General features: G+C 36.6%; 3 protein-coding genes across 3 annotated transcripts; 2 read left to right on the top strand and 1 right to left on the bottom strand.

Annotated features, from left to right (window-relative positions):
- The first annotated feature begins 20124 nt into the window (after positions 1-20124).
- Positions 20125-23430, top strand: nkx1.2lb (NK1 transcription factor related 2-like,b). Its single transcript, XM_073819943.1, has 2 exons — positions 20125-20533; positions 22715-23430. The coding sequence occupies exons 1-2, from the start codon at positions 20125-20127 to the stop codon at positions 23428-23430; spliced, it is 1125 nt and encodes a 374-aa protein (XP_073676044.1).
- A 2432-nt stretch (positions 23431-25862) lies between these two features.
- uvssa (UV-stimulated scaffold protein A) lies at positions 25863-53530 on the bottom strand. The gene is made up of 14 exons (XM_073820638.1): positions 53203-53530; positions 52875-52996; positions 51930-52260; positions 51327-51447; positions 46500-46826; positions 46267-46376; positions 45868-45996; positions 35131-35236; positions 30842-31043; positions 30453-30605; positions 29832-30015; positions 29561-29672; positions 26402-26591; positions 25863-26217 (listed from the first exon to the last, which is right to left on the bottom strand). The coding sequence occupies exons 2-14, from the start codon at positions 52982-52984 to the stop codon at positions 26124-26126; spliced, it is 2169 nt and encodes a 722-aa protein (XP_073676739.1). The 5' UTR covers positions 52985-52996; positions 53203-53530; the 3' UTR covers positions 25863-26123.
- A 494-nt stretch (positions 53531-54024) lies between these two features.
- Positions 54025-54869, top strand: LOC141288933 (trypsin inhibitor ClTI-1-like). Its single transcript, XM_073821138.1, has 4 exons — positions 54025-54164; positions 54338-54378; positions 54463-54572; positions 54662-54869. Exons 1-4 carry the CDS (start codon positions 54128-54130, stop codon positions 54705-54707), a joined length of 234 nt encoding a protein of 77 aa, XP_073677239.1. The 5' UTR covers positions 54025-54127; the 3' UTR covers positions 54708-54869.
- The last annotated feature ends 17220 nt before the right edge of the window (positions 54870-72089 follow it).

Raw genomic sequence — 72089 nt, 5'->3', positions numbered from 1 at the left:
CCTCCAATAAACAAGCAATTACTGACCCAAACAACTGTCAGGGACTATGATCAAATAATTTAGCCAGAGTGAGAGGACCTTAATACAGGTCAATTTCACTCTGTTAGGCATGGTGGCTGAGGAAAACCGAGGGACAGCGTTTCCAGCCTGTCAGGGGAATGCTATTGCCACTGCTAAATTTAAAGGTTACGATCTGTGGTCCTGAAATATTCTATTCCACTCTAGAGCCTGATTTTTCATCAGAACCAAAAGCCACTGCACCAGACCTTCATTACGTGGTGTTGTATATATATATATATATATATATGAACACAAGTAAATGAAGTTCATTATTACAGTTATTGTTCAAATATTTAAATTATATTTCATTGGGAAAACTTGTTTTAGTATGTACCGTTTACGAGCAGGGTCCAAAAGTCTTAGATCACTAAAAAAGTAACATTTTACATTTGTTCAAAACCTTAAATCATTGCTTATTTTTCAGATTTTGAAAAAAAAAAAAAAAAAAAAAACATAATTTCAAAATTGTCTCATACATTTGGACATTGAAACGCTGTCTTTATTTTCACTCTCTTAATAAGACTGCCACACCGTTTATGATGCCCCATCAGATTTCTCTCAGTTTCTGCAGGTGTTGCGATTGAGGAGGACAAACATTAGCTTTGTCCAGATTCAACTAATCTTGCTCAGCCTTCTCCAAAGTACAATCTCAGCTGCCATCTAACCTTGGTCCAGACTATTATCAGATCTGGATCTAATTGAACCTTCATGGAATAAACCTTGTCCAGTCACAGGGCACAGAAATCTTGATATACTCCACAAGAGTCGACCATGACATGGGGTCTCCAGCTGCTAACTTTATATCTTTACAGTTTACCACTTTCTCTGTGGTCTACACCAGCGTTTGTGTGCACAATACCAAACACTGTAAAATGTTGTTGTGTGGTAAAAAGTAGCAAACCAAATTTATAGGCTTTAAAAAAAAGAATAAATAAACATTTTCTTTAATAAACAGTTTTGTAAGTGCTTGTTGATGGCTTTATCCTCCTCTTCCTCCTAGTGATTTCTCTTTAAATAGAAAAGACAAGGCCTGGAGCCTTTCGCAAGCTTATTATGGTAATAATTAGGAGACTGATTTTATCTCAGCCTGTACAATCACAGTGAGAGGCAATGGCTAAATAAACAGCCAAAGTCCTTGTGTCCCCAAGGGCTGTTCAGTGTAATTAAAATCAATAGGTTTTTCCTCCCAGGGCCTCTTTAACCCAGCCAGCTAAGCCAAGGTTCTTTTATTGTTAAGCAGTTCTCATTCAGTTCTTCCACCATGACACAGAGCTTCCATTACGTTAAATTGATGTATTAAGACTTAAAAATGAGAATGTTGTTGCGGATCCATGGTAGGCAACCATGGGATAAGTGAGATGGCTTTATCAACCATCAGTGTCCAGCTACCTTGGTAAGGATGAACAAGGTTAGGTGACCTTGACTGGGAATCACCACTCATTCAAGGATTTGCTGTAGCTTACTATTTAACCCAAGTTTGTGACTCCAGCTACATTGCTCCAGTTTCCAGCTGAAATGAACACTAGTGGCAGTAAACCAACATCTATAGTTTCTTTTCTTTCCAGTATTACGTATCCCGATCAGTATCCATACCGTGAAGGAGGAGAACTGGTTCCCTGACTAAGCCTGGTTTCTCCTAAGTTTTTTTCCCTCCATTTCTGTCACCTGATGTAGTATGAGTTTTTTTTGCCACAGTCACCTTTGCCTTGCTTAGTTGGGGTTTAAAAGACATTTAATATTCAGTATAATCATCAATTTGATGACACTGACCATTTTGGATGAGACAAAACTTGTACTGAATTGAGCTGAATAAACACTATGAAACTATAAAAATTACACTATAACCCTATAAAAAATGATGTTAACTAATTATGACTACAGGGACAGATTATCAATTAATAAAGACCAATTTTTTCATGCAGTTACTTGCACAATGCAATGTTATCATCTTTATTTTGATTTGCTAACTAATATTTTCGACATTTGCATCATATTATAAATTCCATAGTGCCACATTCGCATTTAAAGGTGCCATAGAATGGAAACTGTGTTTACCTTGGCATAGTTGAATAATAACAGTTCAGTACATGGACATGACACCATGAGTCTCAAACATCACCATTTCCTCCTTCTTATATAATTCTGGTGTTTGCAAAAGACCACCGAAAAATATATCAATTCCAACATAACACTGACTATTATGCAATAGTCCCGATCGTTAATAGTTACGCCCCCAACATTTGCATCGCCCAATCATCAGTTACGTCAGTACATCAGTAAAATAAGGTGAGCTACTGAAGGGACATGGTTAGCTTAATGCTAGCAGTAGTCTGTACATAAGATTTCACTTACCACATGAACGGAGAGATGACTGCACTGATGATGGCCAATGATTTACAGATCCTGAGCATCACTAAAGCATCAAAACTTGTGTGGTAAGTCCTTCTTATGTTATACTACTTCGCTGCAGTATAACTTTACACAGAGCACATGTGATCACAATAGAGAGAGTAAAATGTCACGATTCAAAATGACAGATTCAACAAACCGCATAGAGTTAAATAAATAAAGCGGCCGTAATTAAATAAATATTTCCTCCATGTGTTTCCTTACAGCTGTGTGAGAGCGAGTTGCTCTGTGAGACAGCCAATCAGAGCAGAGCTCCTAATTAATATCCAGGAACCTTCCAAATAAGGCAATAACAGACCATTTTGTTCTAGGGGCAAATCCTAGGGTTGTAAATGGACCTGTAAAACCATTTCTGGAGATTTTTGCCCTTTCCTAAGCCATATACCTTCTATGTAGATATCAGAGAACAATTTAAAATATTGTTTAAATGCATTCTATGGCACCTTTAACTGTTTCATAAAAAATGCTTTTTAGCGCCACTCACTGGCGTGAAATGTGCTACAAGCAATGTGGTATTGTTTTACAGAATACATAATTATTTTTTTTTTTTTTTTGAGACACTGACTGCTTAATAAACACTTAGAACAGCTTAGCAACCATTTAGAAATATATTCACAACTAACAAGAAAATTTAAATCTTTCAGATGTCTTTAAACATTTTTTTTTTTTTTTTTTTTGTCATGGCAAAAAAAAAAATATATATTTTTTTTTTAATTCCTGTATGTGATGATAGTCATTTCACATTAGCTACTGTAAAACCGAGTCTCCTAAATGATGGCCCTTCTCCAAAAAATAGCTTTCACTGTTTTTAGCCGTACACATCGGTTACATGGGTTTTGTGAGCAGCACATTTAATCAAATGTCTTTAGACAATCATTTGCCATCGGTTAGCAGAAACGCTAGCGAGCGATTTTGGTGAAACGATTTCCTGCTTGACAAATGAGACATCATCGGTTGTATGAAGCTCAACGCGAGCCGTCCTTCCTGTTCCTGCTATGCACATCAGTCTGCTGATGCAGTTGTTGCACAGATGACAACATGGCACCCGAGCAGTGCCAGATCCTCTAATAGCCCTCTGCCTGACAGAGTCTGTCGTGATGAATCGCACAGCTCTTCCCTGGCTTTTCAGACTTAATTTTCTGAAGATTGCTTGCCCATTCAAGAGGAGAGGGACCTGATTCGCACTCCTGTCCAGGAGCCTGGGGCCCTGATGAGATGTCACTATTGTTCAGCAGAGCCTTTGGCATGGAGGCTTAACTACAAGTGGCTGCTTTTAAGACATTGGCCCGAATTACTTGACTGGTAAAGCTAAATAGCAATTAGACAGTTCGCCCACCAAACGGAAATTAGAAATTTGCCAGTGGTCTTAGGATGGGACTGAGTTTTGCTGCCTGCACAAACACTTTCAGACCACCTACAGTACAGGAGCAACTATTGCCACCAAATGGCTCCATAGCTCTTTGTAACATGCCATCCAAATAGTATTTCTTTCTACCAAATCTACTCCGGAGCAGCTGAAATTTCTCTTTTAAATTCTCCCGTGGAGCAAGTTTGCTGCCTATATTGGATCGTACTGAAACATTTCCATCAACTTGCCGGTGCACTAGGTTGTGTGTCACAGCGCATGTCATAGACTGTCAATCAAACGTTAGGTTATGATAGTCTCGCATCTAGTTTGCACCTCCCTTATTACAACATTCATGATTCTTTGAACACATGAGATTCTCATTTGAGGCTGAGGTAATGTTTGATAAACAGACGCAATAGGGGAAGAGCAGTTTAGTAAGCTCAGTGGATCAGAAACAGAGCATCCTGTTACCCACAATAAATGAGATGAGATGCAGAGATGAGACCCAACAATACACTGCAAAAAAAGCTTTTCTGACTTAGATTTTTTTTGTCTTGTTTCCAGCCAAAATATCTAAAAATCCTTAAATCAAGAAGAATTTTCTAGACAAGTAAAAAGTATTTTCTTATTTCAAATAGAAAACAAAACTGAGTTTGAGTTGAGTTTTTGCTTAGAACAAGCAAAATAATCTGCCAATGGTTTAAGCAAAAAAATCTTATTTCAAACAGAAATATTATTTTTCTTACCCCATTGGCAATAAAACTTATTTTCTTGTTTCCAGAAAAAAAAAGTCAAAATTAAGTGCTTTTGCTTAGAACAAGCAAAATAATCTGCCAATGGGTTAAGCAAAAAAAAAAATATCTTATTTCAAATAGAAAACAAAATGAGTGAGTTTTTGCTTAGAACAAGCAAAATAATCTACCAATGGTTTAAGCAAAAAAATATTTTTTCAAACAGAAAACAAGATTATTTTTCTTACCCCATTGGCAGATTATTTAGCTTGTTTCAAGCAAAAACGCACTTAATTTTGACTTGTGTTTTTCTAAAAAACGAGACAATAATTTTTACTCGTCTACAAAAAATCCTTCTAGATTTAAGAATTTTTAGGTATTTTGGCTGGATATTTCGCTGGATCCATTTTGATCCATTTGCATGAACATTATTTTGTCCAAATTTGATGCTTAACTTTTTATACAAATTGTTGGTTCAATATTTTTCATCCAGATTAGGTTAAAATATATGAATGTGGAAAGGAAATTATATATCTTTGTCTTTTTTTTAAATATACCAGAAATAATTGACAACGGATGTTTGAATTTTTGAAAATTAATAATGATAATAATGTGGCCACAAGCCATCACATCTGTGTCTTTGTCAGTTATTCCTGCAGTGTCTGTACCGTACATATACTTCAAGTCATAAAACATAAAATGTTGGATGAGACTAGGTTCTATGTATCATTTGTTGATTGGATCTTGAGATGTGAGTGTGGCACTCATAGGTTGAGGCAAACAAAACAAAAAAAAAATCATTGGAGAAGTCCTGAATGCGTCACTAGAAAAAAGTGTGATGTTTTTAACTGGAAGATGAAATTATGATATTTTGAACAAAAATTAAAAAAAGGAAAAGAAACCTTTACAGATTAATAATAAGATTTATAACTTGCATTTAGAAAATAGACAACTTTTAGGAAAAGCTATGACTTGGACTTTGTTTAAAAAAAATGGATGACTTGTTTACACAAGTTCACTGCTGTAGCATGAATGGCTATCAGACTCTCACTTTCTCTTTTCGTAGAACGAAATGCAGTTGAAGAATGAATCAGATGGACAGAATGAAATCCTGCTCTGAAAGACTAACAGATCTGTTCCTGAGAGCTCTAATCCACTTGTACTCACTTATCTTGTGTGACAATGAGGCTTCCTCTCAGACTACAGAACTTTCCCGTTGTACTTTGTCTTCCTAAAGCAAATTTGTCTTGTCTAAGTGTCTTATACCTCCAAGACAAACAGTTTACCTCTGGCAGATACAGATTTTGTCAATGCTTGAAAGTTGACTGTCAGCTAATCTCCTCTTGCTGTTAAAAGAGAACAGACTTCCCCCAACAGATTTCTGCATGTCTGTCCTCAAACGCCAGAGACTCCATAAGTGATGACTGCAACAGATAACATAAAAATCATTTGCCCTCAAGCATCAAATGACATTTCTGCACTATAAAATGTGGTAACCTGCATTTGTGACCTTAAAGAGCTATTTGTATATGATTTAACCAATAAAAATATTTGTTAGTATAAATTAATGTGCTTAGGTTTATTCAGCAAGATTAAATAATATTTTGGTTGATTAAAATGCATTAATTTATATGTTTTTATTATTAGGTTACCATTTTTTCATTGGCTGTGTTAACAAAGGTTGAAGCTGAAGAGTATAAAGAACAGGGGGGTGGGGGTGATAGAATAACAACCTTTTTGCTTCTTTGATCATATGCATTTTTTGGGGGGGGGGGGGGGGGGGGTTCACACAATGATAATATTTGAATAATCTTCAGAGAGAAAATGGCATCTCTTTATAAAATTACAATTCAATACTTTTCTTAAACTTTTATTTATTTATTTATTTTACATTTGTTTATTTTATTCTTTTTTGGCACGGATGATCACTATGAGCTGTTATTACATAGAAAAGAGCATTGTCGAAAATCCATCAGTCTTTTTTGTGTCCCATAGTAGAAAGTCATACAGGTTCGGAACAGAGTGAGTAAATGACTACATAACCTGTGATTTTACGGCAGTAGTTCTATGATCAGGGGGGTTTGAATGCTATGATCATGGTACTTTTAACAATTTATGGTGTAAGGCAAAAAGGATTTTTCACTTTCTGTAAGTTAAATGCCAGTGCTGGGCATCTTAAAATAAAGCGTCCTGGTTAGAAAGTGACAGGGAGAACACATCCATGGCAGTCACTTGCTTGCTTTGACAAAGTACAGCCATTATGTAAACGTGACAGTATTTCTCCAAGGGCAATTTCTAAAAATTATTTCAACAATGTAACGAGTGAAATGTCACCACTTGCTAATTATGTTTATGCTAATTGTTAATTAGGCTCTCAATGAGCATTGTCTTAATTAACAATGGCTGTGAAAATATGTGCAGGGCAGTAGAACCATAAATTAGTCCAGTAATTGCCAGCCTCTGGTGATTAACACAGATATATTGTGATTTTACTGCTTCTGTTACAATTAAATTTTATTTTCATTTTTGGTAATAATTTGCCTGTCTGTTTAATAGCTAGGGCTAGTAGAACAGAAGTTTTTAGCAAGCATTTTTGATTGCAAACTAAATGCAATCAACTTGATTCAAAGCATTTAAAAAAACATTACCCCACTGAGTCCTTTTTTAAGTCAATGCTATTTTATTCTGTATGTAAGTGTCTATAAACAGTTTTGGCACCCAGTAGAAGCCAATGAATTCATGCTTTAATGCATTATAATGATGCAGATTCTAACTTTACACAATACTTTACAGCTCTATTTTGGTTAATTGAGCTAGTGAACAACGGTTTAGTTCAGTATCTTTAACAGCATATTTATATTCTGGAGATCATTTTAACATGCAGATCAAGTTTAACATATGCTGGATGATAATGCATGTAATAATAACTGTCTGTAAATGATTTATTTGCTAAACCTATGCAATTGTCTTTATATCTGTGCCAGTTATGGATGGATTTGGATGAGCAGATCGACAACAGCTTTAATGCCTATGCTCAACTACTTATATATCATGCAAGAAAATCTTTCGACAAATTGCTCACCGAAGCAATGAAATGTTCCAAAAGTAAAAAAAAAAAAAACACATTGTATTTTATGCACAACTAATGCATCTTTGCAAAAACCAAAACTTCAGCCATTGCTCATCAGTCCTACAGATTTTACAATCACCAATGTCATCATTTTGCATTTTTTGCTATTACTATTGACTTGACTAAGAGCCCATGTACAAGTTCATAGTATTATACAATTGCTCCAGAGTAGAACATCTTGTCTTAATTATCTGTACTGAGGCCATGGATAGAGCTATTCAGAGGCTTGATTGAATTTGACGTGAACAGGAAGAGCATTTGTGAATGATTACAATAGTGCAATACTAATGACTATTCAAAAATATTAATTTCCATACTCTGGTTTTAACAGCCCATCCTCTGTATGTGTTGTACAGCATCAAGGAATCCATTGTTTAGTTCTGTATTCTTGTACACACATTTTATTTACTAGTCTCTCCTTACACCATAAGTTATACATCTCTTTCGCTAGTTTTAAAGTAGAGCACACTCTGCACTCCAAATGTCATTTTGCTGACAACAGTAAATCTGTGCTTTACAGGTTGTAACACTGTAGCCAAATAAAAGCGGATTAATGGTAGTTGCGGCTGGCAGGGACAATAAAAGAGGAAGCCAATTATTTGAAACCAGCAAAGCTGTGAAGACAACTTATTTTTGTTGGCTGTTTTCGTTTGCCATAGTCCAGATTTTATCTATTGAACATTTTGGCTCTATCTTTCTCTCTTTGATGACTTTTAGATATCTCTAGAATTAGAGATAATGATAGTCTGTCTCTTTAAAAAAACATTTTTTAAATCTTTCACCTCTTCACACATGGCCTGGATATTATCTGCCACAGTTTAACTACTGTTATGTCAAGTTTAATTTATTAATGTGTCTTGTTTGTAAAAGCAGCCATAGAAAGTAAAGAAAAATCACAAGTAATATCTAATAATTGTTTCTCTAATTAAATTAAATGGAAATCACTTATTTAATTCTTATTTAATTAATTACTTATTTAATACTTATTTAACTAAATAAGAATTACTTATTTAATTCTCCAGCTTGTCCCATTTTCTTAATGAGAAAAAGTAATCTCATGTGTCTCCTCTGAAATTTCAGATGAAATCTCAGTTTGCCCAAATTAAGGTTATTATCATTAACTAAAACAAAAACACAAAAATTCATTACTTAAAAATAAATAAATTAAAGAAGCCTAAATAAAATATTTTTATTTCTCATTTCCATTTAGTTCAAGTTGAACTGAAGCAATCACTACAATTAAATCAACTAAAACTAATTAGTAAACCTTAGTTTTAAAAACTACGTAGGTATATTTAAAACGAAAACTAATGATAAAACACAAAACATTACTAAAATGTTAACTTAAGTTAAAATAAAAACAAAATATATATATATAATATATATATAAGCAATATCCCACGAGTAGACGTGAGATATGGCTCTATATCGGCACTGCTGAGATTTGGCTGTAGGCATGTGGCTGCAGGTAATCACAGTTTGCCGATATCTCACGTCTACTCGTTTGATGGCACAAGTGTGTAAATGCATAAACAAATTAACAACTGAGTGTCTTTAAAAGCCTTCTTTTGTGCAGAACTACTTCCTTCCGCCACAAATTCAAATCTAAAGTTGACAGTTTACCAGCTGTGCCAAAGCACCTATTTCTAATTCCAAAACGTCACTTTAGAACTGGAAATGAAGGAACGTTAAAGCCTATTAGTCAGCTGCAAATATGGTTTGACCCCAAAAAAATTCTAACAAAAGGTTCCTCAGTGGTTTACAGTAGTATCAGATGTACTTAAAAACATACTAAAAGTTTACCAAAGTTTTACTCCAAGAAAGGCCCCATTTTCAAAACGGCGGCCGTCAGGTCCTTAAAATGACCATTACTCCTGTGTACTCCTCCTAGACCAGGAATACTGGTGCCTGATACATGTTTTGGCCATGTAATATTTTAATTAGCATATTTGCATGATAGATACAGGTAAGTTATACAATTAAAACATAAATATCTAAATTAAAATGTCGTGGAAAAGTTAATTTATTTCAGTAATTCAACTCAAATTGTGAAGCTTGTGTATTAAAGGGGTCATTGGATGCCCATTTTCCACAAGTTCATATGATTCTTTAGGGTCTTAATGAAAAGTCTGTAATATACTTTGGTTAAAAATTCTCAATAGTAGTGTAAAAAAACACCCTTTTACCTTGTCAAAATCAGCTCTGCAAAATATCAGCTCATTTTATCGCATGGGCCCTTTAAATGCAAATGAGCTCTGCTCGCCCCGCCCCTCTCTGCTGAGGGATTAGGATCTGTAATGTTTAGTTTAGCCACGTTTAGCTGCATTTAGCCGTGTTTATCGGCGAAACTTGCCAACGAGCACATTATTAAGATTCACACGAACAGAGACGCATATGTAGATCGGGATCGTCGCTTTCCTTTTAAAAACGAAAGTAACGTTGTCCTCTACCTCTTAAGCAGCTCAGATGTTGGGAGCAAATGACTACTGCTATGTTCATTATTACATCCAACAACAGAACACCTCAATCACTCAATTAGAGTCTTCCTCTGCACCTGAGTCACACAATGGCGATCGGAGTCAGACTGTTTCAGCTCGGTGAGGGCGGATCTAAGGTAAGACGCTCATGTCAATCTACTATCGTGGGAGTGGCCTCTGTTGGTGTTCCGTCACAACGACAAGAAGCTGAGAATGACCCAATTTTAAAAAGGGGATATTACTTTTAAAGATTAAAAAAAATACCACTGGGTGGATTTTTATCATTGTAGGGTGGTTGTGTACACAAACTGCCAACACACATTAATGTTCAAACAACATGTAAAAGTTAGTTTTGCGTCCGATGACCCCTTTAAATAAATTCATTGCACACAGACTGAAGTAGTTTAAGTCTTTGTTTCTTTTAATCGTTATGATTTGGCTCACATTTAACAAAAACCCACCAATTCACTATCTCAACAAATTAGAATATGCTGACTTGCAAATCAGCTAATCAACTCAAAACACCTGCAAAGGTTTTCTGAGTCTTCAAAATGGTCTCTTAGTTTGGTTCACTAAGCTACACAATCATGGGGAAGACTGTTGATCTGACAGTTGTCCAGAAGACAATCACTGACACCCTTCACAAGGAGGGTAAGCCACAAACATTCATTGCCAAAGAAGCTGGCTGTTCACAGAGTGCTGTATCCAAGCATGTTAACAGAAAGTTAAGTGGAAGGAAAAAGTGTGGAAGAAAAAGATGCACAACCAACCGAGAGAACCGCAGCCTTGAGAGGCTTGTGAAGCGAAATCGATTCAAGAATTTGGGTGAATTTCACAAGGAATAGACTGGACTTGCGTCAAGGCATCAAGAGCAACCATGCACAGACATGTCAGGAATTTGGCTACAGTTGACATATTCCTCTTGTTAAGAAACCTGAACCACAGACAACGTCAGAGTCGTCTTACCTGGGCCAAGGAGAAGAAGAAATGAACTGTTGCCCAGTGGTCCAAAGTCCTCTTTTCGGATGAGAGCAAGGTCCTGGAGTCCGGAGGAAGGGTGGAGAAGCTCATAGCCCAAGTTGCTTGAAGTCCAGTGTTAAGTTTCCACAGTCTGTGATGATTTGGGGTGCAATGTCATCTGCTGGTGTTGGTCCACTGTGTTTTTTTGAAAACCAAGTTACTGCACCAGTTTACCAAGAAATTTTAGAGCACTTCATGCTTTCTTCTGCTGACCAGCTTTTTAAAGATGCTGATTTCATTTTCCAACAGGATTTGGCACCTGCCCACACTGTCAAAAGCACCAAAAGTTGCTTAAATGACCATGGTGTTGGTGTGCTTGACTGGCCAGCAAACTCACCAGACCTGAACCTCATAGAGAATCTATGGGGTATTGTCAAGAGGAAAACGAGAAACAAGAGACCAAAAAATGCAGATGAGCTGAAGGCCACTGTCAAAGAAACCTTGGCTTCCATACCACCTCAGCAGTAGGGTTGGGTACCGAAACCCGGTGCCAATACGGCACCGGTACCCATATAACCGGTATGTACCGGACCGAAACACAACGCAAATTTCGGTGCCTCATTTCGGTGCCACTTAAGTGTCTGAACTGTCTTTTGAAATATTTGTCTTCTGGTGCTATGACACGGATGTAAGAAGCTTTGATTTGTCAACATGCATGATCGCTAGTTAAATTTAAATACTGCATTCATGGGGTGTCAGAATGATCGGAAAAATTATTTCCTGAATGAGAAAACTCACGTGAACGTCGGAAAGCTTTGATGATACAAATCCAAGACATCTGGCCATTTTCACATTTCAAATTAAAAGCACAAATCGTCGGGAAATGAAACCATCCAAGAAGCATGTGAATTCAGAACCTATCGTTACTCTTGCTCTGACTACAGCAGGTGGTCTGTCGTTAGCTAACGTTACATTAAACACGCTTAACTTAAAATGCCAAAAACTAAATGTTCTAAAGTGTGGCTATATTTCACAAAAAATGATTCAGACAACGCGACATGCAACACATGTTTTACAACAGTTGTGTGTAAAGGGGGAAACACGTCAAACTTAATGAAACATTTGAGGGCACATGGAATAAACTTGAAAGCATAGGGATGTACCGTGTTTGACAGTTTGCGGACATCAGCTGGCACTATCAGCAGGGCGCGATTTGCTCTAGTCTATGCATCCCTGCCTCTGCTGAATTATTTGAATTCCCGTTGGGATAAAATATCCCGTGAAGCTCTCCTACGTCCTGATGTAAATCGTCTAAATGAATCAAATGATTCGCGATACACGCATTGAAGTTCTGTTCTCAATAAAATGATTCGCGATCCGATTGGAGCGATTCGAAAGAGTGAATCACTGTGCGTTACTTAATAACCACACGAAGCCAGTCACCATTAACAAAGGGGTTATTATTAAAAGGAAGAAGCAACAAAAAAACGTTTAGGAGGATGATTCCTCCCGCATATACATTTGAGTGCAGTGCAAGGGAAATACCCCGAAACCCGAGCCTTAAAGGGACAGACACCCAGACCGTTACAAGTGGTTTACTAATTCGTAAATAGTTTCAAATAGTTTCAAAAAGCTCTGTTTATACTTTGCTCACTTTCTCTATATAATTTATTTACACTATTGATTGATTACACTAACAATGACAATGATTACAGTAACAATGTGTAACAATGATTACACTAACAATTTGGTCACCCTTCCACCTATAGGAAGAGAAAAAAGATTTAGACTAGAATGGAGACAGATCTGAACACTGGGCATGCGCACATCAATCTAACGTTATTTTTATCACACTGTACAACAATAATACTGTTTTATGTATAATAGTAAGGGCTAAGTGTAGACATAAAAAAAACACAATCTTTTAGGTAGAACAATTAATTTAATTATTTCATTGTTAGTTTCAGGTCAGAGCTGTACCCCTTCTAGCCACAACCCTGCCCCCTGCCCTAGTCTTACCAGGACATGCAATAAGTCATGAGAGGTGTTCTATTTTGCCAGAGAAGGCAAATATGGTAATATTTCTGCAAAAGAATTGCTGAAATTTGAAGCTGTTAAATTATTGTAGTTGGGTTAGGTGGCTTAGATTTTATTGTTGTGTTTTGTATTTACTTATATATTAATGTATACTTTAAACTTTTAATACATTTTTAATTTTAAAGAATCTTTTTTGTCCAATAAAAAGATATTCTTGTGTCATCCACCATTTTGTGGCTTTTTTTAAAAGTATCGGTTCAGGCACCGTTTTGGCACCGGTACCGTTTTAAAAGTATCGATTTGGCACCGGTATCGAATAAACCCCAAACGATACCCAACCCTACTCAGCAGTGCCACAGACTGATCACCTCCATGCCACGCTGAATTGAGGCAGTAATTAAAGCAAAAGAAGTATTGAGTAAATATACAGTAAATGGGCATACTTTCCAGAAGGCCAACAATTCACTAAAAAGTTTTTTTTTTTTTTATTGGTCTTATGAAGTATTCTGATTTGTTGAGATAGTGAATTGGTGGGTTTTTGTTAAATGTGAGGCAAATCATCACAATTAAAAGAACCAAAGACTTAAAGGAACACTCCACTTTTTTTGGAAATAGGCTCATTCTCCAACTCCCCCCGAGTTAATAAGTTGATTTTTACCGTTTTGAAATCCATTCAGCCGTTCTCCTGTTCTGGCGATATCACTTTTAGCATAGCTTAGCATAGATCATTGAATCCTATTAGACCAGTAGCACTGCGTTCAAAAATGACCAACAAGTTTCCTTATTTGTTGTATTTAAAACTTGACTCTTCTGTAGTTATATCGTGTACTAAGACCAGTGGAAATGCAAAGCTGCGAGTTTCTAGGCTGATAAGATTAGGAACTACACTCCCATTCCGGCATAATAGTCAAGGAAGTTTGCTGCCGTAATATGGCCGAAGCAGGCGGAGTATTATCAGAAATGAGTTCCCAGCTAGTTTAGCATTTGCACATGTGCTGCGTGGTATTACTGCTCCTGCTTCAGCCTTATTACGGCAGCAAACTTCATTGACTTCATTCAGTCTGTGTGCAGTGAATTTATTTAATACACAAGTTTCACAATTTAAGTTGAATTACTGAAATGAATGAACTTTTCCACAACATTCTAATTTACTGACATGCACCTGAAAGTGATTACAAGTACAATTATATATTAAAGCAACTTGAAATAAGTGACCATTTAGAGGGTTCACACACAGGCCTCTGTTCGGGCTAAAGTTTTTTTTATGATCAAAGTTATACAGCTCCAATTTAAGGAACTTTTGGGTGCAGTAACTTTTACTTTGAATGTCAAGTCTGTGTTTTAGAAGAAAAAAAAAGCTGTATGTGTCCAAAAACATGTACTGAGTAGGAGTTACATGACATAGGCTAAATCATTTAAAACTCTGGTTCACCCCAAACAAAGATAAAACCTTACAGTAATCTCACAACATCATGTATTCCATAAGTATGTAATCATGTCTGTGCAATTTAGACGAGTCCAATGGACTCATAGACCCAGAAAACATTGGGTTAGACACCAAGATTACTTGGCTAGGTCAAATAATGAAGGAGTTAGGATATTTTAAGGGTTTTCTGCCCATCTTGGACGCCATCTTGAAAATGACACCTTTCTAGTGGTCAAACTTTGGTAAACTTTTAGTATGTTATTAAGGACACCTAATACTACAAAAAACAGCTGAGAAACCTTTTGTTAGAATTTTTTTGGGGTTAGGTGTTTTTTTTTTTCATATATGCAGCCGCCTATATTGGATTTCTGTATTAAAAGCTCACTGTATTATGAGATAGAGATAGACTGGGCTAGTGTGATTACTTGCATCTGATCCAGAATTCATCCTTCAGATTGGTCTCATATTCAAAATAAACATTAGTTTCAATATCTGCCAAAAAAAATCGCTATCTTTGTCGTAACGTAAATATCGTTTAATCTGTTAAGGGTGATTTGCTGCTCAGTGCATTTGTCATACAAAAACCAAGAATCAGTGTATGAATCTCAACAATGGTCACATACTTCATGCCGCGGTGTATTCTGGGTGCATCATACAAAACTCATCCAGGGCTCCCAGAATGCATTGCAGCATGAAGCATGTCACCATTGTTGAGATTCATACACTGATTCTTGATGTGTGTCTAAGCATTCTGTAGTTTCATGTGATTTGTGAGCAATGTGTTTAAAAAAATCAAGAAAAAAAATTACAGCTCAGCTTAAAACACCACTAGATTTTATGCTGATGCATTGTATTATTACAAATATGAAATGATGCGCTATTACTTTTAAATAGACATTAACATCTAAACATCTGTTACTGTAATTTCAATAAAAACTTGTGAATGTATGATAGAAATAAAGTCAGTCTGGTTTATAATAGGTGAAGCTGGTAATGTAGTTTTTGGATACATTTGGTGCTGTAGTTTGACATCAAACAAAGCTAGGTTTTCACTTTCAACAAAAATTTCAACCAAAAGTCCATATCTAGTGTGATGGGAAGCTTTATTAGAATGTTAGAGGATAATGTTCTAACAATGTTATCAATAAACATTTTTAGAATGTTTTCAAGAGAATGTTATCCTACCTTTTAGCAGAACATTCTGGGAACTAAAATAAAACTTGCCGCTGAAAACATTCCCCAAACATTAAACATTGCTAGCTGGGTTTTTTGCCCAGAACAAAACCGTACCACCAATCCAAACTGTATGCTAAGTGTCAATCATCTTTGACGACAGTGGTCCTGACAGAAATATAGTTTATAGCTTGTCTATGTTCACTATAAGAGCAGTTTTATTTACATTGTGTAAAACAGTGGTTGCTTCTCTCTGAAATGGTGATCAAATGAATATTGTCTGATTGACCAAGTGATCAAGTAAAGTCCCAGAATGCTGCTCTCTCACCTCTCTTTGGTGTATGTATGTTGGATTTACAGCCAGCATTCTGTGTGTTAATTTAGCTTATAGGACTCCTAGTTTCAATGCATTTAAACAGCTCCTGTCTGTTGTGATGCACAATTTAGAGCTCCATCTGCAAGTGCAGCAGGAGATACCAGACCACCCTTGCATAAATCCCCCCAAACAGTCTCTCACCGTGTAGAGAAATAAGAGGCCTGCAAAGGTAAGAAAAATTCAGATGGCCATCAATATGTCCCCTTGCCTCACTCGCCAGGGAATGTTTATCAGTAAGTCAAACGGCTGTATTGCTTATTGACTGAGGCACTATAACCTCAACGTGACACAATAGCAGAGGCCTCTAACCTGAAACGATTGCCCCTAGTGTACGTTTTTCTCATGTCTTCAAAGTGTTCTTTATTTATAGGTCCTCAGTTTTTTTGCTAGTTGTGTCCCTTTTTTGCCTCACAGGAGATATCATTGAATGCATCTATTGGTCAAAAAAGACTTCAAAATATATTAAAAATACTTATTTTTTATATTCAAAATACTTCATAATATATTATTGTCTAATGAAAATGAAGCATATTTTAGAAACATTGCAACCTTTTTGCATTGTGACATTATTTTTATTAAATATTCCCCAAATTTCCATTACCATAAATGCAATTTTTTTCCTTTTTTTTTTGTAATTCTAATTAATTTCAGTGATGATTCTTATAACTTTTAAAAGAATATGAATTTTTATTTTTTATTTTATTTTTTTTTTAAGTGTGCTTTATGGTAATGAGAATTTTGGGGGGAATTTTGAATAATTGTCAGAATTTTCCGTTGACCATGACATATTAATGGCCATTAAATTGGTCAAAACTGACTGTAAAGACTTGTATTGTATAACAAAAAAAATGTTAAGAAACCTGAAAATTCTGCTTTGCCATCGCAGGAATAAATTGCATTTTAAAATATATTTAAATAGAAAACAGTTTTTTTTTTTTTTTTTTAAATCATCTTATTTTGGTCTGCCATAATACATAATAAATTTGTCTGATCAATTCGTTCCTTCAAATACAGATAACCATTTTTTTTTTATATTGTTACAGGTAAAATATAATTTCAGCAATTTTCAGTTTTCCTTTCACATTTACAGATTTGTTTGGTTTATACTGCTAATACTAACTCCAGAAGTATATTTAGTTGTGATTCATGTGGAGCGTCCCAGATTCTCTTCTGTGCATTCTGATTATGATTTGTGAGATTGAAGGGAAACGCGCCCCCCTCTGGTCAGTTTTAACATATTGCATAGCAGCAGCTACTTGGTACTTGCAATGTCTCCATGTCTCCTATGTTAGTTATCATTTTAGAAGAAGAAGTGTAGAAATCATAACCGCCCACCAAAGCAGTTTTTTATCACTAATATGGGTATTCACAATAAGAGCTAATACAGTACATCATGAGATAATGGGAAATGTGCTTATAAAATGAGATTATGCACTCATGAACAAGACCCCATCTGTAATGTCATTTATTTTATTTTTTTTATGGGTCCAAAAAATTTCCTTTTTCTGAAACATGAATGCACCATAATTCATAAAAGAAGGTATTAAACCTTAGTTGTTATTTTTTTCATTCTCTTCCCATTTCTCCTCTTGTCTCTCCTCTCTCTTTCCCTCTGCTGTGTTTGAAACAGCCGGGTGTATATTTGTCCGTTCACAAGCCCTCGGCGCTAAGATTGGAATTCTCCTTTCTCATTACCAGTCTTAATAGACCCCCTCGACCTCATCCCAGACCGAGATATTATCTGATCCGTAGAATTAATTAATTATAGCCCAAATATTATAGATTATTAAAAATAGCATAAGTAATAGTGTAATATCTCAAGCTGTCGAGTTTAATAGTCAACATTGTCTTGGCACCTCTTATCAGTGGGAGACACCCGGTCAGAATATTGATTTCTAGTCGTTTTAACCATCATCTGCTGTTGTGATGGAGAATTGTCAGGCTTTTACTACTCTGTGCTCATTTAAAATCATTAGATTGCTTCTGACGCTTTGACTAAAGCTGTCTTTATTCCTAGAGCACTAGAACGGCACAATATTTTATATTGTGTAAGCCGACTTGCAGTTGTGCTGTCCCAGCAGAAAAAAAAATATTTATTATTATTATAATTATTATAATTTATTTATTTCAAGATACCTGCTATTTAAAGCTAAAAAAAAAAGACACCCACATAATTGTGTGCCCTAAAAATCTCTGATCTAACCCAGCTTTCCTCACACTGCTACAATATTACAGCATTCATATTTGCATTAAATTATCTGTTTCTAAATATTATACATATTTTAGCTTTTGATGTTTCTTCATGCATTTAAAACAATACAGACCTGTGAAGTTTTAATTATTATCTGGTCAAATGATCTGGAATATGTAACTGATTTGTGCTAACATGACAGAAATGCTCAATGCACAGTGGTTTGGGACGCTGTCGTAAGGGTGTCTTGGTTATTAAATTGTCAATAATGAATATGTTATTGTTAATGATTTTCTCACATGATCTAGGCTGAAATAATAAGGAAGTCGGTTCGATCTGTTTCATGTGTGCAGACTTGGGGGGTCTGTGAATAGGACAATTAACATGCAAATTATTGTGCATAATTTGATTAAATTGACAAAATCATTCAGTGGGCTACTGGGAAAATTTCTAATTACAGCAATTCCCCAATCAGCTAGCAAAACAGCCTGGCTGACTCAACAGCCAATTATGTATATAGACAAATTGTGCTTTCATGGAGAAACATATCTAAAGTCTACTTAGAGCATAATCAAGGTGAAGATGCAGGGTTTTGTGCTGTAAAATGTACATTAGGATCATAGGATTTCAAATTCAAGATAGAAAATTGAGAAACACTCAAGGGAAAGTCTATTACAAAGGCTATTATTTGGGCCCTCAATAGATCAGATTAAAAGTTGAATGTCATGGCCCGTGATGCTGCAGCCTCTTTGCAGGGGCCTATATTGTTACTCCCATGGGTCCGGTCTTGATGGGATAATCATGTTCATCCTTTCAGCTGATTGTTTTACCCATTTTTGTGCAACTTTTAATTTCTTGCTTATAAAGGATCATTGCCTTCAGTAATTGCAAAGAACTGACCTTGTTCATGTTGCCCATCTGAACCAAACAAAAGAAAATTCAATTTTGTCACACTTCTGTGGCCCTTTCTCATGTGAACTACACCATTAGGATTTTGCTCCCATGGCTGTTATAAGTTCAAAAACTTGCTTTTATGTAATAACACAAGTTTAATTTTTCATTTCAGTTTCATTTTCATGAGGGCGATACTTCCAGACTGTTATTTATATAACTTATATAAAACAATTAAAAATCGTTTCTGTTTTGTAGTTGAATGAAAAAGACTCACTGCTGACCACTCCAAGATATCACTGCTTTCAAGTGGCCCATTTTCTGATTAATTTTCCTGGAAACAATGATTATTGTAACCTTAACTCAGTGCGTTAGATGGGAGGGAGAAAGTAAGGAAAAATAAGCCTATTTAGTGTGTTTCCACTCCAGTGCTCTCACACTGGGTGTGAGTTGACAGCTGTGTATATCAGAGGCCACATCATCGCTCACTCTCCTCTGGTGCTCCTCATACTCGCAGACGGAGATAATAGGCTATTAGAGGCATGGGATTAATTTGTAGCCAATTACCACTCACAGTGGAATATGAATGCATAAATAAGCCACGGCTTGTGTCTAAATTTTGGCGATGATCAGAGCGGTGTAAAGGGGAGGGTAGCCAGCTGGGCGCGCGCGCGCGTGTGTGTGTGTGACATAAACGACGGGGTGTCCTGAGGGGACGGTTTAAACTCAAAAAGAACCTGAGCAGGGGGACATCAGCATCACCATCCAGAGACCGGCTGGATCAACTCCTGACCAACATCAACTTAACTAATAGACCGCACATATTTGATGCCTTTTCACCAGTATGTGTCCTGTTGAATAAAGAACGGCGAAAGAAAACAAAAGTCAGACAGCTGTGCTGCCCTCTGGAGAGCTATGAACCGGGATAAAGTGCAGGTTGGTGACTCCATCGTACCTGCTGCTGCCGGCGTAATCGTGGTCGCTCCGCAGGACGGCATGGACGAAAAGCGCCTCGCTGCCGGAGAATTGCCAGTGTTTAACTGCGCCGGAGGGAGAGACGCTTTACCGGCTGAGAGCCGAGAAACCTCACCGCGACACGAGCCTGCACCCGCGGGCGCGCCTCCTACCGTCCACCGGACAACCTCGTTCTCGGTTTTGGACATTTTGGACCCCAATAAATTTACAAGTAAGAAGCAAACACTTAACAGGACAGGTTGTGATTTCACGTTTGGTGCGGAAAACAGAAGCGATGACTCAAATCACACGATCGAGCACAAGTCTTATCAAGAGGACTACGACTGTAAAAAAACATCAGGGATTTTAAGTAAGTCACTATCGTTTTCCCCTTATCGTTGTGTATATGTTCAACATTATGTTTAACATGACAGCGTGAAAGTACGTCTACAGATAACATGGATATGCTTTTTTTTTTCAATATCAACACTGTAGTCTAAGTTAAAGTTATATAATGGAAATGTCGGCACATATATTTTTCAGTTAAAAATCTTAATGTAAATATACTTGGATGTATATGGGAGTAAATAGGACGTGTTTTAGGTGCTTTGATTGGTTACCATTTTAAAAAAAAGTTTTTTCACGATTAATATTCACTCGATCACCTTTCGCTTAAAACGATTCTGTTGTGTGTGAAAAGAATTAATACGAGTTCGAATATTCCTTACACTCTTAAAAATAAAGGATCCAAAAGGGTGTTTTTTTTTGTTGCAGTGATGCCATAGAAGAACCATTTTTGGTTCCCTAAAGAACCTTTCAGTGAACAGCTCCTAAAAGAACCATTTTGAAGAACATTTTAAAAATCTAAAGAACGTTTTTCGACTATAAAGAAACTTTTCTGCATTTGAAAGATTCCATGGAAGATCAAGGTTCTTCATAGAACAACTGATGTCAATAAATAAGAGTGTATTCTCATAATTATTTAGGTAATCAAAAATATTATTAATAAATAACATGCTGTTCTTAAATATAGTAGCCTATAACATATAGTATAAATAGAGTATAACAGGTCATTGCAGGACACTGCTTGAAATGCTCATTTTCAGACCTGTTTTGTTACTTAGGGTGTTTATTATACGAAAACACAAGTTTTATAACGAAATAAATTCTTTATTGTTAACAAATGCAACTAGAGCTTAAACCTGTAAGAGCCATACATATGGACTTAAACTAAAGTTTATTGACAAGGAATTGTGTACGTTTTTTTTTTTTTTTTTTAAATCATTAAAATCCTTGTAAATGGACATTTTAAGTCATTTTAGATTGATTGGTTGTAAAGTGAAATGAGTGATTATTAGAAATGCTAATTGATATTACTTTTGCAGTTGAAACTGGTAGAAACTTATTTTAAAATGTATGGCATTTTTAATTGTGTGTGTGTCACGTAAATATATTAAAGCAAATATTCAGATAAGTCTTGTATAAGAATTGTTAGTGGGTTTTTTTTTTTTTTTTTTGACCCATGATCGATATCTCCTTTAATAAGTATAATAGGTTTTAATCTTGTAATTATCCGAATTTTGGTCCTATAATTTAAATGTTAAGAAAGAGTTTACAAGCTGCCTGAAAGAGATATACTCATTTCTGTAATAGGATATCGACCAGTCTGGAGCAGATCCTCTTCATTATCAGCGTCTTTACGCAGCAAGTTGCGTTAAATTAAGCGCAATCGAATGGATTTAATTGTTTTTTTTCTTTAGATATTTTAGTGCTTTGTCTCGAGTCTACATGGTGAAAACAGAAAGCGCGGTGTTCACGCGGATCATCTTATCTTCTGTGCCTGCATTTGCAAGGACAAATATGTGTCAGCCTCTATGATTGATTGGAGGCAGCGCGCGAAAGCAATTTTCAATAAACAGTAATTGTAGGCTGCAATAATTTGATAAGGTTTGTGCTGTTTTTAACAGCCGCTTTAAATGGATGAGTAAATTGAGAGTTATCGATTAGACGACCGGGCTGTGATTTAAGATGTCAAGACGAATTGACATGCCAAAAGAAGTGTCATTTACTCTGTCCCCACTTTATATAAAGAGGGAAAAGAAAGACTAGAACAGAAATATTTAAAAATAGTCATTCTATTGTTGTTGTTTTTTTGTTTTGTTTTTTCAAACTTTAAACTAGTAAACAAAATGCTATAACATCTGTGGCATCTGTGCTATTTATTTCAGACAATTAAAGTAGAAAATACTTTCTACGTTACCCAATCGAAATCACATTGTATAAAAATATAGTTACATATATAAATGAGAAAATTAAGGATTTTATTTTAGAAAAAAACCCGGCGAGAAATAGATGAGAAAATTATAGGAAACATAGAGCAAGAAACAACTGCATTTATACTTTTACTAAAATGCTTTTCTTTCCACTGTTGGTGCTACCAAACTCATATAAGCGTGTGTTAAACTGTGGAAATTCACCTGTGCATCTAGGTAATTTGTAGACAGAGGTGTAAAGCTGACTTTTTTGACGACAGTGTTTTGTGTTTCTACAGAAGACGGATTTGTGTTCCGATCAGATGAATGTGAGGCTGATTTTACCCGAGGGAATCAGTCGGACAGCGACTTGCAGGAGGATCTGTGCAGTGAGGAGAGCAGCGCCCTGATTGGAAACAACGACACCGAGTTTGGGCAGCATGAGGACGACGACTCACTCAATAAAAGTCCAGATGGACAGCAGACTCAACAGTCCTCATCAAACGGACAGAATCACTCGGTGAAACCCAAACGTAAGCGCTCCGGTTCGGACTCAAAGTCCGGCAAACCCAGAAGGGCCCGGACTGCTTTCACTTACGAGCAGCTGGTGGCTCTGGAGAACAAATTCAAGTCGACGCGATACCTCTCCGTGTGCGAACGCCTCAACCTGGCGCTGTCTTTGAGCTTGACAGAGACTCAGGTAAAAATATGGTTTCAGAACCGCCGGACCAAGTGGAAGAAACAGAACCCGGGCGCGGACACGAGCGCGCCGACGAGCGGGAGCGGAGGAGGACCGAACGGACCGAGCAATGGACTGGGCGGCCTGAGTCCTCTGAGCCCGTCTCCTCCTATGAGCGGTCATCTGTCCATGCACACCAGCTATCCGGGTCACACGCCAGGAGGACTCGTCTGCACCACTCAATTACCCTTTCTGCCGGGTCACGCGGTACTGTCACCCTTCATGCTCGGGTCTCAGACTTACGGAGGTCCTACATTTTACGCGCCGCACTTATAAGAAGAGATCTTTAGGAGATGTTGTCCTGTATCGGAAGAAACAGAGTGTCCGGTCAAATCCGGCACAGGAACATTTTTAACTTGAAGCACTATGCTGTCACACACTTGCAAAGACATTTGATAGGTTTTTTTATTAAAAACCGAGATGTAGCAACCATTCTGCACTGTGGCAAACCCAGAATTAAGTTTAGGAATCATTTTCCTCATGTCTGGCAATACATTCTAATACTTAGATTTCATTTCAATTTGCTTCATTTTGATAAAATGTGAATATTTCTCAAGGTCAAACTGTAAATATTCAGTTATTATGAAAGGTGTTTAGACATTAACTTTGAATGCAAATGTAGTAGGGAATTAAACGATATGTATTGAAACAAATAATGAGATTGGACTAAAATCGTGTAAACAAGCCTAATGAAAAGTTTTTTATTTTTATTTTTACTGTGGGCCATATTATTTCATTCTGACGTTTCATAGACTATGCTATTATTTAATTGTTTGTCTTACAATTAAATGGTTGAAATAAAATGACAGATAACAAAGATCAGTTGTCTAACATTTCGCTGGCTTTATGAACTTACTTAAAACCCAAGTTTTACAGATCTTGCACTATATACCTAGTTTTATATATATGCCTAGTTAACGTTGAATTTTATAAACTAAGAAACTGTTTTCTCTTTGACGAAAAGCTGGAAATCATTGCGGTCAATTTCGTTAAATGGAGCGCGAACAGGTGTTTACTTTACATTTCACGTCATTTTTATGATTGTAAGAAGGTTCTCCCCTTTGAAAGACTGAAATAGATTATTGTTGCTTTAATTTACTAGAACATTACCTGTTTACCTATATACGAATATATCATGTAGAAAATGCTATCATTTTGCATTTTTTAAATATTTAAAATAAGAATAATTTACCTTTTAAATCGACGTATTGATTTGATAGTTGCTTAAATATAAATAACGTCAGCTGAGGACCACGGATAAGTAAGCTATTAAAATATTTCGATTGCAATTTACAGTTTTGTTCGTTAAAAATATTTTGGCTATTAGCCTACTGGTTATATTTCCGTTTGTTAGTGAAAGTAGCCTAAAGACTTTGATGTTTAACACGGGAATTTGTTTCTGATATTTGCGTACTTTAAGTATTATTCATATTAAGTAATATTAAGGGGTCAAACACCTTAAGCCGAATGAGTATAATACTGCTAAAATTCGCATGATTTTCAGCCTTGCTGGAGCGATTGTTTTGATGCATGCTTTGTAGCTATTCTGCTTAAACTTTGAATGGCATAAATTAAACATGTAATACGAGCAAACTTTTCTTTTACTCGATATTCAACGGGAAAATAATGCTCGCGGTTGTTTATAAAAATGGGTTTTGAGTTAGATATTTAAAAACAATTGCAAAATTCGTTTCCTGCATGCTAACGTATGACATTGCTTCGTGGCCACATACAAAATTAGGTAAATGGGTGCAAAAGCTTTACGTTTACAGCATATATTAACTACTATTATTATTTTACAATTAGAATGTATTTCAAATACGTACAATATTCTTTTAATCACAATGTTTTTTTTTTTCCAACTTTTGCAAGGGAATAAAATATTTTCGCATGGGGGAAATTATATTCGTTATATTGCGCATAAAAGACGAACCATGATGATATTTTAAATACATGATTATTTTGGTCCGATGAACACATTCTTCGCAGTCCGCCTGGAAATCGTCATCTTTATTTAGGAAAGTAGATTTCTTAAGGAGTTTTAAAGTTTGGTTTCCAAGGCAGACAAGTGTAAGGAATCCATATACGTTACGATGGGGTGCATGGATTTAAAAATAAGATAATAAAATAATAAAAAAGGAGTATTTTTTTGAGGAACACCAATGAGTTACACCAATGTCAATTCACAATGGTAGTGTAACAGCAAAATCACTCTCCTAATTAACAAAACTTTCCGCTGGCTCAAAAGCACTGTTTCCTTGTATTATTAGCAATGCTATATCGTTCTGCAATATAGAGTATCATGTTCATTTTGCCTCATTTCAAATTGTAAGCCATTCTTTGTTGTAATGGAATGCTGTTTCTATTATAATTGCTACACAAATTATATTAATAAAAAATTGTGTACTTACTGTTTAGCAGGCCTATAATCGATTAAGGTAAACTGTAAGCCTATAGTGACATTACTGTGTTACTTGAAGAACATGCAAACATTAATACATCAAATTTTATGTAGTCTTAAAATGTAAAAAAAAAAAAAATCCGACCTTGCCTTTTGCCTCCAAATGTTACTGTGGTCCAGTGTTCTTAATCTTCACAGCAAAGAAAATCAATCAATTAAGACAAAGTCGTGTCTTGCTCATAAAATCAGTAGAAATTTACTCTATAATCAATATTCAAATAAGACAGACTTACAATGAAAACACATAAAAAAAAAACATATTTATTATTACTGTCACATATAGATCACACAAATACTACAATAGCAAATACAAAAGTTGGAAAAATAAGGTAAATATAAGATTTAAAATCACTTTTTAAAATGAGTTGATAAATAAAATAAAATAAATGACAACCCAATAATGACAATACAAAGTTTATACTTCATTTGAGGCAGTTTTGTATGATGATGCACTTTATTGTCTGCTTAAAAATCCAAACAACTGGCGTGTGGCGGCATGGCTGTATTTTTAATTCAGTGCATAGTTAAACTGATTTGAAAATTTCTCATGTTTCCTCTTGTCCATTTTGTTCATGTCCTCCGTAACCCGTCTCATGGAGCTCCTACGAGGAAACAATGTGGTTGAGATTTAAATTCTTTTTTTTTTACTCATCACTTGTGAAATAGATTGTTTACCAATATTCAATCCAGACGTACTTGACTTTAGTTATCTTCAAATATAACCAAAACTGTCAGGCCAATTTAGTGATTTTCTATTTTGAATCTTGAACATCTACTAATACTTACTTGTTGAAGACTTTCTTCTCTAGTCTTGAACGAGAGGTACTGGCATTTTTCTTTAAATCTGTAAGGTTTGGGTACTTTTTCTTTGACTTTCCTTTGCTGCTTTTCTTTCCCTTCCCGTACGTCTTCGAAGAGCCCAGATCTTCTCCAGTTGCGGCCTCGATCTCCCTCATGAGCTCTGGGTCTCGCCAATCTGAACCAATGGAAGAAAGGTTGGGTGACATCTCACTTTATGCCAGAATAGACAACAATGCACCACACATTTCTGCCATTTCTTTAAATATCTGACCTCTTGAAAATCTTGAAAAAAGAAAATATTTCAAATTCAAAGTATGTGTTTTCCAAGTTAAAACATTTATGCTATATTATATATTTATATAAAGATCTGATCATATCCTCAACCTTTGATTTTGGTATAATGAGAGAACATCTGTGATGGTAAGGACATTTTTTACTTAGTAGTGAAGTGGAAATAATTCTAATATGCTGATTTGGTGCTCAAGAAACATTTCTTATTATCAATGTTAAAAACAGAAAATGTGTTTGTGGAAACCATTTTTTAGGATTCTTAAACGAATAGAAAGATCAAAAGAACAGCATTTATTTGATAGGATTTTTTGTATCATTGGTAAAGTCTTTACGGTCACTTCTGATCTACTAATTTCTTTTTAAAAATTTACTGATCATAAACTTTGCATCATAGTACAGACAGATCAATAGATAGATAGAAAAGATTTTCACAACTTTTCCACATTTTTAAAAAATTTATCACATTGCGTCCCTCTCTTTAAAATGCTTATTTTTCAGAGAACCAATGCTTCGTATATCTTTCTTGTGCAAGCTCAGGACTCAAAACCATCAACTTTTCATTAAGCATGTCCCTTACTGTTGATACATGCATATCTTGCAATGATAAAATGGTAGCTGTTAAATTATTTACAATCTCCAAAGTGTTTAATTGCACAGAGTACTGCGCTTCATCAGTCTGCAGTGAAATGCATGCATGCAACAAACAGCTTTTTCAAATGCCTTTTAAATGAATATGGAGGAGTTGGTCGTCCCTATAAGGATTTATGGAGGTGAAAGGCCCCCGTTACATGAGTGCTACAATCCGTCCTCGCTTAAGTCAAGCCTTTAGGGGCTTCATTCTCACTGTGAGGATGATGGGGGGCCCTGCGTTTAACTTAAGCTGTGCAGCAGGGCTGACTACTCTGTCAACAGTTCGCATCTGCATAAGTCAAGCACACATGAGCATCACAGGCAACAGCTGCAGTCAGCCTATTCGATTATCTATAGAAAACACACTTCAACATAAAAATGATATGATAGGATGGTAAGATTAAAAGGCAAAACTGACCATAGAGGTAGCGTATTTTTTTGTGCATGGCTCCACATTGATGACAATGCATACATATTTTGGTAAAAAAAAAAAATCCAATAAAATATGAAAGCATCAAAGTGACCTACTTAAATGTCCTGTTGCTAAATAATGGAAAAAACATTTTGTCTTTATTGAAAGATTTCAGGGCAGTCATTGCATATTAGCACTTCGAAAAAGGAAATGTTTCACAGTTTTAATAAATATAACAAAGCATCCCCTTCTCTTATAGCATAGGATTCATAAAGGACTCATATTAGTACCTCTAATATTATTAGCTAAATGGTCCACATTATACCCACCCTGTCCTAGTGACATTTTTTTTTTTTTTTTTTTTTTGACAGTGTATGATATTCTGGTCTCTAGCTACAGATTGGCCCTTCCTCAATGTAAATCAGCGGGAATTTTTACGCTTGCATGATCAAATTACAAGTTTGAGCGCTTAGAAAGGCAACAGCGCAGGTGTTAGATTTGAGGTCACACTTACTGTAGATTAGGGGTTTGTTAAAACTCAAGTATGAGCAACATCAAGCACCACTAATGAGACAAAGGAGAAATTACAAATAGCAAATACATTGTTCAGAATCACATGCAACTGAAATATTTTGGGAAGACTGAAGCCTGAAGCAGAAATCAATGGCGCAGCAGGGGAGCAAGTATTCAGTCAGTGAACTGATGGACATCACGAGCACACCGGCAGCGCAGGAGAACGGGTGGGGTGTCCTGCGGTTACCCTGACAACCGGCATGTCGACGGGGAGAGGGCGTGATGGAGTCGCGGGGATCGATAGCTTACTTAGTTACAAAAGATGCTATTTCACAAGCCAGTGGTCAGCAGGCCCCCGAAGTCAGTTGCCTCAGATAACTGTTTGTTAACAAGTAAACTGTGGCCAAAGAAAGCACATCCGACGCTCCAGTGACAGCATGGAGACGCTACTTAATTGGCTTTTAGCACCCGACTCCACAAGAAAAGAAAGCAGAACGAGAAGGAGAAAAGTGAAAAGCTGAGAGGCAGAGTGAGATGCAGCCTGTCCTATTATCTGAGTATTGACGATGACTTGGATGGGATTCCATCAGTTCATCTCTTCCTGGAGTCTCACAGCCACCTGATTGGACTGTTGACCACTGAGCGTGTTATAAGGAAGCAACTGTGGGTAATGGAGGTCTAGGATTTCGCCTAGACACTGGCTACTAAAGTGAAAAAGATCTTGGGGTCTTCAGCACTGGGCTGACAAAACATGAAAAAAGATTATCAAGCTTTCAGGTTTGGTGTGCAATATTAATTTGGCAAGAGTGCATGATCCTAAAAAGTTTTGCAAAGATTTTAAGTAGTAGCTCAGCACATTTTGTCAGAATTTACTCGTGTAAGACCACGGACCCAAAATTAGACATTTTGAAGAATTCTCATGCTGCTCTTTTCCATACAGTGAATATGGATAGATAGATAGATTAGATAGATAGATAGATTAGATAGATAGATAGATAGATAGATAGATAGATAGATAGATAGATAGATAGATAGATAGATAGATAGATAGATAGATAGATAGATAGATAGATAGATAGATAGATAGATAGATAGATAGATGCTTTTTTTTTCCAAGAACCAATGCTTCGTAAATTTGTCTTGCTTCGTAAAGTGTCCAAATATATATGGACCTGACTGTATATATACATATATATATATATGTATGTATATATATATATATATCCAAGGTACCTAGTAAATGATGATTACTGTCATGACTGTTGAGTTGAATATTGTAAATGCATGAATGGTCTAACCTGGCTGTTCCTCCTCACGCTTCCTTTTTTCCTTCTCCAATCGCAGTGCATCTTCTGGGTTAATAGGCCTGCCCAGCTCATCCCGAGGGATAATGAGTCCATGGAACGGGCACTGAAATTACATCTCCTTTAATTCAGCAGATTATTCAATCACTATCCTGCTTATATCTATCTATTTACACCATGAAAATAAGAATCTGTTTCTACCAAAATGTTAACTATTACATTTCTTTAAAAAAATTAAGTTTCTTTTTATTGTTCCTTTTCTGACCTTTACTCTATCCTGACGTTCACACAAAGATCCATTTGGCATTGGTGCTTTGCACTTGTGCTCCACAGGTTCAAATTTCCCAGCAAAGGTGATATATCTCGACTTCATCTCTGCAGACAATTCCTCGTTTTCAACTTCCTCCTCCACCTCACGAGGCACCCAGAACTGGTGCTGTGATGTGTTCCTAAAAACCAGTGAGGACAGGGTCTTACTAAAAGAACTGCACAAACTCAATGTGTGATGTTTGCAAAATCATCATCAAGAAATTGCCTTTATGAACAGCAGTTACATTTTTTTGTATTTTTAGTATAGAAATGCTTATGAATTTCATAGGATTTTTATATTTCCATGACTTTACCAGCCCTTAAAATGACAATTTCCATTATTGTAGGAAAACTCAATATGTTTTGTACAAGTATCCTGTATCAGCATGGAGGCAAACCACCAGATCAATGTTTTCATCACCTAATTTTGAGGAACAGGAGTTCTGATCTGATGTCAATGAGCATACAATGGTGCTCTCTAGTGGCTACATCACACATAACACAATCCATTCATACTTCAAAAAGAGACATGCTTTATGGAAAACATTCTCAATGTTTCTTATGAATGAGACTGTACTTGATGATTTTGCCAGCGGTGGGCTGCTCCTCTCCCCAGTAGTAAAGATCCACACCAAACGGAACAACAGGTGCCTTAACAGAGGCTTTATTTATGTTTATGCACCCCTGCTCACTGCTGCTCCCCGCAACCTCAGTAGAGCCCCCAGACATACTGAAACAACCAAAACATCAATTAAAAAATAAATAAATATGAAATATATTTTTTTATTTTTTTTATGCAATTTTATATTTATATTTAAAATAGCTGAAATTACTTTACTTTCTCAGATTTCACTATATTTAAAATATTTGAAAACATTTTGTTCTTTTAATCATTTTGAGAATTTGATCATTTCCAAATGTTTTAGTTTTTCACTGCTAGCAATAGGGCATGTAAGTACAGACCACCTTGTGGAAGGAGTGGAATGAAGCCTCTGTTTGAGCACAAGCAGCGTTGCAGCAGCACAGGTGGGGTCCTGCTCTTCATCATGCATCTTCCTCTTGAGTCGAGAGAGACTGGAGGACACAAGAGGAACAGGATGTTTTACCACAGGTTTTAATGGCTTTGCCTTGGTCCCAGAGGTTGACGTTGATGGAGTTTCATCAAGTCCTATAAGAGACAAAAAGAACAACAAAAAAACAAAACAATCAAATGACACCACAATCAAACTTTATTACTATCTCACAATATCCACTTTTAATCTAATGGACTGAGGAAGTTCTAGCAGGAGTGTGCAGGGGCTTAAGGTGGTCTTAGGGGTGACGCAAAGATTTAAGACTCACTCTTAAGCTTTCTAACTTCCAAAGCGAGATGAAATGAAAACTTTAAAAGTACTGATTAAGAGACACCTGACCACTATACAAAGACAAATGGCCATGTGGGTGTATGAGGACCCTGGTCTGCTCTTATTTCTGATCAATAAATATGTTTTTTTAATGTACAAAATCTACATGATAAGCAGTATTTTCAGATACATTTATCTGAAATGCGTATTTCAAATACAAAATATTGCTTTGTATTATTAATCAAAATAAAATTTGTACATTAAACATATTTAGGTTGGTATTTGTATATTTTCAAAAAACATAAAATACATTGTGCCACACAAAAATGCCTTTTTAATGTTTATTATATTTAAAAGATATATATGATGTTATGTATGAAGTATTGCAATCTGATTTTGTTATTGTGACGGGTTTTCTGTACAATTAAATGAGTATTTTACATTTTGTCTATTGCATGTGTGTAGGTTGAACATTTAAACTCGAGGTTAAGATTATATTTAAATTTTCTTGCTCAAAATGACATTCTTTATCTGATTGAAGTTAGTTATTGCTTAATTTTTATATTTGAAACTAGTGATTCAATTAAAATTCGATAGCAAAAGATAGCATCAACTATACTAATTTTATTCCACAATTTTCAAAAGCTTCACAAATTTCAACAAGTCTTCAGAGATGGTTTAGGTCCCTCCTTCAGTTCAAAATCCTATTAAATTTTATTTATTTATTTGCCTATTTTATTGTCCTCTGGCAAATTCAAGTTTGATCACTTATCATGTACAAGGCCGGACACTGCAAAAAATGCTTTTCTTACTTAGGTTTTTTGTCTTGTTTCCAGCCAAAAAAAAAAAAAAAAATCTTAAATCAAGGAGGATTTTCTAAGTAAAAAATATTTTTTGTTTTCAGAAAAAACAAGTCTTAGAACAAGCAAAACAATCTGCCAATGGGGTAAGCAAAATATTTCAAACAAGATTATTTGTCTTACCTCATTTCAAGCAACAATGCACTTAATTTTGATTTGTTTTTTCTGAAAACAAGACAATAATTTTTACTCATCTACAAAATCTTGATTTAAGAATTTGTAGATATTTTGGGTGGAAACAAGACAAAAAATCTAAGTAAGAAAAGCATTTTTTGCAGTGGACGAGTATGTGCTGATTACTTTAACAAATCACTAAGCCTAAATATAAGCAAAAGCAACAGTGATGCCTTGGAAATACCAGCAGTTCAGTTCAACAGATGTAGTGGGTTACAAAAGAAAATAAATGATGGTCTCAGGACAGGATGGGAAACGTATGGCCGGATTCTTACAATCCTGATTGTAATCATCTGGTGTATACAGTTAGTCCAGATTCACTCCCTTTCAATGACTTACTGCATCATAGCGGCACTCAGGTGTGCGAAATCATGAAATACGACCAAAAGCTTTCTTTTTCTGTTCAAATTGACCAAAATGGTAGCTATTTGTCTGAAGCAATAAAGTTGCAGGTGCTAAAGAGATAAATCAATAAGAGGAAATAGAGAGGCCCAGCAGTAGACATAGAGTTGAGCTGCCAATGGTGCCGTTATTGATTTTCCTGAGTTCAACAGGCCTTGTAATTAAAATGTAAATTTTGAGAGAGATAACGTCCTGACAGGAACGCTGGGATAAAGGGACAGATAAAAGCTCTGCTGTGAAAGGAACGGCGAGAGAGAAAGGAGGAGAGGAACAGACAAAATGCTTTTCAAATTAAAGTGTTTCTCTCCGGATGAGAGAACCGATGTGATTTTGAAAAAAGAAAGGGAAGGATTAGCCAGAGATGAGCTTGAATCCTGTGACAGGTTGATGTAATATTAAATGAAACTGCTGATGCTAACTTGCACTGATTGATAAATTTGAAATGATGGAGTTAACTTGGCAGTAAATCAGAATTTTTTTTTCCTGCGTCCCGTTTTAGGAGCATTTAAATTATACTGTGAACGGTTGCGCAATTTCCATTTTCAATCTATATTTCTCCACGTGTAGAGTACACCCCCCAAAAAACCTTCATGCATCTTTTCACATCTATTTTAATAGAAAAGAAATGACATGCATGTCTCAAATCAGCCTTAAATCTGATTTACTGTGGTACAAGATTACTAGTTTAAGGTTAGCATCAATATTACTATTGGTCATATTTGGGGGAGCAAACATAAGTGTTAAACTTCAGCACATCCCACATTCGTTGTGCTACAGATATGAAGGATATTTTCAAAGCGTGCACTGCTAAAGAGACTTATTAATTTTCCAAGTAATCAAAAAAGACTTGGGCAACCACATAGTAATGCTGTAACAAAGTAAAACAAAATGTTAAACATCTAGTTTGTATTAGTGTTTATGATTAAATTAAGATCAGCATTAATCCGGTCTCAGGCGAGTACAAGGTTTTGTAGGTGAACAGTTTAGCACACAGACGCCTGTGAGGTAAGCATTGTAAATTACCACTCTAAGCTAATGGGTGCTCATTAACACCATTGCATTGTTAATTTGGTATGGCCAGTGCACTGATCATTACATACTTTACTGCAGAAAGCAGCTTGCCTCTTTGAAGCTGTAGAAATTATATCCTAATGACTCTTTAGTTAGTGCCTGTAACTGAAATGAAATGGATGAAGAAAGAGAACAGGAGAGGCTGGTGAAATCATATCGTATCTCATAATTAGCGTGGAGCTCATCATACGTTACTCGGAAAATCTAGAGATTACTAAACTACTTCCAAAGTGCATGATGTTTTTTCAAGAACTGCATAAATCCCATTAGCCACTGTAATCGATTATTTTCATGACAGTAAATTTCAAATTGGACAGGATTTGAGGTCAAATATAATCTGTGTTATTTAGCTTGTGTTTGACCTATTGCCTGACCCCTGTCTTTTGCCTGTGGCTTCTTGTCAATAGAGCTGTCCTTGCCCAGATGGACAAGAATCTTTTGCATGTACAAACAGTCAGCTGTCAAAACAGATTTCTATTGGCGGCCCCAGGTTATAATTGATTTAAACCAGGCTTAAAGCAATTTATTACCTTTCAAAAAGAGTTTTTAAATGTGCAGCTATTTCTCCAAGTGAATGTGATATTATTTTGCTCTCACATTTGACCCCAAATTATTCTCAAATAGAGACTCTTATCACTGTAATGAAGTACTTTTTTTTTTCTTTTTGATTTTTTACCTAGAATAAGGTAAAACAAATATTCTAAATACTACTATATATAGTATAAATATTTTACAATTTAACCTTTAAATAAACAATACAAACCTAAGGAATCTAGGGGGAAAGAGGCTTAAATGTCATAAAATAATGTCACCATGCATAAATAATAGATTTCATGGTTTTATTTGTTCTTTTTTTTTTACATATTTTGCACATTTTCTCCCTTTTATTTTGTAAACATTTGTGACCTGGCAATGTTCTTGACAGATTTGATGAGACTCACTTTTACAACAACATATTTGTTAGTAATATAGAAATCTGTTGTTATTTTTCCAATTAAATTCATTGTCAACCTACCTATTTTTAAAGTAAAACACAGCACAACGACAAATTGTACGTTGCTTTGAGCACAAACGCTTCACCCTAACTCCAAAAAAAAACAAACTTTCCTTTGTTCTTTGCAGCTTTTCCACAGCTAACCGTTTCTACTAAACTCCCCACTGTGATCTTAATTCTGCATTTAAATATCCTGCTGCCTTTGAGCCCAAAACTACAAACAAACAGAAATCCCCAGAAGACTTTTCAGCTCATATTTACTTTGAAGCAGCCACTACATAAGTGTGTGGAGATATCCTATGAGAGATTATTTAGATTAAGGAAGGTCCTATAGAGAAAGCTAGTCTCTTTGCTGATGAACAGGTTTGTCTTAATGCATTAGGCTTCACATGTGCACCTGAACAAACTCACCATACTCTGCACGCAGATGTTCAGGAATATGAGGTTCATAGCCTTCCTTTTCCGGCACGTCTACAAAATCATCGTCGTCATCTTCTCCGTCCTCAGGAGCTCTCATCTAGCTCGGGAAAAACAGAGTCACAATAAATAACACCTAATAGAGATGGTAACCTGTGAGGACATTAAGTAACTATGAGCCTATTTTTCTTGCTTTACTCAAACATTTGCTTTTTACTTTGAAAATGCTATAAAAACTAGTGTTGCAAAACATTTAGCTTTTTTCGCCATTCTCAAAACAATGCTTGTTTGCTGACAGTTTACAAAAGGATGTCTGCAATTCTCTCCTGGCTGATTAACACTCAGATGGGATATTCACCGTGGCCTCAGGATATTCTAGAGATTTACAGCACTATGAACGGCAAACTCTGCAGTAACGTGGGACATCTTAACATTTTAATTCAAAGCCTTAATAGAATTTCCAGTTGACCACATCCAATTTTTTTCTAGTGGTAGTCTATCTGAGCATTGTCCCATCTAAATGTGACTGAATAAAATAATGGTTATGTTAAACAGACTTTTTCCAGCATCTGTCAACATGCAAAGGAGACAATAATAATTATTTGCAATGTTTCAGAAAGCAGGGCTACATGGGACTACTGACAACCCAAAATAAACTAAAGCTGTTGGTGGACGCGCTCTTAATATTGGGTGTCTTAGTCGTAGCTAAAGGTGGTGAGGTTGAGTTGTTACTGATTACATCTTTGTGCAGACTGTTCTACAAAAGAACGGGTTGAACGAGGTGATACGATTTTTACTCTTAAGTTCCGAGTTCACATCAAGCAATCACTGTAAGGAGATCAACTTAGCACAAGGCAGCGGATAAACCCATCTTAAAAGTGATCCCAACCAGATCCAAGCTTTAAGAACCTTACTGACTAGAAAAGAAGTCATGGTTTCTCTGATCTTATATGTATCTGTGGTCAAGGTAAGCTGAAAAGCTTTCAAAAATCTCAAGGTTCAAAGAAAGTATCAGCGACAAATGCTCACATTTTACCATGTCTTACAATATTAATGCAAAAACCAATTTCCAGATTTCATTTTACAAATGTATGATACTCTGTGAACAATGTGGGGCAGTTTCATGTCACGGTTTAATATTTATAGTTGCTAAACCAAGTATGTTCAATAATAAAAGTGAAGATGTAATGAACACAACTAATTAAAAAATTAATAAATAAAGCATAATCACATTGTAGGTGCCTTTAAGTGCTGAAGATGATAGTGACTGGTTGGTTTCAGGAGGCAGGTGAGCTTTATTCTGCTCTCCCTCAGAGCATCTACTGCTGCCATCTGCACCTGCTCATCCATCACTCGCGCTGTAAGTTTTGTTATCACTCTAACACTAATCAAAAGAGAAAACTGTCACCACCACTGACCTGTGGAACCTCCCAATTATGCTCTTCAAGAGTGACAGCAGCACTTAACTTCCACTGCCGGGTAAATGACCACCATCAATCTAAACAGAATAGCAATGAACCACCGGGCTGCAAATGATTTTTTTTTTTTTTGGTACAGAAATCCCCAGCCTAGAATTTATGAAAGGTGAAAAGCAACTCAAGGCTATTTTACCCCCCTCCTCCTAGGCCCTACTCCTTAGCCGAGGGTGTTCAGACTCGCAGGCCTGGGGAGACGACGTCTGCATTAGTGCTAAACAGAATTTATGCCTTTTAATTTACTCAAAAGGTGCTTAAGCGGCCCGTGCGCTACAATGCATAACAGAATGCCAGTTTTTAAATATGGGGGTCGTTGGTATAAAATGGTATATATAATCTGTGTGCCCTTCCTTTTCGAGGGCATTGCTAAAGTGTATGGCTCTAGCATGGTTTTCCATTTTTTCTGTCTAATTGTCTCTATGATTACCTCGATATAAAGTACTAAAGATTGTAGCTTGCTTTGCTTTCGTTCAATTTTCTTTTCATTATTGCAGTTAGGCTATGTTGACAATTCCAGATTGAGGTATAAACTGTCTTTGCATGAGGTATCAATTACGTGCACTGGTGGCGTTGGTTATGAAATGAGCCCTCTACGGTGAACACAGAAATATCTGTGTTTCCTTGTGGTTATGAACTGAACTAATCTCGTCACTTCATACTGAACCTTGTAGTCTCCACCTAAAATTTGTAATGCAACAAGAACTGATACTGAAAACAGATATCAACATGATATCAAAATGATCCTATTTACCATAATACTGTATTTATTGTACTTGCTGCATGTCTTTCTTTTAAAAAACGCTTTTCTTACTTAGTTTTTTTGGTCTTGTTTCCAGACAAAATATCTTTAAAAAAATATTTTTTCTCTTTTCTAGACAAGTAAAAACTATTGTCTTGTTTTCAGAAAAAATAAATCAAAATTAAGTGATTTTTTGCTTAAAACAAGCAAAATAATCTACCAACGGGGTGAGCAAAATAATCTTATTTCAAGCAGACAACTAGTTTATTTTGTTTACCCCACTGGCAGATTATTTTGCTTGTTTTAAGCAAAAACTCACTTAATTTTGATGTATTTCTTCTAAAAACAAGATAATTTTTACTCGTCTAAAAATTATCCTTGATTGAAGAATTTTTAGATATTGTGACTAGAAACAAGACAAACTAAATCTAAGTACGAACAGCATTTTTTGCAGTGTCATCACATTATTAAAACATTTTAATCACATTAACAAATGCAATTACTTTTAATCCCTCCGCCAAAGGCAAGTCCAGACTCATAGTTTGTAACACCCACTTTTCAGTGTCCACCCCACAATATTTTATATATTTGAATATCCTCCTTTATCCACAAATTTTCCGATTACGATTCACCTCAGATTAAGGTTCATCATTATGTTCAGTGTGGCCGTTGTACTCAGGCTAAATACATTAGCCTTATAATGGTTTGCTTTCACTGCAAACAAACTGCATAGTTCATCCACTGTCTGTACTTGATTAATCGATTAATCTAATCGACTCATTTCCCACTAAAAAAATCAACGATTTTACTTAAGAATATTTAATATTTTTTGATTATAAAATATTAATGGAACCATTCAAATGGAATCCAGAAAAGTAATGGAAAAGAATTTGGTAAAAATAAAACTGTAAAACAATCAATTAGACAAGTTTGAACTATTTAACTATTAAAACAGAGTATAGACAAATTAAAATGGATTTCATAGGGCCCTATAATTATAATTAGGCTCTTTTATGGTAATACAAATTTAGATGTAAGTGAACAACAGTCTTTAAAATTACTTATACATATATAATAGCAGTGATGCAATAATAATTGGTTAAAAAAAAGCAAAAAATCATATGGGTTTATTGCACAAAACTGTTGAAATACATAATGTATTATAAACAATAGAGCTAATGTATATTACGCGTTACAACAAAGGCCTGCAGAGGGCGCCAACGCCCTGACGATTGTTTTTATACATTACTGTCTTTCTAATCCTTGTTTAATATTGACTAAACAACATTCAAGTCAAATGTCCACTTAATCTTTAATATTTGGCCATATCTTTACCACAGAAATGCTATAGCCACAGTAATTTAATGAATATGTGGACATCAAAACGTGTGAACTCAGAGTGAGGGTTTACACTTTTATTTTAAAATTGAGATTCACACTTCTGAGTTTGCATAGGTTTATAAATGATTTACCTTACAATTCAGATGAAATTTTCACCATTTTTATAGTATTTAACACATGTAAACAGCACTGCTAATAGCTGACAGAGTCAAGTTGGGAAATAGAGAAACAGGAAAGTTTTTTTTGCACTATTTTTGCACTTTTGCACTATTGACACTTTAGTCCTATTTAATACTGTACAGTTGCTTTGACACAACCCGTTTCGTTAAAAGCGCTGTATAAATAAAGGTGATTGATTGATTGAAGGTCCATCACCACTTTAAAAAAGGGAGGGAACATTCTATTTAAATTGAAACATTCATCAGTCATTCTGCAATCTGCAACTAATTACTGACTTTTTTACTACCATCATTTCAAATCTAAACTAGACTTTTTTATGCCTTTTGGCCACCAGCTGCAGAGCAGTTTATTTATCTTGTCTTTATTCACTCAAACACAGTTACTACCTTGATAAATTAAAGTGCAGTTAAAATACTTGCACAGTGGGCATTGTAGACTAAAACTGTTATGTTTAAATCACTTTAATTCTGTTGTGATAAAATCAGCAATGTCAACTTGTAAAGGCAGTATTATAATTCTTCAACTGGAGTGTGTGAATGCTAAGAATGAGTCTCCGTAGGAAGGCTTTTTGCTGACGCAGGTGTTGCTGACATGTGAAGCCCATCTGTGTCTCAAGGAAAACAAAGTAAAATAGCCCAGGAACATAATACAAATTGTGTAGTGAATTTGATTCTTTTATAGTTCAGAATACAATATCAGCTTAATAACTGAAAAGTTGAAGTATAATTTCAAAAGTCAAATAATCATATAACCATATTACATTATATATTTGTGTAAAATGAACACTTATCTTATGCCATAGAAGAACCTTTTTGTCTAAATGGTTCCATAAAGAACATTTAATATCTGAAGAACCTTTGTTTCACAAACGGTTCTTTGTACCAAATAAGGTTCTTCAGATTCTAAAAAGGTAAGGAAGAAATGGTTCTTTACAGAACCTTTGACTGAATGGTTCTTTGTGAAAGCAAAAATGGTTCTTCTATGGCATCGCTTGAAGAACCTTTTGAAGTACCTTTATTTTTAAAAGTGTAGATTAATTTCTAAGCAATATAATTTAGTATAAACATTTAAACTATGCAATTTATTAAAGTATAATAATAAAATATCTACTATTAATCACTGAATAACTAAATATTTTATTAAATTAATATTAGTAATTATAATCTAATGAAAAACACTTCTTTTTGTTTAAGTCTAAATGTAAATGCTGAGATACTGTCCCTCCACCCAGGGTTATTATAGTTAACAAAAAGTAAATCTAATAAATCTAATCTAATAAAAAATGACTATAACTGTGTATAAAAAAAAAACTATAAATATAAACTATAAACTAATATTTAAAATATAAAACTTCAGTATCTCAGTGCTACTGAAACAGCACTGCCTCGAACCTCTTTGATTGGGCTCATCAGCAAACACAGACATATGAGAATAATGTTGAATATTTATACGGTGTGCTCCCATGAGTGGACTACTGGCAGACATTCGCAGTGAACTCTATTGATCATGTGGTGGCCCCTGGCCTCTACCCTAAGAGGATAAGATAATGAGTTTCCGGTTAAATGTCCCCCACTTATGGGGAAAAACACATTCCAGCAGTGCTCCTTGCGCCCTCCAATATATTTTGTACGGTCTAATTAACTCTGTAAGCAATCTCAATTACTTTGTGCCCAGGGAAGCGTCGGCCAGGCACACTCCTTAAGCAGGTCTGTTATCCTTTTAAAAAATGAGCTGAGGAGGTAGCCTCGGACAACTGAGCCCTACACTTCATTTGTCTTTGGCCAAGTTTGATGGCTATGCGTTTAAAAACCCATTCAATCTTATAAACCAAAAATTAAATGTACTCAGCTGTGATGGTCCTCTGTGCATCTGCTATTTATATGCTAATCTCCTCTCTTACGGGGAAGGTCTTGCAAATTATTACGGCAAACCAATAACTCAGGTGTATGGACTAGCAGGCTAGCTGACCATAGAACAGAATGAAATGCGCTTTGTCATGAGAACACGTTCTAGGCGGCCTGGAGAGAGACTCCCGTGAAGTTTCCTGTCATATCTCAATTTGAAAGCTCACACACACACACACACACACACACACACACACACACACACACACACACACACACATATACATACACACACAGGGTTATTTCAGGATAATTGGGACATTTTCCCCCAGTCATCTCAATGGCAAAAGTGTCACAATTTACCTGAATTTACCCGAATCGACCCTATTTACACTTTCATTTTATTTTTTTACACTGAAAAAAAAAAAGTTTTTTCTTACTATTAAGAAAAACTACTAAATGTAAAATTCTTAAATCAAGAAGGATTTTCTAGACAAGTAAAAATTACTGTCTTGTTTTCAGAAACAAGCTAAATAATCTGTCAATGGGGTAAGAAAAATAATCTTGTTTTCTGTTTGAAATAAGTTTTTGCACTTACCCCACTGGCAGATTATTTTGCTTGTTCTAAGCAAAAACGTACTTTTTTTTTTAAACAAGAAAAAATGTTTTACTCGTCTACAAAATCCTTCTTGATTTAAGAATTTTTAGATATTTTGGCTGAAAACAAGACAAAAAATCTAAGCAAGAAAAGCATTGTTTGCAGTGTACTGGAAAGTTTCACTGTAAAAAAAAATGTTGCAAATAAAACAAAGATTACTTAGATACTGAGAAAATACTATTTCACACTTAATTCTCTGTTACTTGCCGTTTCTTTGCAATTGTTTGGCGAAATCTACTAGCAATTTTGTAGCAAAATTCTTTAAAAACCAAACCCTACAGCAAGTGTACATTTTTTAAACAGGTTTCTTTTGCGCAAAACAAATATTGACCAACATTTAACTAGGATAATATGTAACCAAAAGGTATAATTTCTTTTCTGCAGAAGAACACACTGTAAGCTACACTCTTAAAAATAAAGGTGCTTTACAATGCCATATAGAAGAACCTTTTTGTTTAAATGGTTCCACAAAGAACCTTTAACATCTGAAGAACCTTTCTGTTTTATAAAAGGTTCTTTGTGGCGAAAGAAGGTTCTTCAGATTATAAAAAGGTAAGAAAAGGATGGTTCTTTAAAGAACCTTTGACTAAATGGTTCGTTGTGGAACCAAAAATGGTTCTATATGAAGAACCTTTAAAAGCACCTTTATTTTTAAGAGCGTAGTGGCCCCCAAAATGTATTTGATCAATTAAGTGAGATACAGCAGTCTAAGCAAGTGTCATATCAAATCCTGCAGGAGCTTCAGATGTCATTATCATTTTGTGAATGGTTTAAAAAATGTCTTAAAGTTATTTTGATTGGATATATAAAGTCAAGTTTGTCTCAAGTTCACAGTAGTTTTCTAGCAGGATAACCACAAATGTACAGAATCACAGCAACTATCAACATAATCCACATTTCACAACCACAAATTGTCATACTTTGTCTTAATTACAAAACTAAAAAAAAAAAAAAAAAAAGTGTGCATCAAAAAAACACTTTGAAGTGTTATTTACTTAAAGCCACTGTATATTTATCTTTTTTTTTTGGACAAAAAAAAAAAAAAGAAACTAAATGGAAATTATTGTTCAATTATTGCTCCTTTAAGGGTAGACACTGCAAGCAAAAATGCATTTTTTTCATGCACCTGTCAATTTTGAGATTTCAGGATTTGTTCGTATATAATTAGCTTGGTTTTATACAAAAGTTTATTCCCCCAAAAATGGTAAAAAAAAAAAAAAAAACATGTTTTTTTATTTGTTCAAAGTTTTTACTGAATTATGGAGTGACAAAATGAGATACCTAAAATCCCCTCTGCAAAGACATTTGACTCTAATATGTCAAAAAAAAAACAAGAAGCTCACTTTATCCAGTGTTTAGATTTTTGTACTAGAAATGTATGCAAATTAGTGCATATTTCATTAAATAATGCCTCATTTGCATATTTAAACTAACATTTTAGAAAACTTGTAATACAAAAAAATGTTTGCAATTATCAATGTAATCAATCAACTGAGTGAGTAAGGTCATAACTATTAGTTAATTTTTTTACCCTATTCACCTGCAGTGTCTCACCGGCCAAACCATTAAGTTGGTTTAATGTGAAAATAATGCATATTCTCACCTAGTCAATTACATATTTTGTGCATTATACATCAGCCACAAATCCACAGATATTTTGGTATCTACTATAGTAATTTATTTTTCCGGTAACACTTTACAATAAGGGTACATGAATAATCATGTACTAATGCCTAAATTAATACTTAATTCATCACCTACTAATGATTATTCAAGGAATTAACTAATTATGAACTAACAAAGGGCTATCCTTAACTACAACTGGAGTCATACGGATTCATGGATGAATAACGGCAGCCTTAACTACATGTTAGTACATGTTTGATAGTTAATGCATTAATTAACATTTATGGGTAAACTAAATCTTTAGGAAAGAATGAGAAATACTCTGACTTTGAAATTAATTTAAGTAATTTAAAACTATCATAATTTAGGCATTTGACATCTTCAGCTTTGTCTTAAACATTATTGGGTGTCAAAGGATTAGTTGATCCTCTTCATCAAGTGTAGAAAATACTAAATACACTAATGACTGATCTTGTCTGTTTTATGTTCTTCTCTTTCCCTTTAAACTCACCTATTGATTTATACACAGAATAATAAAATATAAAAACACAAAACTCACAAAGAACATTTGTAGAACAATTCCTAAAGAAACGCTCAAACTAGAAAGAGTTCACTCTCCATCCAGACAGAGCCGTGAAGATCCTGCACCTCCGCTCTCTGACTTCTTGAAAATCCACACGGCATCTTGGCACAGATTCATTTGATATACAGATTTATGATATACTTCCTATCAAATCCACATGTACTAACACAGTGAGTATCAGCCTGGTTATGCTGTGCCAAGATGCCGTGTGGATTTTCAAGAAGTCAGAGAGCGGAGGTGCAGGATCTTCACGGCTCTGTCTGGATGGAGAGTGAACTCTTTCTAGTTTGAGCGTTTCTTTAGGAATTGTTCTACAAATGTTCTTTGTGGGTTTTGTGTTTTTATATTTTATTATTCTGTGTATAAATCAATAGGTGAGTTTAAAGGGAAACAGAAAAACATAAACAGAAAAGATTAGTCATTAGTGTATTTAGTATTTTCTACACTTGATGAAGAGGATCAACTAATCCTTTGACACCCAATAATGTTTAAGACAAAGCTGAAGATGTCAAATGCCTAAATTATGATAGTTTTAAATTACTTAAATTAATTTCATAGTCAGAGTATTTCTCATTCTTTCCTAAAGATTTAGTTTACCCATAAATGTTAATTAATGCATTAACTATCAAACATGTACTAACATGTAGTTAAGGCTGCCGTTATTCATCCATGAATCCGTATGACTCCAGTTGTAGTTAAGGATAGCCCTTTGTTAGTTCATAATTAGTTAATTCCTTGAATAATCATTAGTAGGTGATGAATTAAGTATTAATTTAGGCATTAGTACATGATTATTCATGTACCCTTATTGTAAAGTGTTACCATTTTTCCTGTACTGTATTTGCATTTCCAAGCTGTTGGGGTTTTCCATTTAATTTTTAAATCTAAAGCTCATTATCACGTGATAAAGGCACACAGAAAAATTATAAATAAGTCATTTTACACCTTTTTCTGTTCCTCAGTCAGCAGGAGTTTAAGCTGAAAGCAATTCCACCCATGTCATAGCAATGACACAGGGAATAAAGTAATGAAATGCTTTTAGTGGAAAAAGGAAAAACTAATTATGATAAAGGCCTTTTAGTTGTTGCTTTATCACAAAGCACTGACTTTTTGCATTGAAAATCGTCACTGAGAGTGATAAACCTCTCTGGTGTGCAGTCAAGTGCTTTGTCAATGTCACACCCCTCCTTTCTCTCCACCCTGTCTGTTCTTTTCACCCAGTTAAAAATGGATAACATGTGTCATAATGATGTGTCTCCTAACTGCTTGCTGTGTCCCATTCCACCCTAGAGTGAGCAAATCTCCATTAGCACATGAGCCGAGCCTCCCCATAGCAAATCCCCTGGTATTGATGCAAAAATGTGCATCTTTAGACCATAAAATACAGTGTAATCTAAAAATGTGCACACTACACAAATATTCTAAACTCCCTCGTCATGCGTTACACAAGATCTTTTGACAAGCAAACATTTTCCAGCACACTATTTGACAAAATTTGAAAAATCCAGTATTTAATGTTTGAGGAAAGAGCGCCCTCCTCTGGGAATAATGCATTACTGAAGATATTCCACTTATAATTTACACTGCTCAATTACTGTGATCATTACATAAAAATAAATTCTAAAAATAAAGGTTATTTATTGGCATCGATGGTTCCATAAAGAACCATGAACATCCATGGAACCTTTCAAATGCAGAAAAGGTTCTTTAGATTTTTAAAATGTTCTTCAAAATGGTTCTTTTAAGAACTGATCACTGAAAGGTTCTCTGGGGAACCAAAAATGGTTTTTCTATGGCATCACTGCAAAAACACCCTTTAGGAACCTTTATTTTTAAGATTGTATAACCCCAAATGTATGCATACAATACACTATATCTTAGAATACTCACTCAACACAGAAAAACCAGTTGCAAGCTGAATGATTTCAGCAATGAAACAGACGAATATCCAATCAATTAAAATTCATATATATATATATATATATATATATATATATATATATATATATATATATTTGAATGTATTATAATTATTGATATTATATATATATATATATATATTTGGCTTTGTAAAATCCTTTTAGATGGATGGACAATAAACCATGTGGAACAGCCATGCAGCTGTCAGCCCACCCAAGGCACATTTTCACCTTCACAGCACAACAGATGTTTTTTTATAGAAAACACTCAATTATAATACCAACAACAGGTTGTGAAAATGTAATACTCTCATTACTGTTTAACGCACTTTAAAAAAGTCTAGGCATATGAAAAAACAAACTCACCACTCTTCTTTCTCTGTTTTTGTAGTCTATATGAAGATACTCGTGTTTGCTCAAGGCATACTCCAGTGATTTCTTTAACTCAGTAGCTCTCCTCATCAGTTGCTCCTCAACACCCACCTTTGTAAAGACCTGTACAAGACACATTAAAAATTTACTTTGTTCAAAAAACATAACATTCAGATGTATGAAAGACAAATCCAACGACTATAGTGCAATATGCCACCATTTGAACCCACATTCACCTTTTGCATTCTTTGTAAGAGCGGAATTAGATATCATTTTAACAACTCTTTCTTAACTTGCAATGCAAAAAAAAAGTTTCATTCTGCTAAACATCTCCATTTGAATAATCAACGATTTAGGAATGAATTATTCCTTTAAAAGGGTCAAAGGGTTTACCTGGATCCAAGACTGCACCAGAGGTAGGTGCCTGGTTGTGATGAGTCTATGGAGATCCCTCACTGTGTTTACTAATGCCTCATTCTCTTCTGTCTCCCTCAATTTTAAATCTGCAGACATGATTCAGATGGTTATTCACAACATTTCCTGATTTCAACTCTAAATGCTATGCCATGACATGACAGAAGATTCATATCATCAAAATGGCTATGAACTCGATTAGTCAGATACACCTGTAGACACATTGAGCTCCAGCTGATATCTATAAGACATTAAACCAGTGCTGCGGAGAAACGCGTCCTCATCAGGAACTTCCTCTGTGTCGCTTTTGTCACTAGACTTGTCCGTTTGCCTTTCGTCATTTTTCATCTCTGTCATCTTTCCGTTCTGCTCATTGCTCAGGTCTTTACTGCAGCAGGGCTGGTCGGATATGTCCTCGGCTCCCACAGAGGTTTTAGCAACTGATGGTTCCTCATTAAACAGGTTTAAGTCATCGGTTGCAAGCAGTTTTATGCAGTTGTTCATCTCAGTCAAGGTTTCCTCAATCTCAGTCGTCATTTCTTAATAAAAGAAAGATTAAAACAAGCATTTTATTGTGGATAGAAATGGATACACCAGTTATGTTTAACTATAGATTAATGGCACAGAACAAGAACTTGTCCCTCTTTTTTTGTGAAATCATCTATACAAAGAAATCAAAAATGTTCAATAAAGGTACATCCGAGACAAGGTACATCCGAAACGTGTGTACAGTTGAAACACCTTAAATAACCTGCATACACATGATTTTTGCTCCACACATGTATATTAGTGTTCTCTTTAATTGTGGGAAATTTGAAATGTTTGTGTCTTTCTCCAAAGATATCAACCATAGTGAGATTTTAATTTCACCATGTCCCTTCCACAATGAATAGCTTATTGTTTTTTATGATTGTTAAGCTTAACATATATCATTGCAAATGTTACTCTGTGCTCTAAAAATAGACATATTGCCATGCAAGGTCTTTTCAAAATTTAGAGAAACGTGCGAGTATGTCAGTGGGGTACGGTTCAGACACAGTGTATCAACTGTACCTGGATTGGTGCCCTATTGTGTCACATACTGTTTAGTTGTACTGTGTTACGATAATAGTTTAAAAGCCACATTTACACCCACGCAAATTATGTTAAAACAATGATATTTGTGATATTTCAACTGTCTATTATTAATGGGCATATTTTTGAACATGAATGTTAAAAGGATACCATAGCATTTTAAGAAATATACAAGGTGGTAAAGTGGGTACAGTTGATACGCCCTTTATAGGTCGTTATGTATACAGTAACAGTTCAATTATAGAAAATAAAATGCATATTCAGAGGCATTTGTGTACTGGTATTACCTACAGTCAAGCCTAAAATTATTCATACCCCTGGCAAATTCGGACTTAAAGTGACACAGACATCTCCCAGAAGATAATAAGATGATGTACAAGAGGCATCATTGCGGAAAAAATGATTACTAATATTTTATTTACATTTGAACAAAAAGTGGCATGTCCAAAATTATTCATACCCTTCTCAATAATCAATAGAAAAGCCTTTATTGGCCATTACAGCAAGCGCTTCATATAATTGCTGAGCAGCTTTTTGCATGTCTCAACTGGTATTTTTGCCCATTCATCTTTAGCGATGAGCTCCAACTCTTTCAGGTTGGAGGGTCTCCTTGCCATCACCCTGATCTTTAGCTCCCTCCACAGATTCTCAATGGATTTAAGTCAGGACTCTGGCTGGGCCACTGCAAAACGTATATGTTTTTGTCTGCTAACCATTTCTTCACTTTTGCTGTGTGTTTTGGGTCATTGTTTTGCTGAAATGTCCACTGGTGCCCAAGGCCAAGTTATTCTGCAGACTGCCTGATGTTGTTGTTGAGAATTTTGTTGTATTGCTCCTTTTTCATGGTGCCGTTTACTGTGATTAGGTTCCCTGGTCCACCGGCTGAAAAACACCCCCAAAACATTAGGTTCCCACCACCATGTTGGACAGTGGGGATGGTGTTCTTAGGGTTGAAGGCTTCTCCTTTTTTACGCCAAATGAAGGCTACATCATTGTGGCCAAACAATTCAATTTTTGTTTCTTCTGACCATAAACATTTAGATATGGTCTTATAGCCCTTTCCTGACTTGTGAGCCGCCACAATGTGCAGCTGCAGGTCCTCAGTGAGCTCCTTTATCTTAGCCATGACTGTCCACAAACCAACAGCGAGAGCTTCTGTTCTTCACCTGTTGAGTTGATTAAAACACCTGTTCCCAATGAATCAGGGTAATTAGGATGCTCTAGAACAGCTTGGACTATCTGGAATGGTATAGAACTTTGGATTTTCCCATAGACTGTGACAGTTTGCAAAGGGTATGAATAATTTTGGACATGCCACTTTTTGTTCAAATGTAAATAAAAGCTGAGAAATATTTTTTTTTTTTTCATAATGATGGCTCTTGTACATCGTCTTATTATCTTTTGGGAGAAGCCTGTGTCATTTCCGGTCAAAAAAAAAAAACTTGCTGGTTGAATAAAAGTAACTTTAAGTCAGAATTTGCCAGGGGTATAAATAATTTTGGGCTTGACTGTACGTTATGGGGACCAAATGTTCCCACAAGTATAGTAATATCAGTAAATTCTAACCTTATGGGAACATTTTTTAGGTCCCCATAAGGAAACAAGCTTATAATTCATACAGAATGACTGAAAATGTAAACATGTTTTGAGTGATGCTTATGGTTTTTATTTATGTTTGTGTGTATATTGTAATCTTTACATTTGTACTGTTTACCATATCTTTTCTAGTGTTAAATAGTTGTTCCTATTTTGTGATAAGCTCTGTACTGAAAACTGAATCTGAATTAAATAAAGCAAATAAACAAATCTGAATAAAAAAAAATGTTGAACAACTGTAATTTTGTAATATTTTACATTTGCAATAAATGGTTAGCCAGCTTTAGAGCGTTTAATAATGGGTGTCTCAACTGTACCATGGTACTGTTTCAACTGTACACCATATGGGTACAGTTGAGACAAAAATGCACTTTATGAGATAATCATGGAAAATATAAACTACTTATGGCTATTATCAATTCATGATATTTTAGTACACAAACAAAACAAATATAATGTGAAAAATCACTAAATTTCAGCATCTAGTTTTTGTGTAGTGATGAAAAAGCAGACAGTGTCTCTACTGTAGTGAGTCTACCCTAATGTTTAATTTAAAAACATGGTCTGGAAAGTGGCACATGAGACCAGGGTCTGAAAAAGAGTGATGATGAGTGATGATTATATCCACAGAAAATTTAGTCCAATTGTTCCACAGTAATTGGATCTAAACATTGAACACTGTTCATCAGTTTCCATAAAACTACACATTAAGAGTAATGCAACAGTTACTTACTATTTTGAGCAGTTGTTTCAATTGATAGTTAGATCAGTGTAGTAACATCTCAGATGTAATGTGTGAAATGCATTGTGAAATGTTAATACTTTGATGTTATGTTTATCATTTTGAAGAGGTGATTTTACGTTTATATGTATTGTATCCAAGCAATTGGACAAAGTGCATTTGATCACTGTGTTTTATCAAGAGTTTTGAAAAAAGACATGAATGTTCTGATATTAGCACCAAAGTTATTGTAAAACTGCTACAAGTATTGTACTATTGTATATATTATACTGTTTCACCCATCTCCTATGATGTATTGCCACCTTTTACTTTTCCCAATACTCTAGCAAGTCATTAACCACTTTTGACAAGGCTTTTGTAGTCAAAAAGTTCAGAATTAAAATGATTTATGTATTAAGGTACACATTTAAGTGTTTAACCAGCATATATAGTAATTGCTTAACATGGCTCCTCAAGAAATGTTGATTCTTGCCGGAGCTGTGAAATCTTTAACATGCTGTAAAAAAAAAAATGAAAACACTTCATCGTAACCTTACCCTTAGCGTGAATTTTAACAACAGCAATTTGCAACTGGCCTTTAGAATTGGCAAACTGGCCTTCAACGACTAAAGAACGATATCTTGAATGACCCTTTGTGAAGGTATCAGTCAGACAGGATTAGTTTTCAGGACAAACTGTCTGTGAACTGTGGACGTCAGTAATGATTACTGCCAATTTGCACAGGATAAACTACACAGATATCGTTGAGAATGGTGTGTCTACTAGATATCTTGAATTATTAGCTCAAAGTGATTTCATTCCATAACGTGGTACAACTAATATTTCAATAGAATGGAGCTTGTAATAATAATTGCACTCATAAATGCATAAATCTGTCTTACAGTGTTCAGAATGAACATATTGGTATTTATAATAAATAGGTGCCTTGTAGGTCAGCTGATCTGATGCTCGATATTACAATTAAGAAGAAGTATAGAGAACCATAATTAAAAGATGAATATAACTCACTCCTACTTTTAATAAGCAGTATTCCAGTATCTAAATAAAAAATATTGTGTAGAAATTCTGCTGTATAAACTGTAGGCTGACAATCAGATATAAAAACAGAGATTGAATGGGTAATGTTTAGTGGTTGAAATGAGATGATGTCCTATCATGTGTGGAAGTATAAACACTGGCAACACAGTGGCGTCAATGTTAAGACATTATCAGCAAGCCAGTTTTTTATTGTAGATTAGTAGTTCCACTTTGAGAAATTTTTATGTTATCTATTCAGTAAGAAAACTGACAAAAATTTTGGAAAACGGGCCAGTAGTGCACTTGCATTTATTTGGCTCCATGACTGAACTGTTACTTTGTATTTTGAAGAGTGCTGTGGCATTATTGGCCTGTTTACCACACTGCTAGCCCTTAAAGTGATATAAAGGCAAAAAAAATCATGTATATAACACAAGAATATGTGTGTAAATATATCAAGGAATAATCAAATCTACTTTATTTTACCGTAGATGATTTTAAAAGATGATAATTTTCATGTTCAAAAGGTAACAAGTACTTATCTGTAGATACTTTTTTTTGGATTGTGTTTTTCATTGGAGTTACAGTTTGTAAAAATAAAGGTGTTTACCCTCCATTTCCTGTTTGGCCTTTTCAAGCTTCTCTCTGTAAATTCTTTCCAATCTCTTCTGTTTCTCCTCTTGTATTTTTCTCTCAGCCAGTGTTCTTGCTTCAACATCATGAAAATCTACCTAAAAAGACGCAATGTATAATTAGGCAATTTGTGGGTAACCAAACAATTTGTGGGTCCCCATTTCCTTTGAGAAGTATTTTAAGTCAATAGAGAACAGCAACTATTTGGTTACCCTTATTCTTCCAAATATATTCTCTTTTGTTCAGCAGAAGAAAGAAATACATAAAGGTTTGCAACAACCTGAGGGTAAGTAAATGATTATAGAATATTCAATTTTTGTGCAAACTGTCCACTTAGGGAGATATTTCACTATTATAATGACAAATTATAATGATCCACCAATGTTGGAAAATACAACAAAAATTCTTAATTTTTTTTTTAGCAATTGCTTGATTAATTCACCATTAATTACACAGCTAAACTTAGCTAGAACACAATAACAGACTTTATATAATTACATAACAACAGTGACGTGTCCCAGGGTGCAAACTGATGCCATTAAATACTATAATGACAGAACAGGCGTGTCCAGATAAATACCTTTTTAATCTGCTTAAGAAAGTGATATCCCAGAGACAGTTTCTTATACGCCTCTCCATACGTGGCGTGCCAAGACTGCACAGTCTGAATGGCAAGTGTCCTTAGTTTTCTCGCCACCTCTTTGGGTGGAGGCAACGGTTGCTCAGTGTCTGTTTCTACTGTAAGTTCCAGGAAGTCCTGAAAGTTTGTGATGAGAAGACCTCTGAAGTGATGTGACCGGCTGAAAATCTCACTGACCATTTGGAAGGCAGAGAGACGGATCTCTGCATGCTCTTGGTTCAGCTGGGTCATGATCAAGTGGTAGAAATGATCAACGTAGTCAGTGGAAACTCTGTGAAGAGTCAGAAAAGGAGGAAGAGTTCCAACTTAACAAGGAGCATAAGCGCATATGTCCAGTGCTGCTCTATTGCCACTAAAACAAATACACTGGCTGACTTGGAAAATCATGAAATGGGCTTTGATTAGGTTTCATAACTGACAACACTGATAAATAAACACTGGGTAAGGCCAGTTTTCTCATTCCTTGACAAGATAATGAGATCGTAAGCGCACTTTGGGCAGAACTGCCAAAAGCATTGGCGAGCAGTGATAACAACTAACCAGCGTTTTATGAATCATTACACCATGATAATTGTACGGCTGTCAGAAATCAAAATTTGCAGAATCTTTTTTTTTTTTTAAACCATTTGCCAGCACAAAATGCATGACCGTTAAACAAAAGATTGTTACTGGCTCAAGTTCTTGCTTAGTTCACTTTTAAGTTCAATGAGCTCTAGGGTAAAGGCCTTTTACTAATGCAGTGGCCGCTAAGCAAATAAAGATGTCCAAATAAAGATTCTATGATCAAATCTGTGCCAGAATGTGCCAATCTATTAACATGACTCACAGTTTATTCCACATTTTTTAAATTACTGTGTGAAGAAAACAACAACCTACTAAACATACTTGCATATTTTCTTCACTTCCTTCATTTTGTCTTGATTTAACTGTGGTTCTCCAGAGGTAGTCAACTCTTCAACCAATTGTGAGAGCTTATCACGCATTGTTTGGTCCATCCTGATATAACCCTATAACAGAATGAATAAAGTATCAATGAAAGTATGAAGGAATGGTTCAAGGCAATAATCACTGAGAAACAGTTACTCCCATATGCCATCACTCAATATTATTTTTGTTATCCAGCTGCTATTCAACACACATGCATTGAGAGATTCATAAAGTCTACTAAGTGACAGACTGCTTCTCATTTCGGATGAGAAGGATTTACACATACCGCTTCTTCCACCTGCTGTAATCAAACTGGCTTTAATAATTACTGGTATTATATTATATATAAAATGTATGTATCCGTTTGGAAAAGAAAGCCACTCATCTCAGTATTTTAGTGCGATTGAGCAGGGAATGTAAACAAAGACACACTGAGCAGCCGTGAAGTGTGAAGAAACCTCCATTTTCAAAATAAGAGTCGCTGGTGTAAATTTTCACTGAACACTAAATGATCTATAAGGAACGGAACGTAATCGTTAAAATCTTTTTATACATTATTTTAACTGTAAGGCTATATATGAGTGTGCGTACTACTGTTACAAAATAACAACTTATGATTATTAATTAGACGCTGCTGACGTTGCTTGGTGAGCGTCGTTACATAACAAAATCAATATTCAATAATCAAGACTTACTTCATTCTTATTCGACAAACTGACAATAGCCCCCTCCCACACGTCTGGTTGTCAGCCAATCAGTGAGGCAGCTTAATGAATATTCAAAGCTAAGGCTTCGGTTTACTAGAATTCGAGTGACGCACTTTATAAATGTGTAACCCATAGATATATATACATAGATACCGCATTGGACCGCTCCAAGCACGTAGATGCGTCCGCCATTTTGGAACGGTCCACTTGACGTCATTCACCATACTGTAGGTTCGCAGACCAACGGCTGTGCAGGACTGTGGATTTTCGAATTTTCAGTGATTACTATGAGATCTATGGGTGAATGACGTCAAGTAGACCGCAGTGAAATGGCGGATGGCTTACGTATAACGGCCCATAGAAACAGTCGCTAATGAGGCATCTATGTATATATATCTATGGTGTAACCGCTCTGTGGGTGGGAGCAAAAGTGCATTAAAAGGACCTCACCACACCTGAAAGTGATTGATTACACAGTCAACACTTCGCTGTATACAAACAATCATGTTGGCGCGTATTGTTTTGGTACTCTGCTTGGCAGGTGAGTCTGTAACTGATTTTGATAATAAGGAACATCAAAGTTTCAAATCATTGTTTCAAATGTATTTTGTCTTTAACTTTTTAAAGTCTAAACTACAAAAATACATAGCTGTTGAGTTATTCATCTTTCTGTGTGTGTGTGTGTGTGTTTTACTTTTATATTATTCTAAACAGCTTTGGCAAAACCAGCTGTCATCCGTAATGGCTCTAAAGAGGTAGGTTGAAGAATATAACCTATTTATGATGTTTTCTTTTACCAGTATACTTATCTAATGTATTCTGTGTGCTTATGTTGGCAGCCAAAATGCTCTGAGTACTACCTGCCCATATGTACCCGGGAATATAACCCTGTGTGTGGTACTGATGGAGTCACATACCCCAATGAATGCATGCTCTGTTTGGGAAATATGTAAGTAGTGTGTGGTGTTTTGTTTTTATCTACTGTTTTAGTGATTTACTGGTGTCCTTTTGAAAAATTATTTGATTGTCTTGTCATAGGGAGGACAAGGTCAACACATTAATCTTCAGGACGGGCGAATGCTGAGATAGATCTACTCATTTATGTTCTATAGATGTGACATGAAGGCTGGAACCACATGCTGCTTTTTTTAAATGGTTTTGTCTTAAGATGTAGTGTTTTTTTTTCCCCTCTGTTGTGTGTCATTTTTAAAACATTCTAATTCTTTAATAAAACCTTGATATAGAAGTATTTGCTTTTGTGCTTTTCATCTAAAATGGACATTACTTGTCACAGCTCCTGTAGCTTATAATAACACTAAGGAAATGGAATCAGAAGAAAACTGCTCAAACCGTAAAACATTATTCAGTTGATAAGAACATTTGTGTATGGATATCAGCGAGGAAAACTTGGAAAAAGGTGGTGTTAAGAGGGTATGGGGTGATCAGTCTGTGTTTGCACTGAGTGAACTAATGTCCTGGGGCAGAAGCAACTTTTTGGCAACAGAGTTCTGATATAGCTATGTCAAACGTCAAAGTTAAGTCTGGCATGTTTGTTGTAGACATTTTAGATTTAAAATCACTACAAAGACAATAGTTATGTTAATATTTGATTAAGTAGTTTTTAAATTCACTTCTAATAGTAGGGCTTTTGAATGCAAAAAGTTTTAAATAAAAACTGTCAAAATCAAACCGAGAATTAATCAAATAACACCAAAAAAATCAAATAATAGTTATGTTGCTAAACCAGGATTACACTGGATAAACCCTAAAACACAACACTACTCCCACTGCATGGGCCAATCATCATCTTGCACAGTGATTTTTATATCTCATATCTCTAATAGCAAGACATGATTAAGACAAAAAAAAGTGTTTAAAGAACACATTTTGTCCCATAGTCATGATTCATATTACTTGCAGTATTAAAACAGGACAAGTTATAAACTGGTTACAGCAGACTTTTCATGGCTTATGGCTATAAATGCAATACATTTTAAGGCAAGACACTGCAGGTAAATAGAGTAAAAAATAACTAATAGTTATGACCTTACTTACCCAGTTGATTGATTACATTGATAATAGCAAACATTTTTTGTATTACAAGTTTTCTAAAATGTTAGGTTTTAGTATGCAAATGATCCATTATTTAATGAAATATGCACTCAGTTGCATACATTGCTAGTACAAAAATCTAAACACTGTATGAAGTCTGTTTCAAAATTTTCTTTTAAATATTAGAGTCAAATGATTTTACAGAGAGGATTTTGGGTATCTCATTTTGTCACTCCATAATTCAGAAAAAAATTAGAACAGACAGAAAACAATGTAATTTTTGACCATTTTGGGGGAATAAAATGTATAAAATCAAGAAAATTATATATGAACAAATCCCTCTGTAAAAGCCTTCAGAATATAGAAAGGAATAAAAATGTAAAGTACTGAAGTGGAGATTTATGGCTCAGTGTAGGAGAAAAAAATTATGAGAATGTAATTATGTATATTATGTATAATACAATTATGTAATTATGAGAAAAAAATTTTTTGCATTGTAATTGAAATCTATTGACACAAATAGATAAAGTGCTATAAGAGAAACACAGTGTCTTTTGGATGTTTTCTTTCCACTAGTTGGAAAAAACACTTTATGAAACACCAAAAAGTCCAAAATCTCAAACTTGACAGGTGCATGGAAACAGGTGTTTTTGCGTGCAGTGTCTCCCCTTAAAATCACTACAAAAAATGATTATAATTTCACTTCTAATAGTAGAGCCTTTAAGTGCAAAAATTTTAACTGAGGTAGTTTTTAAATCAAATTGTCAAAATCCAAATGAAAAACTAATCAAACAGCACAAAAAAAAAAAACATTTCAAATAATATCAGTTACAATGTCACTGCATTTAAGGGAACACACTGCAGGCAATGATGCTGTTTTTCATTCACATGTCAAATTTGAGATTTTAGGCTTTTTCATAAAGTGTTTTTTCAGACTAGTGGAAAGAAAACCCCTCTGTAAAAACATTTGACTCTAATATGTCAAAAACATTCTACAAGAATTTTGAAATGGGCTTCATCCAGTGTTTAGATTTTTTTTTTTTTTAGAAAACTTTTAATACATAAAGTGTTTGCAATTATTAATGTAATCAACGGGGTAAGTAGGGTGATAACTATTAATTAATTGTTTTACCCTATTCACCTGCAGTGTCTTGCCTTAATATAGACAGCGCTGACAGTAAACCAGGATTACACTGGATAAACCCTAAAGCACAACATTACTCCCACTGCATGGGCCAATCATGGTTTTGTACAGTGACGTTATATCTCACATCTCTAATAGCAAGACATGATGAAAACAAAAAAAGTGTTTAGAAAACAAATATTTTGTTCCATAGTCTACATGATTCATATTACTTACAGAGTTAAAACAGGACACGTTTTAAGATGGTTATGACAGACTTTTGATGGGCTATGGCTATAAATGTCAAAATTCTTGTGTGTTTTTAATTTATTGTAGAAAAATCTTAATACTTTGTAAATATACTTCCCTAAAGAGCATTAAATGCTGCTGTTAATTTGTTTTATAAAATAATTAAATAGCGAGTCTTAGTTGAACTTGAGAGCTTGCCTTCATAAGGTCAATAATTGCACTGCACTGTTGACACTGTTTCAGTTGCCTCTCTTATGCAAATATTATTTATAAACCTGAAGATGTCTAAATATAATTTATTACAAATTATGTGAAGTCTTCTTATATAAATATAATTTATTAAGTCAGGCATGATGAAAAATAATGTCTAAATCTATCAAACTAAAGGTGCTTAGTAAACGGACCTCCCTCTGATAATGTATGATGAATCAGTGGGATGGACGGTATGTGTATACATGGCTGCTATAAATATCTGATTGTATAATCACTTAGTTCAGTTTTATAGCATCAGTTGAGTGAGTTGGCTCTCAGTTTGGGAACAATGGTTGCACGAGGTGTCATTGTCATTATCTGTGTTCTGGGTGAGTAATATAACGATTATGATTATAAAAAACGGTTGTTTGTATGTTGCTAATTTGTCACATGAGGCAGTAGGCCTATGTAATATACACAATTTGGTTCAAGAAGAAAAGTTTAATACTTTCAATCAAATATACACATTATTGATCATCTTAATTCATCTTTGCTAATGTAGTATTTTTAGCTCAAAGTATTTCCTCTGGTCATATCATAAAATCGGTTAAACTGTTATCTTTGTTATCTTCTCGACACAAACAGTGGCCATATCTGAAGGAGCAAGAGTGGTGAGTAAATGAAGGTTCTAGAATTGCTGTTCTGAGTTCTTTTTTAAGCTCAGTGTTTTTTCTCTTTTCTATTACAAGCCTAATTGCAAGTACTCTTCTGGCATTTGCCCAATGAACTACTTTCCTGTGTGTGGAACCAATGGAATAACATACGGCAATGAATGTATGCTGTGTGCTGCGATCAAGTACGTTTAAATATGCATGCATTTTTAAACAAAGTATAGGTTTAAAAATGGATTGCTTAAAGATCTGTCACCTTCAGACTTTAATCTTTGATTTAATCTCTGTCTTTTTAGGGCATCAGACACAAAAATTTTAATCCAGAAGCAAGGCCGGTGTGAAAACACACATCTACAGGCGTAGCACAAGAATGGCATAATGACCTGTCTTCACGCTTTATTGTACTCATGTCTAATGTATTATAGCCTGAATGTGTAATGGGTTAATCCATAAATAAATAATGAATATTGTAAATCTCCTGTTTGGTCCAATTTTTCATGGAAAGACAACCTGTGACTTTATACTATATTAGATAATTGCAAGTCCCTGTTTGTGCTATAAATATAAATCATATTGTTTTTGAATGTGCTTTTGTTTTTCTTGTCGAGGTTAAAACAGGTGAAACACACCATGCATTTAATTTAAAAGAGGGACCCAAACTGTATCTAGAGACTAGAATATCTAAAGGATGTGGGCTCTCTTGACACCCCATGCAAGAAACAAGTGAAAAGAGGGAAATTTACACACCAGTCATTGCGCATCGCTACAGTACTTTAATACGTTTGATTAAAACAAAAGTAGTGAAAATTGAGTTGATGCTCAAGCATTATTATTGCATTATTATTAAATTTGAATGCCGTGGAAAAGTTCGTTTATTTCAATAATTCAACTCAAATTGTGAAATTGGTGTATTAAATAAATTCAGTGCACACAGACTGAAGTAGTTTAAGTCTTTGGTTCTTTTAATTGTGATGATTTGGCTCACTAAAAAAACCCCCACCAATTCACTCTCAACAAATTATAAGAATATGAATATGGTGACATGCCAATCAGCTAATCAACTCAAAACACCTGCAAAGGTTTCCTGAGCCTTTAAAATGGTCTCTCAGTTTGGTTCACTAGGCTACACAATCATGAGGAAGACTGCTGATCTGACAGTTGTCCAGAAGACAATCATTGACACCCTTCACAAGGAGGGTAAGCCACAAACATTCACTGCCAAAGAAGCTGGCTGTTCACAGAGTGCTGTATCCAAGCATGTTAACAGGAAGTTGAGTGGAAGGAAAAAATGTGGAAGAAAAAGATGCACAACCAACCACAGCCTTGAGAGACTTGTCGAACAAAATCGATTCAAGAATTTGGGTAAACTTCACAAGGAATGCACTGAGGCTGGGGTCAAGGCATCAAGAGCCACTACACACAGACGTGTCAAGGAATTTGGCTACAGTTGTCGTATTCTTCTTGTTAAGCCACTCTTGAACAACAGACAATGTCAGAGGTGTCTTACCTGGGCAAAGGAGAAGAAGAAATGGACTATTGCCCAGTGGTCCAAAGTCCTCTTTTCGGATGAGAGCAAGTTTTGTATTTCTTTTAGAAACCAAGGTCCTAGAGTCTGGAGTAAGGGTGGAGAAGCTCATAGCCCAAGCAGCTTGAAGTCCAATGTTAAGTTTCCACAGTCTGTGATGATTTGGGGTGCAATGTCATCTGCTGGTGTTGGTCCACTATGTTTTTTTTAAAACCAAAGTCACTGCACACGTTTACCAAGAACTTTCAGAGCACTTCATGCTTCCTTCGGCTGACCAGCTTTTTAAAAACCCTATAGAGAATCTATAATTTTAATTTATAATTTCTCTTCTAGAGCCTAAACATTTAACAAAGACTTTAGCAGCTCAGCCTTTCATCAACTCTTTTGAGTTTTCAAACTAAAACGCAAAACTAAAAGCTGTCACCGGACGACCTGAAAATTCATCATGAATTTTAACAAGTTTTATGAAAGACTAACAAGGTTGACCAGGACAGGGCCATACTTCATCTCCTGGACATAACACAAGTGAAAGGCAGCGTCTAAAAGTCCTGGACGTAAACAAACGAAAAGACCGACATTAAGAAAAAAGATTTATATTATTTATAGTATGAGTCACTAATGTCATATGTTGCACATTCTCTTGTTTTTTTTTTTTGTTTTTGTTTTTTTTAAACATAAACGAACAATGTTTTGGGAAAAAAGGATGGATTTTTAGCGTTTTTAGAAAAAATAAAATTAAACTTTGTAAATTTAAATTTATAATTGACAATATTGTTGTTTCATTTACCAATCATTGTTTAACATGTTCAGACTGAGCCAATAGACCATTTTAACAGGATAAATTGAATATTAACAAAGTGTATGGGTCTAGGTCAAAAAAAAAAAATGTAATTTTCATGAAAACTATTAAAATGGATTTTTAGCGTTTTGGAAAAGAGCTCCGTTCTCATCAGTTTAATATCTGATATGTCCCCTACCCGGGTACCAAATATTAAATAGATTTTTTGGGAGAAAAATAAACGTAAAAAAAAAAGTTGTAACCCGAAGGTTGCGGGTTTGAGTCTCATGTCTGGCAGGGATTGTCGTGGGGGGAGTGAATGATCAGCACTCTTCACCACCTTCAATACCATGACTGCTCCCCGGGTGCTTCAGCAATTCAGCTGCCAACTGCTTTGGGTGTGTGTTCACTACTGTGTGTGTGTGTGTGTGTGTGTGTGTGTGTGTGTGTGTGTGTGTGTGTGTGTGTGTGTGTGTGTGTGTGTGTGTACCTGGTATTCATCACGTCGTGGGGACCAAATGTCCCCACAAGGATAGGAATACCAGTAGATTTTGACCTTGTGGGGACATTTCTTAGGTCCCCATGAGGAAACAGGCTTATAAATCATGCACAATGAGTTTTTTTGAGGAAGTAAAAGTTTGCACAATCTCCTGTGAGGGCTAGGTTTAGGTGTAGGGTAGGTGTAGGGTGATAGAAAATATGGTTTATACAGTATAAAAACCATTACGCCTATGGAATGTCCCCATAAAACATGTAAACCCAACATGTGTGTGTGTGTGTGTGTGTGTGTGTGTGTGTGTGTGTGTGTGTGTGTACCTGGTATTCATCATGTTGTGGGGACCAAATGTCCCCACAAGGATAGGAATACCATTAGATTTTGACCTTGTGGGGACATTTCTCAGGTCCCCATGAGGAAACAGGCTTATAAATCATGCACAATGAGTTTTTTTGAGGAAGTAAAAGTTTGCACAATCTCCTGTGAGGGCTAGGTTTAGGTGTAGGGTAGGGTTAGGGCGATAGAAAATACGGTTTGTACAGTATAAAAACCATTACGCCTATGGAATGTCCCCATAAAACATGTAAACCAGTGTGTGTGTGTGTGTGTGTGTGTGTGTGTGTGTGTGTGTGTGTGTGTGTGTGTGTGTGTGTGTGTGTGTGTGTGTGTGTGCGCGCGCTCGATTGGATGGGTTAAATGCAGAGTACAAATTCTGAGTATGGGTCACCATACTTGGCCACACATCACGTCCTTTCCTTTCCTTCAGCCCATTGCCAGTTATTTATTTATTTTTATTATTTTATTTTATTTTTTTATTTTTTGTGGCAATTTTTTAGATTTCAATTTTAACCAATAACATTGCATCTATAATAACACCTTTGCATCCAAATGCCCAGATCATTAACAATTCACGGACACAGACAATACCACAAATGCTGAATCCCATCATATACACTATAAAGACAGAGGCCATAAAACTGTACAAACGCAAAAATTAAAAATAATAATTACAGGCTTAATCTCACTGCTTATCAGCTTGATTTTGTTTGAAGATGCTAAATAAATTGTGCTGTAAACAGGCCAAATATGTTTAAAATCTCTGTGCTGACTCTTTGTGATGCCCATTGCAAATAGCTGTTCTGCCATTCACTACATAGCAAAAAGTGAATAAGCGAATGAGAGACCTATCAGAGAAAGCCCAATATAGTATGGGAATGTTAAAATGTAAAAAAAAGCACTTTCCCTCAAATGAGATGCTAAACACAAACATTCTTGAGACATGGGACAAAACATGTCCAGCATGTCTCACTACATCAAAAACAATGTGTCCACAGAGAAGGGTTCAATTGTTCGTAAGCAATAAAATAGATTTAAAAAATTTATGATGAAAAAGAGCTTCATCAAAAGCAACACCTAATAATATCTTGTATCAAAGCAAGGTTGTTTTTCAACGGCACATGCGTGTTTCATAAGGTTTCAAAGTTGTGTCCCCACTTTTTGTCAATACCGTCAGACATTCATTCAAATGTAAAAATAAATAAATAAATAAATCAGGGAATATCAGGGGCAGCTGTCACTCTTGCCACATTCCACCTCTGCAGAGTACATCAGTGTCAGACAGGCTCTGGTAAGTTTTATAGTTTTAGAATTTTTTTTTTTTTTTTTTATTGCGAAAATGTACATAAGACAGGGAACAAATATAAGGCACAACCATCATTAATACTATAAATAATCAACAAAAATTCTATACTTACAACATTATAGCAAGAATAAGGGAAAAGGGAAAAGAAAAAAAACACAAAGAGCAAGAATCAACAGAAAAATATCAAATAAAGTATATTACAATAATAAATATTTGGAGATAGAGAGGCAAAGAGTTTCAGACTTTCGATTTAGATTTTTAAAATACTTAAAACTCTGAAACATTTTTACAAACTCACAAAGAAATACATTAAAGGAGGGCTTATATTTTTTCCATTTACATACATGAATATGATATTTACCCAACAATAAAACAAAGTTGACAACATCTGAAAAAATAGAATTTAGATCACACTTAAAAAAAAGATATCTTGCATGACAAATGAAGTTTTTTTTTTCCATTTTTTATTGATAACCAGCTATGAATATCAACCCAGAATTTAGAAGCTACCTCCTGTAGCCATTCCTGTGATCTTCTGATTGGTTTATATACATTTCACCCCAAGCATTATAAGTTAAACACTTTATTGCTATAGTAAGTTACCGAAATAGACTTTTGAGATATATATGATTTGTGTCACTCGCTACACATAGATGATGTCGAAGAAGTAGAAGTAGAAGAAAAACCTAGGCAGAAACCATAGAAGAAATGGAAGAAGTATAATTCAGATAAAAGGTTGAAGAAGTAGAAGTCGAAGAAAAAGTCAAAGACAAAGAAGTATGAGAAAAATATAGTCAGAAACCATAGAAGATGTCGAAGAAGGAGAAGTAGAAGAAAAACCTAGGCAGAAACCATATAAGAAATGGAAGAAGTAAAATTCTGATAAAAGGTTAAAGAAGTAGTGTGTGATGTCACTGATCTAGGTATATGTTAATATTTCCATCTTTTGTAAGTAACAGAGAAAGTTTACTGTTTACTGTTAACTGCTAAGCCTTGGAGCCAATGGAGTTTTTTATTTATTTATTTGGCTTTAATGTTAATATTGCATGCATTAGGCTGGTGCATTAAGATGTTTAAGAGAATCTAAAGTATTAAAAACATACAGTTTATAGCCATGACTTAACTTTAAATTCAGCTCTTTAATATGAGCTCTTAATTATACATTACAAAAAAAATATTTTCCATTATTTCAGTACCATTACAAAATAAACAAAATATATTGGAAGTGTTAAATTATTTTATTTACCTATCTGAAAATAAAAATAAATTATATGAGTTCATTATTTATGCTAACACTAATAATAAATATATATATATATATATATACAGATTTTTTTTTTTTTTTTGACCGGAAATGACACAGGCTTCTCCCAAAAGATAATAAGACAATGTACAAGAGGCATCATTGTGGAAAAAAAATATTTCTCAGCTTTTATTTACATTTGAACAAAAAGTGGCCAAAATTATTCATGCCTTTTGCAAACTGTCACAGTCTATGGAAAAACCCAAAGTTCTATACCATTCCAAATAGTCCAAGCTGTTCTAAAGCATCCTAATTACCTTGATTCATTTGGAACAGCTGTTTTAATCAACTCAACAGGTGAAAAACTGAAGCTCTAAATTTTCTGAAGTTCCAGTGGCTACAGTGCGAAGTATAATTAAAAAATTCAAGACGTTCCGCACTGGTCCGCTGGCCAGGAGGATAGTAAGAGAGGTAAAAAAGAATCCAAGGATCACCACCAAGGCCATCCTAATGAATCTGGGCTCTGCTGGTGGCAACATCTCAAGGCAGTCCAACGGACACTGCACACCGCTGGGTTCTACGGACGCAGACCAAGATGGACACCACTTCTCCAAATAAGCAGTGGCGGAGCCAGAGGGGTGTCCGGGGTGGCAATGGACACCCCTGACATCCGATTGGCCACCCCAGGTGCCACCCCAAAATACTGCTGGCAGTACCTGATGCTGATTGACATCTCATTTGTCTAAAGAAGTTTTAGAATTTTGCCGGTGACGCTAGCCATTTCCAAATCAAGACGAGCCATGGACATGAGCATCAATGTAAGACGAATAATAAAACATCATTTTTGAAATACCGTACGTTTTATAGTTTAAGGTTTGTTTGCTGGGTAACGTTTATTATCCGTTGTGTAAATTAACTAGGCGACGACGACATCAGTCAATTTAATGAGATTAGAGAGATCAATTCACACTTTAGACAGTTAACGCTATACTTAATCTGTGCTATGGTATTATATGTACATACCATGTTCCATACCATACAGGGCTCGAAATTGCGAGCGTTTTGTCGCATATGCTCCCAAAATCTAATTATATATGCAAGAGTGAGAAATTGTTGTGGTGCAACTTGGTTTCATTTCTTTACAAAACTTTCGGTAGCCTACAGCACAGATGCAGTGACAGGTTGCTGTTCGCTCCAACATTACATAACCATTTGAACTTAATCTTTACATTTTTACATTTTAAGTATCAGTCAAAATAGGCTACTGTACAACGCGCCATACATCCACATCATATGATGACTCAGCGGGAGACGTAATTTTCTCTGGGGACACGTTTTTCAAAATCCCGTTTGTGTCCTCCCACTTTCAAATGGTTTTGTTAAAGTAATCTCTTGTATTGTAGAATGCACGCTCAGCGCTGCTGAGAGTTTCGCGCGATCATTAAAACGAAGCCAAAACGCGCACCGCATTCAAAAGCAATCTTGAAAGATTCGGTCTCTATTTGCACATTGAATATTGAAAGAGTAGCCTACTTTGATTATGGCTGCATATATTCTACACGAATAAGAAAGAACTGTGTCGTTTATTTTTGTCATTTATGATATATTTTGTTATTAATGTAGATTCTTAAAAAATGCAGTGGTTGTCTCAAATTTAAAAATGGCTGTACCTATAAATGGCTTCTTGTCCCTTGCTTAAGGCATAAAATAAATATGTAAAAAAGTCTTTCAGAATCAGCCCATTTGCTTGTAAAACTTCGGCAATCAGAATAGACCATGAAGAATCAATATCGGTGCATTACTAAAAAAGAAATTGGGTGCTCCTATTTTTTTTTTTTTTTTGGTAAAAAGTGAATTTTGTGCCCTGTATATAAGTTATTATATTTAATTAACAATGTTATTTGGACTTTGTAAAATGTCTCTTGTTACACCAGTGAGCAATGCAACTTGCGAGAGAAGCTACTCTGCGTTAAAACTTATTAAAACCCACCTTAGGACAACGTCTGATGGCAGGTTAAGTCACCTAGGGATTCTCAGTGTTGAGTCAAGGAGTGCACGCTCCCTCAACATGGATGCATTTGTGAAACGTTTTGCCAGTTCTCATCAGAACAGCAGAATTATGTTGTTTTAAACATAACTAGGATAAGTTTGTAAGTGATGACTAAAATTGTGTTTTTGTTTTCAAATCGAGTTTGATGTATGCTCTAATTGCAGTATTTTTTGTTTAGTTGTTTTTTCTTTATTCTAATGTTTTTGTAAATTAACTCAGCATTATTTTTGCAAATAAAACTTTAGAATTCCTTATGAATTCCTATACATTTTATGAGTAGAGTTCGTGTGTGAGGACCCCCTGAAATAGCAGTGGCCACCCCATGTAAAAAATTCTAGCTCCGCCACTGCAAATAAGGCACACAAAAGCCCGCTTGGCCTTTGCAAATGCTCATTTGGACAAAGAAGAAGACTTCTGGTCTTCTGTTTTATGGTCAGATGAAACAAAAATGTAATTGTTTGGCCACAATGATGTAGCCTTCATTTGGCGTAAAAAAAAGGAGAAGCCTTCAAACTTCTTGGCAGTAATTCTGAGGCTTTTTAAATTATTGTTCATATCAATATCTGAATTATATTGTATCTGTCACACCCCCGGACTTTCTATTTGGTTTCTCCCAGTTTCCCCCGCAGTTCTGAGTGTTTTTGGTTTTTCCCTCATCGTCGACACCTGTGTTTGTATTAGTCTGTGTATTTAAGGTGTGTGTTTTCCCCTGTACTCTTGTCGGTCTTTGATGTTATCCCCTGATGTTACCACTCCGTGTTCCTGTGTCTGCCTGTTTCCCATTGGATTTATTAAATGTACGTCTTTTATTACGTCGTTGTTCGTGTGTTCCTGCCTGAGTTGTGACAGAAAGACCGACCGATACAGTTTTTTTTTTTGCGTGTTTACCTCCGTTTTGTTTTCCGTTCGTTTTCTCCAGTCTTTTGTTTCCGTAGTGTGTTTCCCCATGGATCCCTTCCTCCGACCAGAATTCATCCTGCTACGGCTGAAGCAGGGGGAATTACCGCTCGAGGGATACACGTTAATGTTCCAACTCGTAGCTAATACCACCAGCTACCCGAGGACGGCCCTCGAGCGAACTTTGCCTCGTTTGTGGAGTGGACACTGGCGAGAAACAGACCCGAGTTCCCCGCCTGTTACACGGAGAATCTCGTCAGTGCCACTCCGGACCCAGAGCCCAGCCAGCCACCCCGACCCGCGGATTATGAGCCCGTCACAGACGGAAAGCCCGAACCCGGAGCGACAACATTATGGAGTGCCGAAGAGGTCAAAACCGCTGATCAGGTGCGTGAGCCGACTATTACATCCGCGCCGGTGGAGTACTTCGAAGAGCAAGAAGGGGCGGTAGAGAGCCCCGCCCACTGCACTACCACTGAGGGTGAGCTGGAACAAGATTATGGGGACTTAATGGACTGTGTCACGGAAATACCTATCTGCCTGGATTTCCCACCCACCCTCCCTCTTCTGCCTAGTCCTGAATCTCCGCTGGTTCCGCCCAGCCTACCTGAATTCCCGTTGTCGACTGTCTGTCCCCTTGCTCACCCTCAGCCCACCATCTGTGCGGTGGGTTCGCCGCAGGTCTGCCAGTCTCCATCGGTGTCATGGCTGGAGGATCCCTCACCATCGCCTCCAGCCTCAGAGTCCTGGACTCCACCTCGGCCCTCCGACCCTGCGGCTCCACCCCGGCTCTCTGCTCCCTCGTCTCCGCCGTCGCCCGTCGATCCACCAGCTCCACCGGGCTCCATCGGCCCTCCGGCTCCGCCCTGGTCAGTCGTCGCCCCACCTTCGCCTCAGGACTATACTCCTCCGGCTGTGCCTCGTCGCTCCGTCCCACCGGCTCATTGGACCTCCTCCCTCCCGCGGGCACAGCCTCGGCCCTCTGTCGCTCCGGCTCCGCCGCGGATCTCCGGATCTCCATCTCCGCCTTGGTCGCCAGAGCCTTGGGTTCCGCCTTGGCCCTCCGGATCCGCGGTGTCACCCAAGATCTTCGGCTTTCCGTCTCCGCCTCGGGCTCCACCACCACCTGCTCCGCCTCCGTCGGTCGGATCCATGGAGTCGTCAGCCTCTCCTCCACCATGGCTCCTCCCTCCATCGGCTCCACCGTGGATTTACATCTTGGCTGCGGCCTGGGTCCCACCTGGCTCCTCCTGCTCCAGCCCCCTCCTGTCACCTCCTTGGCTCCTCCCTCCGTCATCACCTCCATGGACTGTTCTGTCACCACCCTGGACTTCATCTTGTTCCCTCCTCCCGGAAGTTCGTCCTCCACCTAAGCCCCCTCCAAAGACTTGGTACTGTTCCCTTTTGTATGTTTGTCGGCACGAGGACGTGCCTTCCGGGAGGGGGAGGTAATGTCACACCCCCGGACTTTCTATTTGGTTTCTCCCAGTTTCCCCCGCAGTTCTGAGTGTTTTTGGTTTTTCCCTCATCGTCGACACCTGTGTTTGTATTAGTCTGTGTATTTAAGGTGTGTGTTTTCCCCTGTACTCTTGTCGGTCTTTGATGTTATCCCCTGATGTTACCACTCCGTGTTCCTGTGTCTGCCTGTTTCCCATTGGATTTATTAAATGTACGTCGTTGTTCGTGTGTTCCTGCCTGAGTTGTGACAGTATCAACCAAAATTAAGAAATATATCATGATATACATTTTGGCCATATTGTCCAGCCCTACTATCCAAAGAAAGTTCCTACATACATGATCAGTTTCTGATGCAAAAACAGAATGGTCTAACTTTATCTGTGTAAAATTATGCTACATAAAAAAATATCTGCAGGAAACAAAAACGGCACACTGGTTGATTGAGAGTGCAACTTCCCTCTCTGACAGCAGGTGGTGCTTATGGAACAGCAGAGATATGGCATTCCCCTGGTTATTTTTGCGTTGCACCATTAAACTTAGTTTAAATGTAACTATGTATAAACTAAATATTTATGGAAGTGTCTGGTCAGGAGTAACAGTTGGAATAAAATAGCAGACTGAGTGAACTGCATCAATATGCTTTTCTTTTAACCAACAACCTTTAATCCTTTAGGCATATATGATGTTGCTGACATTTACACTCACGTACATATTACAGCGCGTCTTTAACACCCCATCTACAGCGCGCTTTGTGTTGCGCATGTCAGATGAAATAATAAATATATGGCATTTCTTTTTTTCAGTGTTGATTGATTCTTATTTATTTCAGTTACAGTCTCTGTGTCACGGATTGGCCAGGTTCTACTCCCTCACTCACTCAACGATCACAGTCACCTGATTACTAATCAGACGCACCTGAAACCCATCACCAGCACCACATATAAGCACACCACACACCTCACTCAGTGTCCGGGCTCGTTTGCATGAAGCGGACTCATTGTGTTTCTCTGTCGAGTTCACAAACCTCAAAGACATACTTACCTCGCTATTTACCTGTTGAAACTTACCTGTTGTCTCATCTATTCCAGTACGAAGTCTGTTCTCTGTTCCAGTCAGCTGTGGTCAGCCATAAGCCTGTTCGTCTGTCACCAACGGTGTGTGTGTGTGTGTGTGGGTCGGAGTCCTCCTCCCGTCGTTCCTGGAAAGGAAAAGGATCTGTCTTCAGTATTCATCTCTGGTCATCGAATATCATACCTGGACTGTTTATACTTACCCGGTTCTGCACGTCATCTTATCCACAACGCTCTGCTGATAATAAACATTGTTATATTTATCACTTACCTCTCTTGTTTGGTCTGCTTCCGTAACAGTTAGCCCGGACCAACACAGTATCAGCATGAGCAATCGGGACCCGTTTCAAGAGCTGGTGGACTCGCTCAGGAAGGTTTTGTTGGCTAGTCATGCCACCACTCCAACTTCAGCTCATCCCACCGCACCACCGGCACCCAGCACTTCTTCGGCTCCCGTGAACGTCCCTTCCAGTCCCATGGCCCGACCAGCGCCCTACTCTGGCGGGGCGGAGGAGTGCAGCGGATTCCTGTTACAATGTTCATTAATATTCACAATGCAACCTGCTCTCTATCCCACAGATTCTTCGAAAATAGCCTTCATCACGTCTCTGCTTACCGGACCAGCTCTCAAATGGGCGGACACGTTATATCAGCAGGCCGGGCCGGCAACCCATTCGATCCAGGCTTTCGTCGCTCATTTTAAAGAGGTTTTCGGACGTTCTGATGCAGAAGTATCCGCAGGAGAGCAATTGTATCATCTAAAGCAGGGAAGTATGACTACACAAGATTACTCCCTGCGTTTCCGCACTTTGGCCGCTGCCAGCGGATGGAATGAACGTTCGTTACTGACCACGTACCGGCTCGGCCTAGAACCCAATCTCCGGAAGCAGTTAGCTGCTTTGGACGATTCCATGGGATTGGAGAAGTTCATTCAGCAGTCACTTCGTTGTTCAGATCGTCTAAAATCCTACCAAGACCAGTCCGCCACTACTGCACTCCTCCGACCAGTTACATCCGCCAGCCCTCCAGAACCAGAACCAATGATCCTGGAATCAGGGAAAATCTCTGCAGCTGAGCGACAGAGAAGGCTGACCCGGGGTCTTTGCATGTACTGTGGGGCTGCGGGACACGTTCGACTCAACTGTCCTCTGCGTCCTATACGATCTTTGGTGAGTGTAATACGTTCTGAATTGGATAACATGCATCCTCTGACTACCAATGTTCAGTTAACCACCCACACTTCCTGTGTTACAGTCGCAGCCCTCATCGACTCCGGGTCAGCGGGAAACTTCATCTCTAACACCCTCTGTCGCCAGCTCCAGTTACGCACCCAAGCCTCAACCACCATCTACCAGATTCAACCGATAACTAACCGGATCAGCTCACGGACCCGTATTCACCGGAAAAGTGAACCCATCATCCTACAGATTGGAGTTTTGCACCGTGAAGAGATTCAGTTTCTGGTTCTGGAGGGAGCTACTATGGACATCATCTTGGGGCGCCCGTGGCTGGTGAAGCATGATCCCATCCTCTCTTGGGGCACAGGAGAGGTGATAAAATGGGGAGAAGAATGTACCAACCAATGTTTCCCAGATCTTCCACGTCCTAGACACAAGATACTACCTGTCAACGTCACCTCCGTCGAAAGTCCTGTTGAGAAGCAGTCAGTCCAGATTCCTGCCATTTACTCGTCGTTTCAAGACGTCTTCTGCACCAAGAGAGCTTCCCAGCTACCTCCACATCGGCCATGGGACTGTGCCATTGACCTAGTTCCGGATGCTCCAATGCCCAGAGGTAAGATCTACCCGCTGTCGCTTCCGGAGACCAAGGCAATGGAGGAGTACATACAGGAGGCTCTCGATCAGGGTTACATCCGACCATCAACATCACCCGCAGCATCCAGTTTTTTCTTCGTGGCAAAGAAGGATGGAGGGCTGCGGCCATGCATCGATTACCGCATACTCAATCAAGGCACCATCAAGTTCCGGTATCCCCTTCCTCTCGTCCCTGCGGCCCTCGAACAACTACGCACTGCCAGAGTGTTTACGAAGTTGGACCTCCGCAGCGCGTACAACCTCGTGAGGATACGTGAGGGGGACGAGTGGAAGACTGCCTTCGTGACCCCTACTGGCCACTACGAGTATTTGGTCATGCCCTATGGTTTGGTCAACGCCCCCTCCGTATTTCAGAACTTCATTCACGAGGTACTCCGGGAGTTTCTGCACCACTTTGTCGTTGTCTACATAGACGATATCCTGATTTACTCCCGGAGTGAGGCCGAACATCGCCTCCACGTTGCAGAGGTCCTTCAAAGATTACGGGATCATCACCTGTATCTCAAGGCGGAAAAATGTTCATTTCACCTATCAGCAGTACACTTCCTTGGATACGTCATCGACCAGAAGGGGGTCCGTATGGACGAGAGGAAGGTATCTGCAGTTGTATCCTGGCCAGAACCCACCACTATCAAAGAGCTTCAACGATTCTTAGGTTTCGCCAATTTCTATCGCCGGTTTATCAAAAATTACAGCATCATCACTGCTCCACTTACCAGCCTACTCAAAGGAAAACCACGAACTCTACTCTGGAACCCTGACTCGGCCGCAGCCTTCCATAACCTCAAGGAAGCATTTACACAGGCACCTCTTCTAACCCATCCTGACCCTGATCTCCCTTTCGTGGTAGAGGTGGACGCATCTACTACCGGCGTGGGAGGGATTCTGTCACAACATCACGGTACTCCTCCATTACTTCATCCCTGTGCCTACTATTCCCGGAAGCTCAGCCCTGCGGAGAGGAACTATGACATCGGCAACCGCGAGCTCCTTGCCATCAAGCTCGCTCTGGAGGAGTGGCGACATTGGCTAGAGGGATCCAACCACACGTTCCAGGTGATAACAGATCACAAGAACCTACAGTACCTCCGAGACGCCAAACGGCTCTGTCCCCGTCAGGCAAGATGGTCCCTGTTCTTTTCCCGATTCAACTTCACCATAACCTACCGGCCAGGATCCAAGAAT

Source organism: Garra rufa, chromosome 16 (assembly GCF_049309525.1).
Source record: "Garra rufa chromosome 16, GarRuf1.0, whole genome shotgun sequence".
Lineage (NCBI taxonomy): Eukaryota > Metazoa > Chordata > Actinopteri > Cypriniformes > Cyprinidae > Garra > Garra rufa.
This window is presented reverse-complemented; position numbering and strand designations above follow the sequence as displayed.

What these genes read in the sequence shown, in the direction of transcription:
- uvssa (XM_073820638.1), bottom strand. Translation starts at nt 52,984, where the DNA reads ATGGACCAAACAATGCGTGATAAGCTCTCACAATTGGTTGAAGAGTTG. An exon ending in ACCGCTGGCAAAATCATCAA is followed by an intron (nt 30,016 to 30,452) that starts GTACAGTCTCAT and finishes ACTGGTTTTTAG; the next exon opens with GAACACATCACAGCACCAGT. An exon ending in GCGTGAGGAGGAACAGCCAG is followed by an intron (nt 26,592 to 29,560) that starts GTTAGACCATTC and finishes CCATTGGTTCAG; the next exon opens with ATTGGCGAGACCCAGAGCTC.
- LOC141288933 (XM_073821138.1), top strand. Translation starts at nt 54,128, where the DNA reads ATGTTGGCGCGTATTGTTTTGGTACTCTGCTTGGCAG. An exon ending in TTTGGTACTCTGCTTGGCAG is followed by an intron (nt 54,165 to 54,337) that starts GTGAGTCTGTAA and finishes TATTCTAAACAG; the next exon opens with CTTTGGCAAAACCAGCTGTC. An exon ending in ATGCTCTGTTTGGGAAATAT is followed by an intron (nt 54,573 to 54,661) that starts GTAAGTAGTGTG and finishes GTCTTGTCATAG; the next exon opens with GGAGGACAAGGTCAACACAT.
- nkx1.2lb (XM_073819943.1), top strand. Translation starts at nt 20,125, where the DNA reads ATGAACCGGGATAAAGTGCAGGTTGGTGACTCCATCGTACCTGCTGCT. An exon ending in AAAAACATCAGGGATTTTAA is followed by an intron (nt 20,534 to 22,714) that starts GTAAGTCACTAT and finishes GTGTTTCTACAG; the next exon opens with AAGACGGATTTGTGTTCCGA.